The sequence below is a fragment of the Rhinolophus ferrumequinum genome, chromosome 9, assembly GCF_004115265.2.
Source record: "Rhinolophus ferrumequinum isolate MPI-CBG mRhiFer1 chromosome 9, mRhiFer1_v1.p, whole genome shotgun sequence".
Taxonomy (NCBI): Eukaryota; Metazoa; Chordata; class Mammalia; order Chiroptera; family Rhinolophidae; genus Rhinolophus; species Rhinolophus ferrumequinum.
Genome location: NC_046292.1, coordinates 2,246,195 through 2,317,726, shown reverse-complemented (window position 1 = coordinate 2,317,726; position 71,532 = coordinate 2,246,195). Strand labels below are relative to the sequence as shown.

Here is a 71,532-nt window from a genome sequence, read left to right as displayed (position 1 = left end):
TATAGTAAAATAAGACGGGGTCTTATATTAATTTTAGCTCCAAAGGATGCATTACAGCTGATGGTCTGGTGAGTCTTATTTTCGGGAAAACACGGTAGGTGAAGCAGAATGCATCATGTGCCACAATGCCAGGCCCCAAACTCCACGAGGACAGCAGCTCCTGCCTTTGAGACCTCAGCAGGTGTATCTCTTCATCAAGCTATTGATTCATATCTTTTAATATCCTTTGTAACAAATCTGTGATCTAATGATTAAATAGGTTTCCTGAGTCCTATGAGACAATCTAACAAATTAATTGAAGCCAAGGAAAGGGTTGTGGGAACTTCTGATTTACAGCCAGTCGGTCAGAAGCACAGGTGACAACCCCTCAGATAGCACCTGAGGGATCTGATGCTATCTCCTGGTAAACAGTAGAACCGTTTAGAGCTCAGAATTGAGTTCAACTGTAGGACACCCAGCCGGTGTCAGAGAATTGCTTGGGGTGGGGGAGAAACCCACACATTGGAATTGGTGCCAGCAGCATAGCACCCCTCAAGGGAAGAGCTGGTGGAGGGAATGGCAGAGAAATGAGGGGCGCCCCAAGAGGAAGGGTTTCTCACCCATCCACCCACAGGGCCTGCACTTGTTAGCTGGATGGACAAGTGGATACAACAGCATGGCTAAGTCACCCTCCCAGGAAACAAGCAAAGACTAATGCTCAGGAGCCCTCTCGGGAGGGTTTGCAAAGCTGGGGGCAAAATCTTTAGGGGGCAGAGGTCAGATGGCACAGACCTTCATTAACCTGGTCCTGCCAATCCTCGTATTCAGTTCCATAACTACAACCATGCCTTCGACTCAAAGTCCAGGTCAAGGGCGCCTCCCTCTCCCCTGTGAGGCAAAGACACCTCCTTCTCACCAATAACTATGTGCCCCTACGTTCCTCAGGGACTTGCAATAAGAAGCCATGTAACTATTCTAGCCAGTGGACTGTGGGCAGAAATCACTTCTAGGATGAAGCATTTCAAAGCTGGATGCAACCTTCCAGACCTCTCTTTCCCCGATATTGGCAGCTGTGGCATCCTCGTATTGAGATGAACAAGGAATAGAAAAGGCCTGAAACCCTGAGTCACTCTGTGGAGGAGAGCAGTTCTGGGGAAATTAATGTGATTGAGAAACAAACTTTAGCTGTGTTATGTTAAACCCCTAGGAGTGGGGGTTGTTTTCCACTGCAGCATAGCAAGTTGACACAGACTGAAACATGTGGGTTATGTCACTCCAGGACAGTGAGTTTTCCAGTCCTTCTGGCCTACGACAGAATCTGGGTCTCATCGTGTCCCAGACAGAACAGCAGTGAGCAGAGAGAAAGCCCTAATGAACATGGGATGGGCCAGAGAGAAGGGGCATTTGTCCCAGGCCCAGAGGGCAAAGGTACCATCTGCCCTGCTCATTGGTGACGGGGATGGGCAGACACCTCCATATGGAAGGGGATCTTCAGGATCCTGAACCTAGTTAATTTTCACATTCATAGACTTTGCTTAGCTGCTTCACTGAGGTCACCCACCCCAGAATCCAGGCTTTGCCATCAAATTCAGAATCTAGAGCCTGCAGCTAATGGGTCAGAGACCTGCCCCCACAAGTCATGTCCACCTGCGATGCCTTCCCAGGGGCAGGCAGGCCCCTGCTCCCACATACACGTCTAGGACCTGAAGCAGACGCCAGGGCCCAGGAGCCTGGCTTGGGATGAATCAGCTGGGGAGGCCTCTGCAGGCTGGGGACCAGGTTTGAGTTATGGGAGCACACCTTTTTCCTTGACCCTAAAGCCTCAGGTGGTCCCCACAGGGTCCGTGCCCCTTGCAGTGACCTCCAGGCTGACAAGGCTGCTTCTCTCTGCTGCATTACTCAGGACAGAGGCCAGTGGCTGGAACTCAGCAGCCCTCAGGGTGGTGGCCTGGCTGGACCCACTGTAGATGAAACATAGATGACCCCTGGCCAGTCCGAGGTACCCAGAGGCACGGTGGTGTTAGAGGGGGCCCTGCAGGAAGGGTCCCCCAGCCGACTGTGGTCTCCTGCGATGGCAGTGGTAATGCCATTCCTAACTTTGTCCACTCCTCCAAACCCTCCCCACTCATTTTTTCATTTCACCCTCCCCATAACCCTGGGGGTAGAAACTGAGGCCCAGGGAAGTTCCACATCTCAGCAGTGTGCTGCATCAGGTGTCGTTCAACCAGGGGACCCCAGCCATGTCCCAAGGGGATTCTTCAGGAAGGATGGAGCTGCTGGCAGACAGAATCTCAGCCCACGTTTAGGGGGAGGGTGCTTGTGGCCCCCTGGCTGACCTGGGTCACATAGGAAACACAACAGCAATCTGGCATCTGTGGATGGTATAAACAGAAAAACCACAGGAGTCCACCCAAGCCTTCCCAGGAATGTTCCGGAGAAGGGCCCCGGCCACAGAAGGGCCCCGGCCACAAGAAGGCCCACTGTCCCCAGCTGAGCCCCAGGAAATGGCATGGTCCCTGCTGAGAAGCAGCTGGTCTGATTCAGAAGAATACAGGCTGTTGCCACAGCCAGCTGACCCACTGTCATGGAAACCGGAACCTGGAGAGACAGTGTCTCTTCAGGGCTGGCTGCTCTGTGCCAGGGCTGAGATGACTCAGACACTCTAGGGGTCAGCGTGGGCCTCCTTGGCCAGTGTCCACTGTCCTGCTTGATCTGGGACAGAGGACATCAGGCCTGCACCTCCGCCCACTCTGTCCTCTCTTGTCTGGCTGCAGACAGACCCAGCCACTCACTGAGCCCCACCTACATTAGTGTCCCAGAGCTGCTGGAACAGAGCACCACTGGCCACATTCCTTAAGACAACAGGAAGTTCTTCCTCACAGAGAGAGGCCAGGAGTCCAACCTCAAGGTGCCTCTAGGGTTGTTTCCTTCCACCCTGGATCTGACAGGCAATCCAGGGACACCTTGGCGTTCCAGGTTCCTTGGCTTCCAAATCTCCCTCTTCTTCAGCGGTCATTGGATTTCGGCCACCCTAACCCAATATGACCTCATCTTCACCTGATTCCATCTGCAAAGACCCTGTTTCCAAATAAGGTCCCATTCCCAGGTACCAGGATTAAGACTTGGATGTGTCTTTCTGATGGACCCAGCTCAACCCACAGCACTGTTTGTGGATAACACCAACCTTGGGGGACCCGGCCCTGCGGTGTGTCTGGGGAGCAGGGGGTGCGCACATCCCAGCTCCGCCCTGGGTGAGATCAGGGGAAGGGATGCTCAGCCCTGGATTAAGGTTCAATGTCACCAGCCATTAGGAAAATGCAAATTAAAACCACAATGAGATACCACTACCTGCCTATTAGAATGGCTGAAACAAAGTTACTGACAATACCAAGTGGTGCCGAGGAGAGGGAGCCACTGGCGTACATTCCGTCTCTTGGGAAACACAGGTGGACGTGACTTACCACAGGACCCAGCCATCTCTCTCCTGGGCATTTACCCTGGAGAAGTAAAGACTTAGGTTCACACAAAGACCTGTACACACATATTTCCAGTAGCCCTACTCAAAATCATCAGAAAGCTAGAAACAAGCCAACTCTCCTTCATCGGGTGAATAGTGACACTGGGCCATCCATACCACGGAATGCTATTCAGCAGGAAAAGGGATGAGCTCCCGATACACCAAACAGCTTGGATGGATCACAAAGGCGTTTTGCTCAAAGGAAAAAGCCAAGGCCACTGTACCATTTGATTCCATGTACATGATCTCCAAAATAGAAACCAGCTGGAGAGCAGGTCCCAACTACCAGGGGTGGGGAAGGGAGGGGGACGTGAGGGGCAGCACGTGGGATGACACAGCCCATCTGTGCCCCAACCAGGGTGGTGGGGACACAAGTCCATACCTCTGAAACATTCCTGGAACTAGTGTCATATGACACTGCTTTACCAGAAAGTAGTGTCAAATGACAAGGCTGAAACAATTGAGTAACAAGTTTGATGTCCTTTATTCAAGGGAGACAACCCAGACACGGGGTGCCATGCCCCAGGGGCAGTGGGGCCCTTATCCCCAGGATTTGGGGGAGAGAGGTCTAGTAGAGGGTTAGAAGAAGCAACAGGAAAACAGGGCATGATGGGCTGCAAAGTTGGGGACTTCTCATAAAGCAGCAGGTCCTGTCTTCTCGGAGCAGGTGAGCTGGCTAATGCTGAGTTGGAGGACGGTGACAGACGTAGGTTAGGTTCCTTGGGGGCTGTTTCCCGTAAGTGCAGGCTGACTTAGGTTTAGATTTGTGACATGGGCCAGGCTTCTATTTTGTAGGTCCTGATATACAAATTAAGAAAATTTTATTATATGTTAATTTTTAGATAATTTATTATAAAAGGAGGGATGAATTAAACAAAAAAAAATATTTTCTCCCCTCCAGGGAAAAGCCCCACCTCAGTGTTTAGGACCCGTTTTCCTCCCTCCTCATCAGCTTGTCTCTTGGGCGTCAGTAAGGGACCACTCCACAGGACACGCAGTGCCCCGACTGTCACCTGGACTCCTCGGGGGTAAATCTCCTTCAGCGGGGTCCCAGGCTGGCCCTGAAGGGCCAGAGGGCCCACCTAGTTGGAATCTGCAAGGTTGACTGTCCTGGGCTGTTGTAGCAGAGAAACAAGAGAGTGAGAACCAGCTCTGTCCCTGACGTGGGAGGTGACATGGCTTTCCGCCTCTGCCGGGCTGATGAGGAGAGATTTCAGGCCAGGCCGCGGGCAAGGGCTGTACCAGCACAGGCTGCTGGGGCCAGACAGGGCCAGACAGTAAAAACTGGCCCACCTAGCAGCCTTCCTCCACCCAAGCCTCAGGCTGGGGTCCAGTGGGGGGCCCTGTGGCCCAGGACATGGTTCCAGCTCCATTAGTTTTTTTTTCTTTTTTCTTTTTTATTAGTTTCAAGTGTACAAAACAATGTAATAGTTAGACATGTATCATTTATGCCCCTCACACAGTGACAACCCCCTCCCCCATCTACTACCCCTCTGACATCACACACAGGTGTTACATTTCCACTGCCTCTATTCCTAATGCTGTACTCTGCTTCTTGTAAATATATATATATATATACATATATATATATATATATATATATATATATATATATATATATACATATACACACATACATATACATATAAAATAGTAATTTACATTCATTATTGTTCAGCTTCATGGAAACAACCGAAATGTCCATCAGTAGACGACTGGATTAAGAAACTGTGGTACATTCATACAATGAAGTATTACGCAGCCATAAAGAAGAAGGAAATCTTACTATTTGCAACAACATGGGTGAACCTAGAGAACATTATGCTAAGTAAAATAAGTCAGACAGAGAAAGACAAATACCATGTGATCTCACTTATATGTGGAATCTAAAGAAAAGAATAAATGAATGAACTAATCAGAAACAGTCTCAGAGACATAGAGGAAAAACTGAGGATTGCTAGATGGGAGGGGGGTGGGGATAAGCGGGAAGGTGAGGGGATCAGAAAGCACAGTCGGTAACCACAAGATGGCCACGGGGATACGAATGTCAATTTGGGGAATATAATCAATAATGTTGTGAAGATTTTGTAGGATATCGATGGACACTTGTCTCGTTAGGGAGACCACCTCAGGGATGATGCAGATGCCTGATCACTGCACTGTACTCCAGCTCCATTGTTACCCTAAGCAGCTCTCTTCCTCAGGCTCAGCTCACCACACCCTTGGGCACCCCTGGAGGTGTGGATATGAGGGCGGGGTTCTCAGACCGCGCACAGGCCCTTTGGAGGAGCCCCGGGGGCCTAAAGGCAGGAGGGAGGCAGAACACTGGCAGGAATCCTGGCTGTGCTTTGCCCGCCTGCCCTCACCACAGGCACCCCACCCCCACCCTCCCCCTCCACTCTCCGCAGGGGCTGGACGGCATCCTAGGGAAGTTAGTTCGCCTGCAGCTGTTCCTTCCCACTAGCTTCTGAGGTATTCCCAAGGCCAAGCTCAAGTCTGATTAAACTCCTGTCTTTTCCTTTCGTCTTGCCCAAACTCATCTTGCTGAGGCAACATAATAAAGGGCAGTGAGCAGCTTTGTGCCCTTGCAGGAAAATGATTTCCCAACAAGGGCTGAGGGCGATTTCAGTTCACCAGGTCCCTGAACCTATTTGCTGGACTTGGGGTTTTTTTGTTTTTGAAACTCAGCTAAAATAGTCCCATCTCTCCCCAGAGCTGAGATTTGTGGACTATATGTGTGTTATAATAATAAACACGACTGTGAAAGTCTGCTGTCTCCATGGGGACTAAAAGGTGTGTGCCATTCTCCCCAGAGCACAGCAGACATGACTAAATGCCCCAGCAGCAATGGAGACCCTGTGGGGGGATCGGGGGGACAGCCGGGGACAGAGGTGCCCAGGAAAAGCTGGCTCCACCAGGAATAATAACCGGAGATTTTTCATTCATTTCGGATGGATGTGCCCCCTGCACCCCCGAGCTGGGAGCACAGTGTAGGAGAGAAGCAAGCTGTGATCCAGGTGGGAGAGGGGGGCTCTGGACCACCGCCCGGCCTCGGACCAGGCGCCCTTGCTTCCAGAACCCGCTCGCTCAAGCCCACCACCCCCATGAGCTCTCCAATTGCTGCTGTTTTAAGCCACCGGGTTTGTGGTCATTCCCACAGCAGCCCCGGAAGCCAAGGCAAGGGTGAGCCCTGGGCCCCTGGGCCGGTCGAGGCCCAGCCCAAGGCCTGACAGCCGACTCCGCTCCTGTGGCCTCTCCTCTGAGGATGGGAGCACGCGCCCCGAGGAGCCCTCCTACAGCAAAGCCACGATGCAGAAATTGAGGTTAATTCAGGAAAATCAGCCTCAATTGAGGTTAAACAAGGAAACCTTCTTTTAGAGAGTTTACTTTTTTTTGTTTGTTTTTTCTTTTTTTGATTTCTTGCGGAGAAGTAAGAAAACAGGTTTCCCGTCCCAGGAATAAAATGTACATTCCCGTGACGGGCAGAGGCTTCATCTGCCCGGCCCTCCACCAGTCTCTCATTCCAAACTATTAACATTTTTAATCAAGGGTTCCGGTTATTAAACTGCCTGAGGTTGGCAAAGGTTGCTGTTATCTCCACTAAAATCCATCACGATCCAAATAAAATGAAATTAATTCGAAATGCCAAAAGAAACTCTGGTCACTAGACCATTGACATTTCAGCTGCGTGTGGCATGTGCCAGGAGGGGCTTCCGCCCTCCTCTATGCCTCCCCCGGTCACAGAGCCTGCAGGGCACAGTGATAGGTGTGCACTGAGCCCACCTGGGACCCTGGAGGCCAGGAGCCGGGAGTGAGCACGGCTGTCAGAGACCCAGGCCTGGGGGGCCGGGCCGCTGCAGGCTGAGGTCCCTCCCCTCCTGCTGGAGGAAGTTTCCAACACGTGCTCCACGTGCGATTCAGATACACGAGTGTACCCTCTCCAGAGTGACTTTCCTCTCCTCGTTTCCTGATGAGTCCTGTGGGGGCCTTTTCCTGTCCTCCCATTTCCTCCCAGTCTCTCAGCACCCAAAGGGCCCAATTCTCCTTGGCCTCCTTTCTTCCAGCAGTCTCCCCAGGGCCCCACCTCAGCACCCCAGGCTCCCGTTGCCATAATGAGGGCCCCAGCCAGCCTTAAAGGAAGCTGCTCAGGCACATGGAGCCATGTGAGAGCAGACCTGACCCAAATTCCAGAAACACAAACTTTGACTTTGGATGGAGCCAGCGAGATCTTTCCAGACCAAAGTAGAAAGTCATCTACGTTCTATCCCAACACATGCAGAATCAGGACCAAAATGGTCTGTCACACAACGACAGTCGGTCTCAGATGGGTGGCATCTGTCTTCTCAGCAGAACAAAGCCTGTGTGCATTTTCTGAGCGGTCCAGTCAGGAGGTGCGGGAGCCCCAGGCATCCCCCTGCCCACACAGCCTACCTCCGGCAACCTCTGCCTACGCTAGAGCCTTCCACGGGCTCTGAGCTGCCCTGAGGCTGAGCAGGACACTTGTCCTGGCATTTTTCCTTCCTGCCTCTGGGACAGGGCAAAATTCTGCTGTCTCACCATCACTAGCCCCTGCGCTGGTTCCCACACGCCCAAGCTGCATGGAGATGCCTCCTGAGGGAACCAACACGGGCTCCCAGGAGGACCCCAACATGTGCAGAGCAGCCACCACCAGCCTTCTGAACCTGGAGCGTGGCCACAGCTGGGAATGCGGGTGATGTGCCGTCCTGGGGGTCTTGCTCACAGGCCCCAGATGGGCACCCGTGCCCTGTCTCCTGACTCCCTGGCTCCTCCCTGAGGTCAGCTGAACGTCCTGCCTGCAGCACAGAAACCCGAGACCAGAGTCCCTGATCTCAGGGTGCTCAGCAGGAGGGTAACTCTCTGTGACAAGGACATCAGCAGTGACCAACGAGACTGAACCCACAGGTCACACTCCCCAGGGCCAGTGGCGACAGGGGCCACGGCTGCTGTCTCAGCCCCAGTCATTAGGCATTTGCCCGCCCCTCCCCCCCTGCATCATCCATGAGCTCCTCACGGCCTGATGAAGGAGACCGCAGTTATCAGCTAAACAGGTAACACACACGAAGCACAGACCTGCAAGTCTTAACAAAGGAACGACACAGGGAGCCGCGATAAGGAATGACAGTGGGGGCAGGGACCCTTTCAGTAGGTGCTCAGGGGGCCTTGGTGAGAAGGTGACAGGGAGCTGAACTGATGGGGGAGGAGCAGGCCACACGCAGGGTCTGGGATCACAGGACAACAGCTGGCGTGCAGAAGGGCGGAGAGCAGGGAGGAGGCAGGGAAGGAGGCAGCCACCGCAGGACCTGCAGGCGGGGGCTGACCCAGCGCAGAGGGAAGCCCCGAAGCAGACACATCTGCCAGTGGTCACTGAGGCACGTGGGGGAGGAAGGAGCTCCCGCGGGGAGAGGCAGGGCTGGGTGCAGGTGGTCTGCGGAGAGGAGCTCAGACCCACCCTGTCCTCCAGAGGGATGGATGAATGTCTCTGTTGCCGACGCCGTGGCCCATGTTAGGCCGGGCAGGCAGGCAACGTCCCCTCCAATGGGACTGTGTTCTGGACCCAGACGTAGATGAGGGTTGGCTAGAGAGGGTCTGATGCGGGAAGAGCACAGGTGCCTCCTGCAGCCTTGCCCTGAGCTGCTCGGGAGATGGAAGGGCCACTCACAAGACAGGACCTCAGGGAGGAAACAGATTAAAGGGACCGAAGTTAGTGGGTCCTGTTGAGTTTGGGGTGCTCACGAGACCTCCCAGTGGAGAGGCCAGGCCAGCACCCCCGGACTGGAGACTGCCTGCCTCTCCAAGGAGTGGCCGTCTATTGATAAGAACAGCTGTCCACGTAGGAGCATAGAGATGCCTGCGCAACCATGGGGATGGAGCGGTCAGGTGTAGAAAGCTGGACTTCCACACTAAACACTAAATACATCAAAACAAAAGCAAATAATGGAGGGTATACTTAGACTCACCGGTGGACAGTTACGCAGGAGGTAGTCGGTTAGGCTGAGGGACCAAGGGGAGGAGTCTGGGGGGAGAAGGGAGAGGGCGGGAGGGGCCGGGTGAGCTGGACGGTCCGACAGGTACCAGGCGGTTGGGGAGCCAGTGCTGGCTGGGTCGAGGTGGGTGTCGGGGAGGGGAGGAGGGGCTGCCAGGGGGTCTTGCGGGGCCAGGCCAGTTTGCAGGAGAGGCGTGTACAGTTGGTCTGGTCGGGAGGAAGGGACCACACTCAAGGGGAGAGGAGCAGAACACTAGGAACTGGTGGCTGTGCCCCATGTCTATTACACAAGGCATGGCACCGTCTGGCCCGTTCCACGCCTGGCCTGACACCCCATCTAGGGATGTTCCATGCTTTCCCAGCCTCTGGCTTTCTTCTCAGCTCAAAGAGGCATCGTGGACCAACTGGAATGGACGCCACCGGCCATCCCTGCAACGTGCGGGTGTCACACTCTGGCTCCCGCTGACTCGCAGCAAACACCCAGGACACGGAGCTTCCCCTGAGCCAGAGGTGGCCCGTTTCAGCAGAAGAGCACGGAAATCGCATCTCCCCACACGCCTAGCACCAGGCCCAGCTTTCAGGTCGCCCTACAGACACTCAGGCCCCGGCAAATGCACAAGACCTGGTCCAGAAATTCATCCTCACAGAGATCGCTTTTTGATACTTCACGTGCACGAATGAGCCCGTGACTCCCCAGGAACTGAAACCATGGCAGGAAGCAGGTGACAGATATCACCGCGGGCGCGGTGAGGAACTGCCATCCTTTGAAAGGAAAAGAATAACGGGTGGCACCTCCACATTTAGCTTGTGGCAGAGCCGGACATCGGGTGCACCTTGACTGTGCAACAACAGTCCTGACCGACGGAGCGCAAGTCCCATTTTAATAATGGATAATGCATCGTCTTGCGTGTTGTTGTGCTTGATCAAAGACACTAAACTTAGTAAAAGAATTTGTCAAGGTTATCTCATCTCTGTACAGAAGCAGAGCAAGATCGCCGAATCCTGACCACCCCACCCCCACCCCTCCACGGAGAGAAGTGTGCCCCTGCTCACGTGTGTGTGTGTGTGTGTGTGTGTGTGCGCGTGCATATAGGTGTGCACAAAGGAAGGCACGCTTTTTAACCAGCAGTTGTTTGATGCACAAGTCTCAGAGGGATTCATCTTCCAGCTTGGAGATGAGACGTGGCCAGTCTCCGTCCCCTCCGAGCGGCGTCATAGCGCCACGATCAAGAACGTGGCTGCTGCCACCATTTTGCTGGGTCCATATCTTTGCTCACATCCCGGACAAACAAATAAACAGACTCCCAGAGGCAGAGAGTGGAGTTCATGCTTTCACTGGTAGCGTATTTTCCTCCCCTATCTACGCAAGCTTCCACCTCTTTGGATCATGTGGGCACGTGTTCCCTCTAATTCCCACACCCCACTTGTATTACCTTCCCTCCCCAGAGACAACAGTTTTACTTGGATCACTGCTTAGTTTCTCCTGTATGTTGGTGTTCTTGCAAAATCTGTATATTGGGTTATAGATCTCATTCTGTCCCCAGCTGCCTTTTCCTCTAATCACAGATTTTTAAGTCCCATCCGTGTTGCCACGTGCATACCTAGTCTGCGGCTTCCATTTCCCATACAGCCCTACACAGGGTGCACCTGCCGAATTTCTCCTGTGCCTTCACCCACCAATGGGTGAGCGCCACACTCTCCCACCATACACACACCCCAGCGAACAGCCATACCTGTCGTCTCGTGTGGGTCCCATGAGAATGTCTCCGGGCTGGATGTGTAGCAGCGAAACTGCTGGGCCCTGAGGTGTGTGCCTGTGGAGGTTGCAGCTGCAGTCGCACCCCTGCCTGCAAGAATGGCTGCAAAGTCAAAACCCCATGAACCATCGCGGCCGTTCCTGCAGCCAGTATCCCGCCAAAATGTGGCTCAGCGGGCTTTGTGCGTTTTTTCCCAGTCCTATGGATGTAAAGGGCTGTCTTGTCCTAATGTGCTTTTGTATGATTGCTAATGACTTAGGGCTTTTCTTTTCATGCATATGAGCTTTTGGGGTTTCCTCTCTATCAATTGTCCATAGCCTTTGCCCATTTTTCCGTGGGGGTCACCGTCCTCATCTCTTTGATTGGCAGGAGTCCCTTGTAAATCCTGGGTCTTAATCCCTTGTCCATTTTTTAACATTGCAAATACCTTTTCTCATTTGCTCAGTTGTTTACTAACTTTGTCCATATTGTTTTCCCTGAACAGAAAAATCTCTAACCCTGATATAATGAAATATATCGATTTGTTGCCTTATGGATTGTGGTTTTGAATTTTTACTCGAGGCATCCCTACTCCTAATCGACAAAGGTTTTTTCCTACCTTTTCTTTAGTTTTTGCTTTTCCTGTTGGGACTTTAATTCACTCAGAGTCCAGCTTTGTACGTGGCATTAGGTAGGAATTCAGTGTTTTTTGGTTCGTTTGTTTTCATATCTTCTCATAAATAGATGCTGACCTAATCAGTGCCTTTTCTAAACCGATTGAGATATAAATATGAGACCCTTCTAAATAAATATGAGACACTTCTCGTTTAGTCTATCACGACAGTGAATCATAGTGAGAGATTTTTCAAATGTTCTTGGATAAATCCTAGTTTATCATGTGCCATTTTTCTTAATGTGCTACTTGATTAATTTAACTAATAGTTTACTTAACATCTCTGCAACTTTGTTCACATGTAAAATGGGCCTGTAATTTTTTTTATTCTTATTTGATTATGAAATCGAGGTTACATCAGTCTCACAAAATAAGCCAGGCAAATTTCACTCATTTTCTACTTTCCCAAATATCTTGTATAAAACAGAAATTAACTGTTCCTAGAAAATATTGTAAGAATCTCCCAAATATTCATCTGGACTTGGGTTTTAGGGGGAAGTTTTGTTTGGTTTAGCTTGGTTGGTTGGTTGGGGTTTTTTAGGGTTTTTTTTTTTGTTTGTTTGTTTTTTGGGTTTTTTTGGTAAAGACTACAATTTAACTTCTTTTATATTCATCTTTTTATTTAAGTTGTCTGCTTTATACACTTGTTTTGGTATTTTATATTTTTCATCAGAATTTATCCATTCCGTCTAAACTTGGAAAAATATCCCTGTTCATGAAACTAATTTCTTACCTTATCTATTTCCAACTTCTCAATCTTTTTCTTGATTGGTCTTTCCAAAAGTCTTGATTGTTAACTTTTTAACCAGATTTTGGTTTTGGTCACACTCTCTATGGATTTGATTCATTCTGTTTGTTCCTGCTTTTATCTCTTTATTATTTCTTTCCTTACTTTTCCAGGGGAGGGTGGGGTAGGGCCCCCGTCTTGCTCTTTTTCCAGCAACTCATGTCAGCGCCTGGCTTATCCATTCTCAACATCCGTTGTACTGACACGTGCATTAAGAGTGTCAGCTTCTCTTTAAGAATTTCTTTGGCTTCCTCTCGTCAATTTTGACATGTAGAATTCTACTATTGCTTATTCTTTATCTTTCTTAATTGCCTTGACCATTTCCAACGGTTCTTCAGCTAGGTTAATTAGTCCCCCTAAAATTGGGGTTTCTAAAAAAACTATCCTTTTGTTAATTTGAATGACATTTATTTGTAGTTAGAGAATGTAATTTATTCTATATTTATTCTTTGAAACTGACTGAAACTTCCTTTATGGTCCAATATACAACCCATTTTTGTAAGTGTGTTTTGTGTGCATGGGGAAAGGGGTACATCCTCTGTTTGTTGGGTGTGGACTTTGATGAGACAAGTAGAGTTAACAGGAGCGGGCTTGTGAGCTGGCAGGATCGAGTTAAACAGTAAGCACTTGGCTAGCACTGGACCTGCAGGCTGACAAGTCCCTTATCTTCATCCTAGATGGGAACAGGACGGTTCCCAATGGCAATAGCAACCCCCTGCAAGCTGACATCCATTATAGACGGGAACAGGACAGTTCCCAGGAGAAGACCATTATAACGGCAGCCCCCCTGCAAGCTGACACGCACCCTACATCCTTCATGGAAAAATATAAAACCCCAGCATTCCTTCTCATTGGCGCGACTTTCTATCAGACTCTGCCCTGGCAAACTTCTGGCAAACTTCACCCCTCTGTCTAAGCAGCTCTCTCTCTCTCTCAGACTGTCCTGAACTTCTTCTGCCAGTTCCAAACAGAACTCTCTCTCTCTGTTTGAATTTCAATAAATCTTTTCTTACTCTTGTAGAGTCTCGTAAATGCTTTCACATTCTGCGAATGACCAGGGGTTAATTCTACGCCAATACAGACTTGTCTGCACCCCCAGCTCTGGCTATTCACCATCCTGGTGACGATGTCAGTATCCCTGCTTTCTTTAATCTGCTTGATCTACCATGAAAATTTCTTCCTGAATGTCTGTTAGTGTTGCTTGATGTTTTTCTGAAGCTATGCCTTAGATTTATATATATATATATGTGTATATAGATACACATATATATATACATATACATATATGTATATGATGAATAGCTCTTCTTTAATTATCTGTGATTTCATAATGTTCTTCTTTATGCTTTGTGATTTTTTTTTATTCTCAAATTCTGTTTTGTGTCTTTTTTCTTAACTTCAAAATGGCAATGCTAAAACCCCCTACATCATAGAATTCACATAAGGATTAAAATATTAATCTGTGTAATGTATTTAAAATTGGGTCTAGAGTCCTGAAGCCCTGTTAAATGTTAACATTTTTCCAATTACAGGTGATATACAATATTATGTTAGTTTCAGGTGTACAACGTAGTGCTTAGACATTTATATAACTTACAAAGTGATCCCCCGATGAGGCGAGTACCCATCTGTCACCACACATAGATATTATAATATTATTGCCTCTATTCCCTACGCTGTACTTTACATCCCGGTTTTTAATATGCCACGTCTGCCAGCCTCTGAGAGGCACTGCCTGGATCTGCTCCCTTCCTGCCCGTCACCAAGGTGCCTGCCCTGCTGGGTGGAAGGGGCATGCAGAGCGCCGGGAGGGGAGAGGAAGTGCTGGACTCTGTGACAGCATTCCCCACCAGGTGGGAGTTAGAGGGCCAGTGCCCCCTGTGACGCTGCATGGGCACAGGCCAACGCAGAGAGAAGAGTCCAGACAGAGGGGAGATTCTATCTAAATAGATACCCAGTGAGTGACAGAATGCACCAGAGAATCTGGTCAGTGTGACAAACTTCTACAGCCAAGAGCTCTGGGAGAGGAGAGATGCAGAGGCGGCCCAGCTCCCCCATGGAAAGAAGTTTCTGGAAAGATTGCCCTGCCTTGTTGATTAGACAGCAGAGGAGGGAGAGGAGACAGAGTACCCGCCCAGGGCTCACCCCAGCTGGCACGCAGGGGACAACGAAGTGGCCCACCCAGAGCAGTGGTCCCAGAGACGCCCGCCTGAGACGGCCCTTGGAACGCAGCATAAATCCCTCCCCCTGGCAGGGGGTTGGGGGTGCTCTGCTGCTGGCAGTGCACCTCAGTTACCCCCGGGAGAGCTGGCCTCTTAAATGCTGTTATCAATCTGAATTAAACTGAGGGTTTTAATAACACGGCCCCTTCCAGGACGGTCCCCCCCAGCTCTACCATCTCCAGCGCCAAGTTGCTTCCAAAAGAAAACAATTAAGCCAAAGGGGATAATAAGTAATCACGTTTTAAATGTGCTTTGTTCCTGGCAGTTTCCATGGAAGGGCACCAGCATCTGAGAAACCCTCCCAGGAAGGAATCAGGGTTACTAGGTGCCGACTTCAGCAGGCCAGAGCACCCCAAACCCTGCCAGCCAACCGGAAGCCTGCAGGACATGCAGCTCCAGGGTCCCTGCTGGCCCCGCTGAGCAGGGAGAGGCCTGGGGCTCTGCAATCTAACGCCCCACCAGTCATTCTGATGCTCCCCAGTTTACCCCACCCTGCCGGCCCTTCAGCAGCTTCCTCCAGGGCATCCTGGCGCAGTAACCACAGAAAACGAGCCACACTCTCATCCTTTGTTAAAAGCATTGCCCTAAATGAATTCCCAAGGTGCTTTTCACGAGAGAGGCTGTGCTATTGTGATTTATCATATGAAATATATATTTGGTCCTCCTCCCGGTTCCTGGCCCAGAGCTCCTGAAACCCTGGGAATTTCCTAAGCGATAAGAGTAATAAAGGTGTCTTTTGTTATGTTAACAAGGTGACCTTTGGAAAGCATCTAAGGATGGGAACTGGATGCCAGAGGAGCCATTGCTGTGATTAGAGAGCTGGAATTGCTGTCCCACCCTGGGCCTCTGGGAGGGGAAGGGACTGCAGGCTGAACTTGTTCTCCAAGGGCCAACGCTCTAAGCAATCCTATCTGGTAATGGAGCCTCCTTAAAAGCCCGAGAGGACAGGGTTTGGATTGCTCCCAGGTTGGTGGACACAGGGAGGTGCTGAGAGAGCAGCTCCACGCCCCGACCCCATACCATGTCCTATGCATCTCTTCCATCTGGCCATTCCTGAGTTACGTCCTTTTACAAGAAACCGGTGACCTAGTAAGTAAACGTTTCTCTGAGTTCTGTGAGCCGCTCTAGCAAATTAATCAAACCCAAGGAGGAGGTCATTGGAACCTATAGCTGGTTGGTCAGAAGCTAACAGGCAGCACCCTGGGCTTTTGACTGGTGTCTGAAGGTGGGGATAGCAGTCCTGTGGGACTGAGTCCTTAACCTCTGGGGTCTGACGCTGTCCCCAGTACATAGTGTCAGAACGGAGTTGAATTATAGGAGACCACCTGGTATCTGAGAATTGCTGGATGGTGTGGGAAACACACACACACAGGAATTGGAGTCAGAATTATAGAGGCTTCCATGGCCCAAGAAGCCTGAGAACTAATGCGGGTGGCTCCCCAGTTCCCAGGCAGCAGGGACCCTATTGATTCATCTCTAAAAATACGCAGAGGAAAGCTTCCCACCCTAAGGAACCAAAATCCCACCTGTCTTTTTCTGAAGATTAAAAATAGTAGGACAGTCAATACATCTACCTTTTTCATGTGACCTTTGGCAAATACAAATTACTACGTGCTTGTTTACCTAAAAGTTTGATGAGAAACTGGAATGATTACTTGGATCCCAGCGAGGCTCCGGCTTCCTGTCCTGCTACCGGCTCACTTGATATAAAATATGGAAATTGGCGGTAGGCTCAGAGTGGTTCCTCACCTTCCCAACGCCACACAGCTGGGATTTGAACACAGCCCGTTTAATTCTAAAATCCAAGATCCTGCCCCTGTGCCCCCAGTGATGACAAGTACCAACTGAAATGGAGGATCAGTACCCAGGTGAACAAATGCCACAGACGCAAGAACCACAGACGAGAGGGACACAGAACTGGTTCCTATAGCTGACTGGGATGTGGCTCCAGGCTCCCTGCAGACCTCCCTGCATGAAGGGAGGGGTACAAACAGGTGGGGGTCTTTTATCCAAAAGGAGGGAGCACGCATGTTCCTGAAGGGAGGAGCTATGTAATAGGTGCTGGGAATCCCGGGGGGACAAAGTGAACACGATCTTGATAACATTTTCATGGAAAAAAAGACAATGGCTACACTTCATACTGCTGTTTCTCATACAGAGCGAAGCGAAAGTCAGGGGGGCATGACAGGAAATAGTGACTCAGGGAAGACCAGGCTTTGCCAAGATCGTGTCACGTGCTCTAAAGATGCAGGCTTCACGGATGGATTGCATACCTTGCAATGATCATCTATTTTTAAAAAGTGATTATTGGGCTTGTGTTAGAAGACGGCCAGCAAACACACTCTGGTGGCTGAGAAAGGATAGGTGTTGTTGGTTAGGTCAACCAGCTTCAGACAGGCGCTTCACCCACACTCCTGCCAGGTCAAAGGTCTTCACCCAGCACCCCGCCCGCCCCAGAGTGAGCTGCAGGAAACCAACTGTTTGTTCACAGGGGTCGCTTCGGCTTCATTTCAGAAGATAAAACACTGTGTGATCACATCCCCCCAATTCCATATCCTAGAGCATGGCCAAGAGGACGCGGGGGTGGCTGTGGAAATGCCATTCGCCCACCGTGCGACTGCCGCCCCGACCCTCTGACTTCAGCGACAGGGAGTCCCCACACACCCTCCAGACGTAATAGCTATGAAATGAGCTCCGACAATTGAATAAATCAATCTTCTTTATAGAGTTGTTGTTCATTTAAATGTAATTAGATTCTCGATCACTTTGCTTCCATTTTTTAAAACCCAATAGGAGCGTAGGGGGACTTTCCCCTTGTTTTATTCCTTCATTTCTGTGGGAAAAGTAAAATGTGCTGATGATTTTCTTCTGGTTCAATAAAGAAAAAAACAACAAACAGTTAACGCCTTCAAGAATACAAAGACGTAGATTTCAGCATTATTGCCAGGGTCACACATTACTCATTCAGACGCCTTATTGTGAAGACAAAGGTTACTTTTCAAGGCACAGGGACACTGGAGTCCAGGGGTCTGCGTGGACAGTGACGTCAGCAGGCACAGCGTCCTTTGCTGCAGCGGCAAGAGAATGAGGTGCGTTTGCTTTCTGTCATCTTTCTGGGACACCCTCCACCAGATGTCAGAGGGACTATGATTTCCAAGCCAAGCCTGGGAAACCCAACACAAATGGGCAGAAAGAGAGCCAAGAAGAAAGGAGCACCCAGGAAATTTCCCATCTACACTCTGACGTCGCTCTTTCTGACAACTGTTGAGTAAGAGTTTCCTGTGGGAACCTCACCAGGTTTGAGCGGTGAAACCACACCGTTGACATATGGGAAGGGTGACCTGTCCAGGTGACTCTGGCTTAGGCGCACTACAGGTTAGAAAACCCACTCGTATCCAGGCTGGCTGAGATGGAGAATTACCCTCCCGTCTTACAGCCGAGCCAGGAAACAGAGGGCTTGCCGAAAGCCACACAACTGGTAAGGAGACTCGGTGACAGGAGAGTGGGCTCTTCTGCCACCAGTATGCTGTGTGACACTGTCAGAGACGCTGTCCCCATCTGTAAAATGATGTCCAAGTCCTGCCAGCTCTAGGGTTCTCGATGTCCTTCAAGCAGGGAATGGGGCAGCCACGCCGACCACAGGCCACAGTGGACCAAGGCAGGTGTGTTTCTCACGGCAGCCACACGAGGAACTGCCAATCTGAAAGCAGCAGGTGTCCGTGGGGCTTCGGCTTTTGGACAAGAGAGAACAGGGACTGTATCCATCACCCCAAAACTCTGCTGCTGGGCTCATTGGCTGAGACTCAGAGCAAGGTTTTTCACCCAAGAGTCCTCTGGACGTGGGAGTGTAGCCCCTATGTCAGCTCAGACGGAGACCGAGACTCGACACAGGGCAGGGTTTCAGCTGACACGGGACACAGCGAGTGCGCTCCTGCAGCTGCCCAGAGCCGTCCTCTGCCCCGTTTCGGTCACGTGATGCCCTTGTGGGGTGCTCGGGGCTGGTGTTTCTGTTTCTCATTACACGGGAAGCGTAACTCGGCGCACGGGTGTTCAGCAACTTGCCTGAGGGCACCCACGTGTCCTGACTCCCTGTAGATCACTCTTTGGTCACAGACAGCCTCCCCTCCCTACCTGGCCGGCCCCCACCCACCCCCAAGCTGGCGGCACAAACCCACGGGCCATCCGAAGGGCCTCACTGCCCCAGGCAGCAGGACCAAAGGCGAGGACGAACAAAAGACGTCCTTTGCCTGTTAAACATAAGACCACAAGATCCGCACACATGCCGGTCCCTCCCAGGCAGCCACTGCAGAAATATTTACGCACAAAGGTCCGCATTAAGCAAAGCATCCTGTGAAAAGCTGTACAGACGCTGGAAATGGCACGTTCCCCATGCTCCAGTGAGCCAGGCGCTAAGCTGGCCCTGCCAGAACCCGTACTTTATCGCTGGGCTTCGTGATCACGGGTTCAACATCTAGGGCCCAGGTGGGAGGACAGTCCAGTGATTAACACGTCTCAGTTCCCGCGATGCTCCACGCAGGAACACTTTGTTATTTGGGGAGACAGACACCAAATGGAACCTGGGGGACACACCCTGAGACAACAACCACTGCCTACCTGGAGATGCCGCCCCGCTTCCTGTGTTTCCTTTCTTGCCTCTCAGATATTTAAGCTTCTCTGTTCACTTAAGTCCATCTCAGCAGGATCGTGAATGCTGAAATGATGGCCGGCCCCCATGGCCACACGCACACAAGCAGGAGGAGTGTCCGTGCCCCACCTCTGCCACAGACCTGCCTCCCTGGACCCCAGCAGGGAGCTGCTTGTGCCCACAGCATGGCTGGGGTGGAGCTGGCAGCGTTCAGCGCCTCCTGGCATCAGGAGGAACCGAAAGGCTCGGGAGACCCTGCCAGGCCTCTGGGTTGGTTCTAATTCGGCTCAGATCCCCGTGCACCTTGGCGACCCTGTGTCCCCCCGACGGCACTGATGGAGAAACCACAAGAATGGTCCTTCCCATGCCTCCTCGTAGCGGAAGGTCACAGAGCAGCACCCACTGGGTCTCCCCAAAACCCTGCTGGGTGGGAGCTGCTAGCATCCTCTTGGTGGTCAAAACCAAACCAAACCCTGAGTTTTCAGAGGCGCTGACCCCGGCCCTGGTCTGCCTGGCCCCCCACCAAGCCCTAAGCCGTGATGCTCCTCTCGGTCTAACGTCAGAACAGAACCGTGTGGTCTATGGGTGTGAGTCCCTGCCACTCGGCCGCCTGTTCTTGTGGGAAAGCAGATGCTGACAGAAGAAAGGGGTCAGAGCCAGGGGCCCAACACACATGTCCCTGGAGATGCCATGATAACCCACGGAGCAGCCTCTGGAGGACCTGGCCCCCCTGCAGAGGAGACACCAGGGGCTTTGTCCAGTGTGGGCCACACCCTGCAGACCTGGGAGCAAGAACAGGTTCTCCAGCCCTGAGTCCAGCCTCAGTCTACCCCACGAGGGTGATGGGCCCAAAGAACGGAAACCTACAGGCAACTCTCTGAGCCCTGGGGATGGCACAGTGGGCCCATCCCGCCCCAGGGAGCATGGCAGGGTTGGGGGGCTGCCCAGAACAGGCCAGAGGGCTATGGATAGAATAAGGGACCAGGGATGACTTGTGGGTCCGTCTGCTTTCCCATTTGTCTAAAAACCATAAGTATCGTCAGGACAGAACCGAAACGCCCACCTGCTCTGCAGCCTCCTGCCGACCAGTGGGCAGCTGGCCCCTCCTCTGCCACGTGTCCTGCTGTGCAGTCCTTCACATGGGACCTCAGATTCACAGGTACTTGCTCGATTCATGCCAGCCAGGGCCTGGCCTTGGAGGTTTGGCCACTGCCATGCTCCAGTGACCTGGGACCCTGCACCCAAGAGACGCTCACCCACCTCCCCCAGGAACAGGCGTGGCCCCCTCGCTGCCTCCGGTCTTTGCTCAGACCTATCCCTGGGGGCTCCCTGGCCACTGGATTCTCCCCAGCCCCCTCCGTCCTACACCCTAGGACTTCCCCAGTTAGCGTCTGTCCTTCACACCCGGACCTCGTAAGGCTGCCATCAGAACGAAATGTGTTAAAACTCTTAGCATGCTTCTAATGGTGCCGGGCACATAGCAACATTTAAGCCTTATATTCTACTGAGAGCGTTTCGTTGAGTTTAAGACACCGCCAGTGGCAAAGTGCCCCTGTACTTTACCACCAAGAAAGAAAACACGCCGCCAATAAAACTAACATGATGCTTTCCTACCACTTAATAAGAGTTTTACTTTGTACTTATGGAAGGAGACCTTCTAGACTTAATTAGACGGGGTCTCTATGGGCTGCCACTGTTGTGCGCACACAAAAAGAAAGCTAGAAGCAAAATAAACCAGGTAATGTGTTCTTAAAATACACACGCCGAGGTCCACATCTTCCGTTTTCTGCTCCGAGCCGTGGAGGCTCGCGCTTGCCCAGGGGAGCCCACAGGACGGAAAAGTGCTGTCAGCGCCGGGCCGGAGCCGGCCTGGGTGGCAGACTTGGCCGGCCTGCAGCTCCCGCTCAGGGAACTTTGCCAAACCACTCCGTGGCCTGATTCTCCACCCCCTTGGCTACCTGCAGGCAAGCATGTTGTCATCAGAATCAGACTCACCTCCCAGGCCCACACCCGTCTGCAGACATTGAGGCTGTTTGGTTCAGGGGTGAGCAGCTGGGAGGACAGCGCCCTACGGCGATGGACAGTGGCCTTTGGAGAGAGGACGCGTCCTGATTTCAGAGATGCTCAAGCATTAACTGGCGTGCACCTTAGAATCAACGAAAGATGCTTTCTGTTTATTCTCTTCCTCTTCCCCCAGCAGAAGCTCTGTGAAGTCAGGGGCCTCTCGCCTGCTACACTCACCCTGTGTTCAGAGTGTCTGGAGCCCCTACCAAATCCTGCTGGCTGACTCAGGCCACCTTGCTCTATGGAGCTGTTCCTCAGTGATGCGGCCGGCCAGCCAGGTGGCTGGAGTACAGCACAGACTCCAGCCCCGACCCAGCCCCTACTCAGCTGCTGCTCTATGGCCTTGGGCAGACCCGTAACCTCCAGGGCCTCAGCTATGAAATGGCTGTGAAGACAGCAGAGGCCCCTTCCTGGGCTGTGATACGAACATGAGGTCCTTGGCTCAGCCCGGTCATGCTCGGGGCTTCACACTCACTGCGTCTATAACAGGAGGCCTCTCCAGCCAGGAGAAGTGGCCCACAGAGAGCCGTGGGTTCTGTGCCCGGCAGGCCTGGGGATTCAGAATCTGTGGCGGCCAGGCTGGCCTGAATGGAGGAGCCATTTGGTGTCCATGGAGGCTTCCTGGGGTCGAGGGGACTACGGCCACCCCAGTGTCCTTTCCAGTGTCTGCTCATGGACCCTGTTCCTCTGCTCTGCATTTTAAGAAACTTGCTTCTTGTTGACAAGTCTGGAGGGGTGGTCACACCCCAGTGGTCACCTGTCCCCCGGATCACCATGAGGCTCAGCCCAGACCGCAGGAGGTCCCCTGAGGCATCTCCCTTCTTACGGCAGTTCTTCCTGGTTTTAACAGAGTTGAGATACTCAAATGGGCAACTTTTCCTCATCCTCAAGGGACAGACAAGAATCCACGAGGCCTCTGCTTCCCTGACCACGGCAGCTGAGCAAGGCCAAGAGCCGGGCAGACACACACACTCACCACATGTCCATGCGTCCATATGTCCAGGCACAATATTCATTGAGCACGTACTGCCTGGGTCACAGCCACTTGCCCTGGCAGTGCATGCTGGGGATCGTGGGAGACCCAAGAGGGTGGCAGACATGCTCATTCTGGAAGATCAGTATGGGTAGCCAGGCAAAGAATGACGCAGGCAAGAGTGGTGTGTGCTCAGGAGGGGAGAGGAAGGAGGGCCGGCAAGCATGGTGTGGTGTGGATGGTCTGAGGCCCTGCCAACAGGGGTTCCACCCAGCATCAAAACAAAACAAAACACAAAACAGTGTCCATGACTTACTGCCCCAGATGGAGCCAGGGCACAGGGGCCCAGCTAAGCTTAGCAAGTGGCAATGCAGCATTCTGGGGGGTCTTGTGCACTCGTTAATTTAACCCTCCCACACCCTTTGTAGTAATGTTAGTGTTAATGATGGGTCTACTCAGGAACAGAGCAGTTACGAGGCTTCACCAAGCAGCTCAGCTGGGAGACAAACCCGGGTGACACCACTCATTGCATGAGGGCCCACCCTACTCCAGTATGGATGCATCTTAAGTGGATGACGTCTGCAAGGACCCCATTCCAGAAAGATCACACTCTGAATTTCCCAGTGGACATAAATGTTGGGGAACACACTTCAACCCACTGCAAGGGGTCAGCAAGATGAAGCATTGATTTTTAGCGTGGGGCTGGAGGTCCTAACGTTTTATGCCCAAGGCTCACAGGCCCTTGGAGCCTCATCTCTGTCGTCTGTAAAATTAAAACCAATCACACTCGGGAATACCAAGATGGCATAGCAGGTAAACACTGTGCTCACCTCGTCTCACGACCACATCAAAATTACAACTAAACTACAGAATAACCATCATTGAGAATCACCTCAAATCTTGCTGAACCAAAGCTCTACAACTAAACACATTCAGAAGAAGCCACCTTGAGACTGGTAGGAGGGGCAGAGATGTGGAACGGGCTGGTCCCACACCCACGTGTGACCGTTAAAAATCAGGAGGGATATTTTGGCTGTAGAGTTCCCCCCACCCCCCAAAGGAATGAGAGGTGCCAGCCTCACCCCAGCCCAAGGTTCCAGTGTCGAGGAGAGAAGTCCCCATAATTTCTGGCTTTGAAAACCAGTGGAGATTGTGACTGAGTGTGACAGAGGGCAGCTGCACCCCCAGGTCTCCTCTTAAAGGGACCATGCGTGGACTTTCCCACTAACGGAATCATTTACTCTGAGCTCCAGCACTGGGACAGCAGCTGGAAAGGTGGCAGGGACATAGGGTGGGTTGGAACGGGGTCTGGAAGGACAGCTTTCCCCTGGACGGAGGAGCTGGCAGAGGCAATTGTTTCTTTGCTGAGCCCTCTCCCTTCCCGGCATGCACACAGGCAGCTGCTATAACTGAGTCTCTGCCTTCGTTCGCCATGCCCTGGCGATTCGAGACCCTGCCCCATCCAATTTAGGGGCACACTCAAGCCACTTCCAGTGGCCTTTTCTTATAAACTGCCTGCCTTAGCTCATGCTGCAGACTTTCCAAGGTCTCTCAAAGGTTCGTGGAAGCCAGACAAGCAGCACCTGGCTGGAGCATGTCCTGTACCTCTGGCTGAGCAGCCCTAAGTCAGCACTAGTGGCAGTTGGCCTTGGTTCACAGCTTGGCCTCTCAAGGCACATCCAAGCATGGCACAGGAGGCAGCCATCTGCGGATTTCTTTCTGGTTCCCAGTGGGTGGCCCTGGGTGGGGCACAGGCTGTGGCTGAACTTAACCTACAGCAGATCCCCTCCAAGGTGGTCCTGGGGCTGGCGCCCCCAGTGGCCAGCTTCAAAACAAGCTGGAACATCACCCAGATGCCTCCAAGTATGGCACACCCAAGGGGTGGATTGGGCAGGCACCAGAGTCCTGCTGAGGCAGGTCCTGCCCTGTAGGATCAGCCCCTGCACAACAACCCTTTCACTTTAGTCAGGCCAGTCCTCACAACCAGTGAGCCCGAGGGTCAGTCCCTCCCAGTGATGTGCAATTATCACCCAGGGCTCAACTACAAAAGGAGGGCGCACACTGTTGCCTAACAGCTGCCGAACCATTTGTTCCCTACGCGTCTCCCAGGATTTCACAAGGGAGTGCCTCAGCAAACTGAGACTTGATGAAAAGATATCGATAAAGCTCCCTTGAGGGGATGTCTTGGCAGACGAAGACCCGATGGAATAATATTGGCCCCTCCCCTTTCATCCCCTGGGGTTATGTGTGTGTGAAGGCACAGTACGTGCTACAGCACAATGGGGACTTTCGGGAAAACAGTGAGCTTAACAAGCTTTACGTCCTCATTAGTTAACGAATAAACGCCATGCGTTGGCCCAATTCGGGGCTCAATCCTTGAGACTTGAGTCCCTTGGCCCCACTTGCACTCTACTCTTGACTACTGTCTTTTCTTAACCCTGCACCGCCCTTCTTGTTTCCCACAGCTCTTGTCGTGCAGGATGCGACAACACACAACACACACAAGAGACACACCTGGAGCACGTGGCTCAGGTGACCAGAAAGACTGTGCGTGCTACATAGTACACCTACTACAGAAGGCCACTCAACTAAGACCGGAAGACACAGCAGCCGTCCCTAATACATAGAAACACACGCAGGGAGGCAGCCAAAATGGGAGACAAAGAAACATGTCCCAAATAAAAGAACAGGACAAAGCTCCAGAAAGAGAACTAAATAAAATGGAGACAAGCAATCCACCAGACACAGAGTTCCAAACACTGGTTATAAGGATGCTCAGTGATCTCAGGGAGAACTTCAACAAAGAGATAGGAAACATAAAAACAGAGATAGAAAACATAAAAAAAAAAAGTCAGAAATAAAGAATACAATAATGGAAGTGAAGAATATATTACAGGGAATCAATAGTAGATTAGATGAAGCAGAGGATTAAACTAGCAATGCAGAAAATAAGGTAGTAAAAACCACCCAAGCAGAACAGAAAATAAAGAAAAAAGAATCCAAAAAACTGAGGAGAGTTTAAAGGGTCTCTGGGACAACATCAAGCTTACCCATATTTGCATCATAGGCCTACCAGAAGTAGAAGAGAGAGAGCAAGAAATTGAAAAGTTAGTTGAAGAAATCATGAAAAAAACTTCCCTAATCTGGCAAAGGAAATAGATATACAAGCCCAGGAAACGCAGAGAGTCCCAAACAAGATGAACCCAAACAGGCCCACACCAAGACACATCATCATTAAAATGCCAAAGGTTAAAGACAAAGAGAATCTGAAAAGCAGCAAGAGAAAAGCAGGTAGTTACCCACAAGGGAGCCCCCATAAGACTGTCAGCTGATTTCTCAACAGAAACTTTGCAGGTCAGAAGGGAGTGGCAGGAAATATTCAAAGTGATGAAAAGCAAGGACCTACAACCAAGATTTCTCTAGCCAGAAAAGCTATCATTTAGAATGAAAGGACAGACAAAAATCTTCCCAGACAAGAAAAAGCTAAAGGAGTTCATCACCACCAAACCAGTATCACAAGGAGTCTTAGAGGGACTTCTTTAAGATGGGAGGGGGTGGGGGCAGGGTTAAAAAGGTGAAGGTATTGAGAAATACAAATTGGTAGTTACAAAACAGTCATGGGGGTGTAAAGTATATATAGGGACTATAATCAGTAATGTGGTAAAAACTATGTGTAGTGACAGGCGGTACTACCGTGTTTCCCTGAAAATAAGACCTAGCCAGACAATCAGTTCTAATGCGTCTTTTGGAGCAAAAATTAGTATAAGACCCAGTCTTATTTTACTATAAGACCGGGTTAATATAATATAATATAATATAATATAATATAATATAATATAATATAATACCAGGCCTTATATTAATTTTTGCTCCAAAACATGCATTAGAGGTGATTGTCCGGCTAAGTCTTATTTTCGGGGAAACATGGTAGTTAGGGGGATCATGTCCTAAATTATGTAAATGTCTAATCACTATGTTATACAGTTGAAACTAATATAAAATGTTATTGAATGTCAACTCTAACTGAAAAATTTTAAAAGGGGGAAAAGATCAATAACATTGTGACAGCGTGGTACAGGGTCAGGTGGTTGCTGGACTTATCCTGGTGACCACTTCTTTAGCACAGGGAACATAATCAGTAATGTGGCAACAACCCGGCACAGTGCCAGGTGGAATAACTGTTGAATAACTATGATGTACACCTGAAATGAACATAACATTGTACGTCAGCTATATTTTAATAAAAAATACTTTTAAGAAAAAGTAATCACACTCATTTTATGGAGTGGCGAGGACCCTGGGGGGCGGGGGCGAAGTTGTGTGTAGAAGTGCCTGGCGTGGAGTAGAGATGAATGAATGAATGCATGGGCAAGTGGGTGAGTCAATGAAGGGCCCCACCAGCACCAACGGTGAGCCCCACCAGCAGGGTCCCAGCCTGCAAAGCCCCGGTTCCCCGCCAGGATCTGACTGGCATTGCAGCTCCGGTGCTGGAGAGATTCCACGTATTACGCAGACATATTTGCATGTTTGTAAATGTCTTCCGTGAGAGGGGTTTGATTCTCCGAGTGCCGACGAGATGTTTGCACAAACTTCACTATGGTGTTGACCGTCACTATTAAGTTGCAGGTGGCATAACGTGGGCTGAAGAAGGAGATCTCGTTTCCCGGCTAATAAGGTTTATTTTTACTCTAGCTGAATAATACACGATCAGTGTCAAAATAAATTACAGTCCTCCCATTATAAACCACTTTGCTGCCCGAGACGGGGCCGTTTGCCTCCCGCTTCTCCAAGTTGCCTGCGCTGCTAGCGCTCCGGGAGGGCCCCCCCACCCCTGCCACCATCCTGTCATTCATTCTTTCTGTGGTAGGACAGAATATAAATTGGGCGCCTCGGGGACCTGCAAACTTGTGAGCACGTTGCACCAGGAATTGGTTTTGCAGCTATAAATTATGTAACAGCTCCAATCCCAAACCAGGCTGGTATGTGCACGTATGGTGTAAATAAAAACATTAAATGATTTTTCTAAGTGTTTGATTTTTCTTCTGTGGTTTATTCCCCTATTAAATTTCTGTAAAGGCCCATTTATTCAGCTTTGGAGGGAAGTATGGTAAGCAGCTACCCACTCAGCAGCGATGGAGAGGGGCGCTGCTGCTGGGCCGGCCCCCGCCTGCCGGCCGACACGAGTCTCTCTGCTGAGTCTCTCAGCCTCGGTTTCCCTCCCTGCATGGTGGAAAGCAGAAGTGCCATTTTCTGAAGGGCTCCTTTCCAAGCAGGAAACACGGAAATGGGAGCAGGCAGAAATAGAGCAAAGCCGGTGCTGCAGAGCTTGACATTTCTAAAAAGTCAATACAGTCATAACATCAATGCATCCCGGACCACGGACGGCACCAGGAGTCACGTAACGTTAGTCAGAATCTAGCAACAGATTTGGTACACACCAACCCAAAAGAAAAAGCAGTCTGTTTTAAAGGGCAAAGGAATTTTTCTTTTAAGACCCTGATGGAGAGCCTTGCTCAGACACTCCTCTGTCCGGTTCTCAGGGCCACCATGGGCCCTGTCACATCTCGAGTCCCACTGGCTGCACACCTGCCAAATGTCAGCCAGACGGTCTCCTCCAGCCTAAACACCTGCCCACTCTTCCGACCTGTGCTGACAAGCTCTAAGGACAGAGGGTCCTGTGTCCCCGTCTGAACTCTGAAGCTTACTAGCTCATGATTTAATAATTGGCCTGGCCTGGGGGAGCAGCCACAGAAATGCCCATTGCCAGGCCCCGCCGAGGGACCCCTGCCCCACGGCCCCCGGGGGCCCAGCCCAGCCCTGTAGCCCCGCGTGGAGTCCTGGAGCCGTGACCGCACACAACGTGCTGGCAGGCCCTGTATGAATGGGCACCTGCCTTCCCGTCCTGGAAACTCCTGCCGGGGCTCAGGGTCCCACAGCCAGGAGGCCCTTGGTGGCCCGGCGTGGGTGTCCCATTATCCCACAGGGAGATGTACGTCTGTATTCTCAGGGTTCTTGGTATTCACATGGCATTTTCAAATGCTGAGAACGCCACAGTATCACTCCCACCCCCCGAAATTCCCTGGAGACTCCCACAGAAAGACCCCCAGCCCCCAACCCCCAGCCACTGCGTGCGGACAAACTGGCTTCAGGTCTGCAAAGCAAACACTGGGCTGGGATTGCAAACACCAAGGCTGCTTCTTGTTAACCGAAATGTCATCTATGTTTTCTTAGTACAGCCGGCGTTTGAGGCCAGGTTGAGAGCGTGAGAGCTGGTCTGCCTGGTGTCATTTGTCGGGCGGCAGTTGGTTATGAAAGTCTCTGAGACGCCGAGTGGCATGGCCGGTCGGCCGTGACCTGGCCACAGACCCCACATCAGCCTTCGTCATTGTCTGTGACGGACGCCGGGGGCCAGAGATGTGCCTCGGGTGTGACCGCCTTTCTTCCATCATCTATGTCGTACTTTATTATTGTTATTAAATTATCGTTAACCACTATTAATAAAAAGCGCCCCCAAACCAGAACGGACAGGAGGAACCCTGGTCCCAGGGCAAAGAGGAAGAACCCCTTCCCTACCTGACCGCTCCCCCTGAAACCCCACAAAAGGGAATGAACGCATACGGTGGGGATGTCTTCGCCAGCCTTCCCTAATGCAAGGCCGATCCAGCCGGCAAGTCAAACACTCTGCTGAGATTACAAGAAACTTATGTCTTTGGAACCAACTTAACGGCACAGAGACAGAGAACGTTCCACCCAGTGTCAGCTGAGCTGTCCCGGGGGAGGTTTGGAGGTAGAAGAAAATCTGGGCCTCTGTGGTGGAAGCTGGACTTGCAGCAAGGAACCCGCCTCGCACAGAGCTAGCTCACTGACCAAGGAACTGCCGCCCCGAGCGAGGGCTCCAGACCGCGCCCTCCAGCCCAGTGCGGTCACGCTCAGGTCCAGGCCCGTGGTGGCTGCCACCCTGAGACACGGGTGACACCTGGGTTTCCATAGTTACTGTTTCCTTTGGTGTTCTGTCCTTTCCTTCTGCCTCCAGCAACAGAAAGAACCTTCTCTGCTACACACTTGAGAACGGGATCGGGCTGCATTTTCCCCGTTTCTGTGCATCACCCCTCTGGGGCCCCACACTCTCCCAGGACAGACCTTTAGAAAGGTGGCCGGGACCTGCTCTCCCATCTCGTTCCAACCCCGAGGGTCATCCCAGCCCCGGGCCTGCAGTGTGGGCTTCTGACAGGCAGCCCGCGTGAGTGGCCACACTCACAACAAGCCCCCCACTGAGGATGGCCGAGCAAGGGACAAGCTGAGCGACGTGACTCAGGACCCTTCTTGATCTGGCCACCAGGAAACTCGATCGCATGCCTGACAGTCTGCAGCCAGCACGTGGGGCTCTCCATCCACCTGGTCTCAACCATCCACACTGTGGGCATTTCCCCTTGTTCTCACTCCCGATGGCTTGAATCGTGGTGAGAGCGCCTGGGTTCCTCCAGTGCCTGGTGGAACGAAGCCGGACCAGAATAATCTGAAAAGAATGGAACTCATGGGCTCCATTCTCCCAGGGGATCAGGGGTGGTCACCTCCGCTCACTGACAATAACACAGGTCGGACCCGGGACTTAGGGCATTCCTGCATCCTCTCACTGGGTTTTCATACCACTGTGAGGCCAGCAGGGCAAGGGTCCCCACCGGGAGACTTACTCACCAGAAGTCACCAAGCCGGTGAGCCCAGGCCTTGGTATACAAAGCCCAGCCCCCGCCTGCCAGCCAGTGTCCCCTCAGATACAACAAAAGCTTCCCTGGGCTGCAACTCAGAATGGAGACGGGTCCCCTGAGCTCAGGACCAAGAGCCCCTCGCCCTGTGATATCACGACTCTCCTGTCGTGTCACCAGACGACACCAGCCTCCCCCAGAGGAGAAAGGGAAATAGTTTACTAAAAATCCACCCTGCATTTTCCCAGTTTCTACGCAGCATCCCTCTGGGGGCTGTGCTCCCCGTTTTGTGGATGAGGAAACTAAAGCTCCCAGGAACTGCACCAGGACCCCACGTGCTCACTGCCCCCCAGGCCCAAGCCTGCCTCCCAGCAGCGCTGACCACACAGACCAGGGTGGGCTTTGCACCGAAAGACTCCCGAGGCGGGACTTGGAGGCCGCCAGCGTGGCGCTAACGGCTGGACGGCTGGCGTGCCCCCACCAAGTGTACCTTCAAAAAGATGCTCTTCCCGGCTCGTTCATAAATGACACCCATAGACTCACCAGGAATCGGAGCCGTGACCCCCTCCTCACTCACATCCTTTCATGGTTGGGGACACAGGGCTTGGGGCTGCTTTAACTCAGGCGACACATAAAGCAGCTCCCTGACTGTTTGGCTGGGAGGGCCACCGTTTTAAATACAGAGTCGTGAAAAGTAAGGGAAAGTTTCTGAGCCTGCCAGAGGGGCCTCAAGGCCAGAGGCCAGTGCCTGGACACCACACAGAGTGTCATCTAGAAAAGGGAGCCCTGGGGTCATATCCAGGTTCTATGACGGAGGCAGAGACCAGGAGCTGGGAGCCCTCTGGCCACCCAAGGAGGCCGGCTTCTTCCCGTCAGCCCCCTACGTGTTCCTCCCCCTCTGTGCACCTTTGCTCAGCCAGGCACCTGTCCCCAGCTTGCCACCCATGCCTCCAGCCTGGTTCCAGTCCAGCCTCACAGGAAGCCTTCCTCCGGAGCCCGTGCCCCAGCCACAGCTCGTGGAGGGGTCTCCCCACCGAGAGCTGGAGGCAGAGCTCATAACAGCTGTCTATCAGGTGCGTCAATGGACAGAGACGCGAAAGCCAGAGTCCAGTGGTCCGAGGGAAATCGCGCTTCAGGTTGCACTAGAGAGGCCAACCTGGGGGACCCCACACTAGGCACTGTCTCGCCGTGCAGGCGAGCCCCTCCATTGCCAGCCCACCAGAGGCCCCCACACTTACATAATGCCGTCCTTTGAGTACGGGGAGGCGTGTGTATACGGGCGGCTATCGCTCCGGGAGAACATCATGTTACAAAAAGGATGTTGGAAATGTGACGAAGGCCCTCAATCAACAGCATTCCTCAAAATGGGATTTCCTGGATGGGCCTGACCTAACGAGGTGAGCTGTTAAAAGGGGATCTAGATGTCTAAGATGAAACGAGTCGGAAAGACATACCCCTGCTGGCCCAGAACGAAGCAAATGCCCCCGTTAGGAGCTCCTATGGAGCCAAGTGGCCGGAACGGCGGCCTCTCGGAGCGGAGAGCAGCCCCTAGCCAGCAGCCAGCAAGGAGAGGAGAGGAGCTCAGCCCTACAGCACGGGCCTGGATTCTGCTAACAGCAGATGAGTGAGAAGAAGACCCCGAGTTCCCGAAGGGAGACCCCGTGGCAGCCTGGGGGACCCTCAGCAGAGCCCCAGCCCAGACCCCTGACCCACAATGAGGTAACAGGTGGGTGTTGATTGAAGCCACTAAGTCGGGTGATTTGTTATGCAGCACAAATAACAAACCTGGGGTGTCTGAGCTCTCTGCGCCCCATTCTATGAGCCAAAGAGAGTGAATTTTTTCTGGATAAAATGTGATACTGCAAAGGCATCTTTTTAAAATGTAATCAATGCCTTTAGTTCAGGATGTGTACCTCCTCCTGGTCTGAAAAGACCTGCTTTATACAATGTGTTTGTACGTCTTAACCTCACACAGGAAATAAATTTTAGAGTCGGGAGGAAAAACACACCTGGGGTACATGAACACACCGTCCGTTTAAGCCCACGCTTTGCTCCTACTGACCGCGGCAGGAAAGCCAGCAAGACTCTGGGCCCCCGGGCCACCCCGCTTTTCCTCCTCAGCGTTTGCTCTGCCCTGAGCCGCTGGAAGGGCGCCACACTGGGCACCACACTGGGAGGATTCGCACCGATATTCAATGCAAAGACATCAGAAGAGCCGCGTCACCTCCCGCCCGACTCGGACGTGGGTGGAATCTATGGGATTCCTTTTGGCACAAGTGGCTTTAACACTCCAAGCCGAAGTCATCTTAGGTCCTGAAGTTAAAATGACACGGTGACAGATGTCTCCTCATGAAGTATCTGCAACGCGCGCTGGCTTCAGAGGCCTCGACTCCTCTCTTCTCGGGGCCTGTTTGTTTGTTTGGGTCTTTAGGGCAAACAAGGAGGACCTGGCCTCCGAAGGGCCCTTCTGTCACATGGGGTGTTTGCAAACGCCTGCGGGCATTCTACGAGGAAGGGAGGTATATAGAGCATATAAAATGTATTGTATATGTTGGATTGAGGTTTGCAAAACAAGTTGTTTCCTAGTAGGGACAGGACTATGGCCACACATGTGTGAGACTGGTAAGAGTGAAGTGAAAGTAAACATGTTTATGTTTATGTGTGAAACTGAGCATAACAAAATTCAGACGTACGGCCGGCCGGGTGGCTCAGGCGGTTGGAGCTCCGTGCTCCCAACTCTGAAGGCTGCTGGTTCGATTCCCACATGGGCCAGTGGGCTCTCAACCACTAGGTTGCCAGTTCAATTCCTCGAGTCCCGCAAAGGATGGTGGGCAGCGCCCCCTGCAACTAAGATTGAACACGGCACCTTGAGCTGAGCTGCCGCTGAGCTCCCGGATGGCTCAGTTGGTTGGAGCGCGTCCTCTCAACCACAAGGTTGCTGGTTCAACTCCTCGACTCCCGCAAGGGATGGTGGGCTGCGCCCCCTGCAACTAGCAACGGCAACTGGACCTGGAGCTGAGCTGCACCCTCCACAACTAAGACTGAAAGGACAACAACTTGAAGCTGAACGGCACCCTCCACAACTCAGATTGAAAGGACAACTTGACTTGGAAAAAAGTCCTGGAAGTACACACTGTTCCCCAATAAAGTCCTGTTAAAAAAAAAAAAAAATTCAGACGTAAACATGTTCACCAAAACAACTTCTGGTTACCACCTAAGAGGTAAACAACTCCTGGCAAACAACTTCTGGTTACCACCTAAGAGGTAAACAAGTCCACGGAAAAGAGGATAATAAAAGCAGAACTCCAGAGCAGTGCTGTGAGTGGTCTGACCTAGCACTCCGGTTAAGACCCTCTGTGGGGTGTAAGCCATGATACTCCGGGACTCTCCAAAGGTCTTTCCTGCGAGACCAACTTGCCTCAGACCCGTCGTGGGCCCAGTAGCCTCTCCCAGACCAGGAAACTTCTCCATCCCGATTGACTCTGGGACTTGGTTCCTTATTAAATTGGATTCTATTCTGTATAACTTTCTGCTCTGACCAGAGCACTGGCCTCTGGAGGGACATTGGCTCCCAAATAAAGCTGTGTTCCTCACTCAGTCTGAACCTGTGCATCAGGACTTTGTTCCCCACTCATGTCACGAGTACCACGCAGGGACGTAGGGCCCTGCCGAGGGGTTAATGTCCCCTTGACTTTCAGGAAGAGACTGAAGTGTGGCGACTGCTCTTACAGGCACTCACAGCAGGAAGTCACTCTCAAAGTTTGGTTTTGTTGTTTGTGGGTTTTGTTCTTGATAAAAAGGTTTGCGGAGCAGCTCCCTGCTGTCCTTAGGCAGCCCTTGGCCACTCAGCCACTTCAGGCCTGGCGGACGGGGAGTGGGAAGCAGGTGGCCTGTGTGTGCACGAGGTGACACACCACTCAACAAGTGTCGTACTGAGCACCCATTTCAGCAGAGGTGGGAAGAAATGACAAAGTCGACGCTCACCATTGAGGACCTTCGCTCTCTCCTTGCGGCAGTCCATGAAGAGTCGAGAGCTGGCCCTCCTGGGTTACACCAGGGTCCCCTGACCGCTGTGGCACACCCGCTCAGCTGCAATGCAACCCCACCTCGCAGTCAGGACTTCCGGGTTCATCCCGTCGGTCAGGTAACCCCCTCCCCAAACACACACAGACTCAGTTCCCCATAGGCTCAGATTGGGGGGCCAACATACAGTCTGTCTCAAGTGTGCTTGACCCAGAGTCCGGGGGCTGCAGGAAACCAGCATGGAGATGACCGCAGAACACAAGCCAGGTATCGCTTCCTGCTGACACCCCCTTCCCCCACCCCCGAAACCCACTTCCAAGACAAAAGGCAGGACCCACTTTCCAATCAAGGAAGCTTGGGACTTAGCATTGGGTTTCACTGAAAAGTTAATCCCGGAGCTGAGCACACAGGTTCCCTCCTCTGGAACCATGCTCCTGGCCAGAAGATTGTACTAGAACCGGGTCCCGCGGGGGAGGGTGAACCGCATGCACCGGCTCCCTTGAGCTCCCCGAGACTCCAGAGAAGGTGCTCTTTCAGCTGCACTCTCAGAGCAGGAGGCCGGGCCTCCAGCTACGTGGCCTGTCAGAGCTCCACGGGTCTCAGTGACAAAGAGCCCAGTGGCAGATGTCAAAGGCCCGTCCCTTCACCACTTTCTCTACCCGAGAGAAACTAGCTGTATTTTTTAATTTTATCCTTATTCCTAAAATAGCATGTGTTTATTTTAGGTCATTTTAAAAACAGAGAAGAGATCTAAGAAACAAACCTGACACTCACCCAGCCTTGCACGGTCTAGCACAAACGACCCCAATAATAACCATGACGATGTGGTGGGGTCTATCCTCTCAGTCTGCTCTGCTTTGTTTTCTTTGGTTTTGTTTTTATAAAATAGGACTCCACACGGCATCTGCTCTTTTGTTCCTGGTCTTTTTGCTCAAGACCGAGTTGAGAGCCCTCTGTAGAGCTCAGTGCTGCTTCTCCTCCGGTCTCCTTCCCCCCCTTGTTAGGGGGTCCGGGGATCCCTGTCTTCCCCGAGTGGTCTGTCCTACAGACGCCTGGCTGCCTTGCAGTAAGCGACAAGCTCTGAGCATCCCCTGATGTCCACGGACAGGACGCTGGGAGCCTACGGTTCTGGAGACTCAAGTCATAGGACTCGCCATGCCCTTGTGGGGTCAGCTCCCCTTCCCTGGACCCCAAGAAGTGGGACTGATGGCCACTCAGAGTAGAGGTGGAGACGGAATCTCACCCGATAAGCGCGTTACCTTCCCCCAACGGTGCTCTGACCCCCGGAGATTGCTAAGAGAACACTCATAATATAGGAATAAAAAATAATAACAAAAAGATGGAGAAACCAAACAAAGGGTGAGGAGTGCTCATGGGGACACTTTCTTTCCAAAGTCGGCTCTGACGTCTGTCCTGCCTTTAGTGCTGGGACATCATTTTAGTGCTGGGATGCTTGCTGGCCGCACCCCAGCGTTAGGCAATGGAGGAGTGTGTTGGAGCCGCATTCACGAAACACCACGGAGCGGCTGAACAGACTGACGAGCGCCACAGCACCCTCACCCCGTGCGCAAGGCCGGGACCCCTAAGCAGTGTCCCTGTGCCCAAACCGGCTCCCAGGCTGCGGCAAACGTGCAAATGCACATTGTTTGTCTGCACTTTACCTCTGAGGCCTCCTGCTGGGGTCCCATCAGGAAACAGGATGTCCCATTCCTTCTTAGTTTCTTGGGGGACCCCTCCGCTCTGGGATGGCCAGGGTCCCAGGCAACGCTACCTGCAGGAAAGGCTGCCATGGTCCACCCCACCATCCGAGGGTTCCCATGCCATCAGGAGCATGCAAGACTCGTCTGGTTGCAAATGTGAGAAGCCCCCCCACCCCAGCTGGTCTAGGGGGGAAATGAGTGATTTATAGGGCGAAGCTCAGAACACAAAGCCTCGTGAGGGCACGGAGCCAGCTTTTATCCACATGACTGGCGCATTTTTCTCTCCTCTGACAGTCTGCACACCCTGTGCCCAGAGCCAGAGGTGGCTGCCCCACCTGCAAGCAATGATTCTACTTCAAAGGACCAGAGGAGACTGGCCTGGGTGTCCATGTCCCAACTCAAGAGGCTCAGAGAGAGACGGCAATGGCTCCAGGCTCGGTGGGTTGTGCACCGCTGCCCCAGTCAGGAGCTGTGTCGTGCAGGGACGCAGCTCCCACTCCCCACACAAGAACGCAGGATACAGTGAGGCCAAAAAGGAACAACGATGGAGCCATGGATAGGAGAGTCACACCACTATATTCTCGCTGGTGGCTGGTCGAGACACAAAAGCAAACATCCGCCAGTACCCCAACAAGGGGTCTTCCTGCACCCCAGTCTCTCTGGTGGTCGGGCAAGACACAGGAAGCAGGATCAACACAATCCACAATCCGCTTGCTCACCGCACTTGCCAGCAGTTATATTAGTGGTTAATGGCTAACCAGTCACAGCTGACGGCCATCTACTACCCAAGCCAGCACCTTTCCACGTGAGGTCGGGAGCCTGGAAACTGCTCTCTGGGACTCCATCCCTACAAGCCTCCCTCAGGGGGAGGAGTGGGGGGACTTTAGAGAAGGGGGCGGGGTGGACAGGTCTGGGAATCGCGGGTCCTGCTGAGGATTGCAGAGGCACTAAAGCCATGAGTGTCACTGTCACACACCCTGAGCTTTCCCCGGCACCTCCAGCAGTTGTAGGCAGGACAGGTGCTGGTGCTGTTCTAAGCTGTGGGCCTCTCAGCCCTCCAGGACCTCAGCCCCTGGCCCCTGTTACTCTCCCTCCACCCCACTCCTGCCCCCATCGTGGGGGTTCCTTTCCTCCCGACGCACATCCTCTCGTCCATCGCCCCCACGGCCTCGTGTTGTCCCCCCCAACCCCCCGACTCTGCTGACCTAACGTCGCACCTGCAGCTCCTCCCTAATCACAACTCCACACGTCCGCACCGCGGACCCCCGACCTGCTGTCTTCAACCACGTGACCTAGAGATCCTTGACGCACTGCTGCTGCCACACCGTCACCCCCCTGACCGCCCCCAGCCCCTTTCTGGTCTTACCTTTGCTTCATCATCACGACCACTTCCCACGTTTCCTGTTACTCCCGTGTGCTGGCAGGATGCTGGTCCTGGTGGAAGCACCCCGCCCCCTCCTGGCACGTGCAGCGTTTGGCTCAGTGAGGACAGACTGAAAGAGACCGGCAGCCTGGTCTCACCTGGAGTTCACGGCCAGAATTACCCTCAGGTGAGCCCTCCATCCTCCTGAGAGCATGCGGTCTCCTGAGTGGCCGCTGACTGCAATTCGCGTTCACCGTGAAACTTGGAGCCATCTAAAGGGGAGCTCCAGAAGCTTCCACCACCTTCCTGCCTCGATGCCCACTCGCTCTGCCTCCTGTCTCGTCACCGCCGGTGATCCATCCACGGTTCTCTCCAACCAGCCCCTCCTCCATCTGTGCACGCCCCCCAACCCAAGGTCATCCCTCCAACAGGCTTCTCCTCTTTTCTGCATCATCACTGATTTCCCCTCTGCTGTGTTATTCCCACCAACATACGAAATTCACTTGCAGTTTTATTTCCCGCCTTAAAAAACCAACAAGCACACGCCCTGTTTCTCTGCTCCGCGTGGCAGGGAGGCTCTCCCAAGAGCTGTCTGCACTCGGGCTCTCCGCTTCCTTCCTCGGCCACCACTGCTTTGGTCAAGGTCTTCACTTAGCGTTGCTAAACTCAGCGGTCAGTTCCCGGGTCTGGTGCTCTGTGACTTGTAGGCAGCACCTGACCCTGTCGGTGGCCCCCACCTGACCGACATGCTCCCCCTGCCCACCTTCTGGGACACCACACCTTTCTGCTCGTTCCTTCACTGCCTACTTTGCTCGGGGAGTTGCGTGTGGCTGCACAGGTTGCACCCTGCACAACGGCAGGGGCACAGCCCATACCACCATGACGAGAACGGGTCCCTGCCATTGGCCCTGCCTCGGCTGGTTCCCTCCTGCCCACCTCCCAACACTGCGAGCCCCAGGTTTTCAGCCTCGGGTCTCTGCTCCGCTCTGCCCACCCTCACTGCTGGGTGAGCCCTTCTAATTTCGTTCCTACACTCAGACCCCCACGTAAAAATATTCTCCACCCTGGATCTTGCCCCCAAATGTCGGATTCACTTTTCCTGCTAATCACCCAGTAACTCCACTGGGATGTCTAACAAGCATGTTGTACTTCACTTGTCCAAAACCAAAGCCCCCAAAGCTGTTCCTTTGACTGTCTCCCAGTTCAGTGAGTGGCAACTCCATCTTCCCGGCTCTTCCAGCCCAAAGCACTGAAATCAGATCACGTCACCAGTCTGCTCCAAACCCTCGCGAGGCGTCCTGGCTCATTCAGAGTAAGCGCCCATCTGATTGAACTGCCCTCTGCATCTGCCGGTCTTCCTCCCTCGTGCAGCTCCAGCCGCTGGCCTGCCTGCCACTCCGTGAGCTGGGCCAGCACATGGCTGCCTCAGGGCCTTTGCACTTGCTGTGCCCTCTGCCGACAGTGTGCTTCCCCCAGAGGTCGGGAGGCTCCTCCCTGCCCTCCTCCTCAGGGAGACCTTGCAGACCTCCTCTCTGTCTGACTTCTGACCGTCGCTTCACCAGAGCACTGCCCCTCAAACATGAACCTGTGCTTCACTTTTCCAAAAACCATTGTTCCTCCCATTGGAATGTCAGCCGCACCAGGGCAGGGATTTGTCTGTTTTGCTGCTCCTGGACAGCAGTGCCCGGCACATACAATAAGCCTCTTGGTTTATCAAGAAATCTTCTTAAATGAGCGATTAAATGAACATACAAACGAGTAGTCCTGCTTAAAGCATGGCCGGTGTCCCTCCTCCCGTCCTTTTAGGCAGCAGGATCTTCAGTCACCACAGGGCACTGGCTTCACCCCTCTGGAGAGTCTCCCCTCGTAATGCAGGGAACAGCCAGGCCAGCCGGGCCATGAGCGGCACGGGGCGCTCAGCCCGTCTCGCCTTCCCGGAGTGTGGGTCCCGGAGGGTCTGTCAGCACCCAGTCAAGGGCACCAAGTCTTAAAGGGGAGCCTAGAGTTACTGCTGCCCTGGGAGTGTGTGTGTGAGTGTGTGTGTGTGTGTGTACATGTGTGTACGTGATTGTACACACGTGTGCCTGTGTGTGCACGTGTGTGTGGTTGTGCACATGTATGCTCACATGTGGGCGTGTGGGCATGCACATGTGTGTGTGGGTGTGCATAGGTGGGTGTGTGCCCAGGCGCACCCTTGTACGTGTGTAGCGAGCTGAGAGGCACCTGCTCCTCCCTCGTCCCCAGGTCTGTGCTGTGCTCCAGCCGTCTCACAGTCCTCAGGGGGCAAGGAGGATCTTGCATGTCCCCGTCCTGAAACAGACCAGAAAGTACGCGTACCTTGCCCTCGGGAGCAATGAGAACAAGGGGCAGTGCCCACTGCCTGCTCTGGCCACACTGGGTGTGCTGCCCACTGCCCGCTCAGCACACAGTTCTTACCCAGTGAGTAGTTGCCTTACTTGAGACTTTCTCTTTCTGAAGACAGATGTTTGCTGACCTCACAACTCGCATGCCCTCCCTACCCAAGTCCCCGTCTGCTCACGGCGTGCCAGGGCCAGAGCCCCTCGCCCCCCCTGGACAGAAACAACAACTGGGCTGACAGCTTCTGGGCAGCTAAGCTTGTTCACTCTGCCTTTTTGCCCTTGTTTTAGGGTCAGAGAATAAAAGGCTTCCCCGTTTTGTGAGCAACCTGTAGCTAACCTGGGGCCAAATGAGCAAGTATTTCCTGCCGTCTCTGAGTGATCAGGCCTCCACAGCTGCTGACTCCCCAGGATATCGGAAGCTGTGGATTGCTTCGTGTTCACTCCTCCAGTCTTGCCTAGATGCTGTAGGAAACAAGGTCCCAGAAATGTGTCATAAACCCAGTTGCCCAAGGAACACTGTTGGGTGAGCCTATGAACTGGCGTGGAAGACACGTTCTTTGTAAAGGCGATTGTTCTGGACCTCTAGTAGCACTGAGAACTTACCCTGGTTACGTACTTGGCATTACAGCCACGTGGTCATGAGCATGGACTCTGGATCCCAAACCCCAGCTCTGCCACTTACCCCCTGTACCATCTCAGGCAAGTCACTTTGCCTCTCTGTGCCTCCCTCAGCTTTCCAATCTGTAAAATGGGGCAATAGCGGTCACCTACCTTATAGGTTACTGTGAGGAGTAAGTGGGTCAGTGCATACAAGGCATTTAAAACTGCTTGGCACAGAGAAGCATTTCAGAAACTCAGGAAGAGATGAATCAGGAGTGGGATCAGGCACCAGTGACCAAGTTTCCCAGTTGGTTTACATCAATTCAGTATTCTCAGTTCTCATGAGACAGTCACTAGGACTTTCAACCCAAATCTCTACAGGGTACTGACCAGCAGGGAAGGGGGGACACTGCCAAGAGCTGGCTCCTTTTTGATCTTTATTTAAAGGGGGATTAGGAAATCTTGCAAGACCGAAAAGCCTAGAGTGAGGTTACTATAAGGATAGAATTGTTACAGGAGACAGATCAAAGAGGTAGCTCCTGGTGCTTCCAGCATCTGAAGCCATCCTTTTACTCACTCTTCAGAGAGCCCAGAGGCCAGCGGACGATGGTTGGTTCTTCATTCCCAAAGCCACGCGCTCTCCAGGCAACAGAGCCTCAGAGCTCGACTTTCTGCCCACAATCAGGGAAAGAGAAAGGAGCGAACTTCCGCTGAGCATACGGTTATGTGCCCCATGCGGGGCCAGAACATTGCCTGTGTCACCTCCATCATCCCCATGACAACCTTTCGAGGTGAAGAGTATGATGCCCTTGATTCAAATGAAAAGCTGGTGCTCAGAGAGACCTAATAAATGACTCAAGGTCACGCCATTGACAAATGCGCAGCCGAGATTCAAGTGCACAGACCCTCTTCCTGCTACCCACTGGGGACGTAGCCTTGGATCCTGAGTTCCCAGAAAAGTCAAAGACAACTTATTTACATCCTCAAACCTGTATCCCCTCAGTTTTCCTCACTGGTGTCCTGGGGGCTCTAGAGCAGAGAAGGCACGACCTACCGTCCTGCATTCGGTGTGGTGCTCAGGAGGTGGCAGCCCAGGGGCCATCTGCTCCCTAGCTTTCCCCCTGCATGCATGGTCTTCAGCTTCTTCCACATCCGGGATGCTCAGCCCCCTCCGAGATGAGGATACTGTAGCTGGCAAGGTGAAAGCCACATGCAGCTCCCAGCAAGGGCTCCTGGGCCCCTCACTCAGGAAAGGTGAACGTCATGTCTGTTTTATGGCTGGGAAGACCTATAACTCAAGGGTGCCACAGGCAGAAAAGAAAGCTAGGACAGACTTCAGAAGTGGAAGAAAAAGTAATATCATTCGTAGGTGAGCTGTTCAAGCTGTCCCACAGGGGAGCACTCTGTTTTTGATGAAACAGCTGACATTTGTCTCCAGGAGCCCAAACTGAGAAAAATGGGCCAGGCACTACTTATCCCAGCCAGAGATTACAGTGTCCTGACCTGACACCCCGTGAGGCTCTAGCAGCTACTCGACCGAAATACAAAAACAGGAATCAACGTGATGTTTTCTCCACACACAGATGCAACAGCTGGTTGTCTATTTTTTTCCTGAACAAACAAGAGTTGACAAACAAGTTACAGAGAGGCACCCAGCTGGCATATTGCCCTCTGTTCTCCTAGTACAGATGCTGTGCGCCCCCACTGATGTAAATCCACAGGGATTTAGGACATAGGGCTGAAGTGCCAGGACCACAGGGAAAGGAAACTGGGTTTCCATGGTGTACAGCAGGCAGGGTTTCAGGCTGAGGAGGTGTTCAGGCATTCTGGAAGCATTCGGAACGGAAACCCATCTGTTGGGTGTAGTAGATGCTAACGGTGTCCCACACCTCAGTGCCTCAGCCCACTTGAATTCAGCACCATGGAGGTGGACAGTTCCCCCATTCACGCACTGGGCACCACTCCGCTTTTGCATCTGCGCTTTCCGTGAAATGATGGAGGCCATTGTGCCCTTGCATAGTCACAGAGGTGTGGGAAAGCTTCCAATCCCAGAAGCAACCCTGAAAAAATAGGGTATGGCAGTTGGTGGATAAATGGCCCCGCCTCTCCTCCTTCAGAGGTGCAACCATGAGAGGCACGCTTACAGCGTCCCCAGCAGGACCAAAGCTCAGTTAAACAAAGCAGGAATCATCTCTTTAGCAACTTCTGTCATTTCACGTTCCTGCTGCCCTGCTCCACTCCCACTGCCCCTGCTCCTAGTCCTTGGGGTCCCATCACCATTGACTACCTGCACCCAAGTCCTTGCCTCAGGCTCTGCTACTGGGGAATCTAAACCAAACTTAGAAAGCTGATCCTCGGCGTGGAATCCTGGAGCTGATTGCTCCCTTGCAAGACGGCAATGAAGACCCCATTCCTGGGTGATCCATAGCGTGGCGGTGATCCCCCGTGTGCAGCAACAGCACCACGTCAAAACTCTCCCCTGCCATGCATCAGGAGAGGTGCAGGCAGAAGGAAATCATCGGCTGATGGGGTAACCAGCCCTGGAAGTGTATGGGAACAATGGCAGTTATAAGAATGGGAGAGTTGCTGGCTTTTGTTAGCTGCCTTACACTTGATGAAGGAGAAAGACAAGTTCAGGTCAAACAATTATCAGCTCAGGTCATGCTGTCAAAGACAGAACGCCTCCATGGCAACATTTAAAGCAGCCCTCGTCTCCTCCAGCCAGAAGGAAGATGGTGCTGAAGATCAGACCTGTAATTCAATGTAAGAGTGGAAAAACTATGAAAGAGACAGGCGGCCTTGCCTTGACAGGGCTCCAAGGCGATGAAGAGTGGGGTGAGCCAAGGGGTGAAGACCTTTGGGGGGGTGCACCTAAGAATGTTGACCCTTATCCTCTGAACCCTCCAGGCTGGGAAAAGGATCTCCCTCCCCTTGTCTGGAGGAGAGAAACCTACTCTCAATTGGTGACTATGAAAAGGCAAGTGTTTATGTTATTACGCCCCAGGACATAATGCTTTCTCCTCTCGGCATCTGCTCCTCTCCTCATTCCCTCCAGACCAATCACTAGCGTTAGTTGTCAGTACACCCCACGCTGGCTGTGAGAAATCCAGAATGACGGGTGGGGGAAAGAGGTGATGAAATTTCGGACCAGCTAGCTGCGAATTTTCGGACCAGCTAGCTCAAGCCCGAGATCCCTCGGGCTTGAGCCTTCTGTTGGAGAGTCCAAAGAGCCACCACCTTGAACATTCAGTGATCGAGTGGACGTAATGTGAAGCACGCGCAGATCTGAAGCGTCAGGAGGCAGACTGCAGCACACACCGCCTTGGGCCGCCTGGTTTCAGCAGTGGTCCTGTGGGCAGTTCCATGCATACTGATGGGATGTCCTCTGGAGCCTGTGACATCTTGACTCCCTGTTTTTCTGCCCCAGGGCTTGCTCCAAAGTTATAGAATGTCACCCACACACGGGGACAACCCTCAAATGATGGAGATTAGGAGTTGGCAAATTAATATACCTGCCTTGCCTTCTTTACAGAAACACTCTAAAGTGCATTCTACAAACAAAATTCTCCGAGTCTCCAGAAGAACTACCATCCAGAGGGGTAACCGGCTCAACAATGAATCCTTTATGAATTTTTTCCTCATTTCCCCATTCCGCTCCCATTGGCCCACTCTCCTGATTCCAGAGAATCAGCTCTCAATTCATCCTCTGCACTGAAGCCCTTGACTCAGGCTCTATAAGTGGGAAACCCAAACAGAGGCACCAAGTGACATTTCTACCGTTTCCCCAAAAATAAGACCTTGCCAGACCATCAGCTCTAATGCATCTTTTGGAGCAAAAATTAACATAAGACCTGGGCTGGTCTTATTTTAATATAATATAAGACCGGGTCTTTAATATAAAATAATGTAATATAATATAATACTGGGTCTTCTATTAATTGTTGCTCCAAAAGACGCTTTAGAGCTGATGGTCCGGCTAGGCCTTATTTTTGAGAGACACGGTATCTTGTCCGTTGGCCAGAGGCCGGGTTTTGCCCAGGGTAGAGGAGAGGTTGGAGCCCTGCAGTAGCTTACCCTCTCCTTGGTCAGGCCAGACATGGATATGTGAATGGCTCAGTATATGCCCAGTTTTCAGTACCTGATTTTGTGATTTAAAACGTGGGACGATGTTCAATCATGGTAATTATTGACGTGCAATAAAGTTCTTGGCTTACTTTGGCTGCCCTCAGCTTTCAAGGTCCCCCCTGGAGTGGCTTCTCCTGACCTCCGTGGCCCAGCGTCTCCCTCCTGGCCCCATCCTGGCACTCCATGTGACTCCTGGGGAGCGGCTCACTTCTTGTCACCCCCACACGCTCTCTCACCTTCTGGCCGAAGCCCCAGGTCTTGGCTACCTGGAAAACCCTACCTCTCCCCACCTCGTACATCCTGAGCCTACTCTCACCTAATTATCCTGCAGGTGCCCCGACACCCCCTCTGCCAGGATGTGCTGGGCACCACCAGTCGTAGTGGATAAGGGCCACCCAAACGACCTCATCTTCACTTGGTTTACATCTTCAAAGACCCTAGTCCCAAATAAGTTCACAGCTACTTGGAGTTAGGACTTGGACCTGTCTTTTTGGAGGACACATTTCAACCCATAAGAATGTTACTAAGCCAAAAGCTAGTCCGTTCGAAGACACTACTGAATAATGAGAAAGAAAGACAGGCAAGCAGATTGAGGTCTAAATGCTATCCTCACTGCCATTGTGGCCAGAGTGAGAGAAAATTCCTAGCACGTTGTCAAGTGTTCAGTAAATATGTGGGCCCTCCCCCCGGGCAGGAGAGGGAGGCCCCGAAAATGGGGTGGTGTGTCTTCTGTCCCAGCCTCTGGGGTATCACCCATAGCCGCTAGAACATGCATTTGGGGGCCATGTCATCATGTCATCCCTGTCGTCAGGACACATGTCGGAGAGTGACACGTATCCTTCGCAGGCCAATGCTGTTAAGAGTGGGTTTCTTTCCCACACTTCCTCCTGCCAAAAGGTGCAGACAGTGGTGAGGGCCTGGGGCAGGATGCTTAACCGAGGGGCCAGGAATTTGGGAAATAAATCACAAGTTTGTTTTCGCTAGTCTCTAGCTGATACCTCCCTCAGCTGTGAGCACAGGCGTCAGCAGTACCCGTGGCTCCATCACAAACTGAAGTCACAGGTGCCTTCCCACCACCACAGAGCGATGACGGGGAACATGAACTACTTCAGGCGTCACCACTTCAAGGTCCTGGAACAACTAGACTCGCCGCCGTTCTTTGCGCCTTCATACAGGATGCAGATATTGCCATGCTGCAAATTAACTACATTTCAACACTATTCATTTCCTTTGATAGGTTACCTATTTTACGTGATTCATTTTAAAAACCTTATTCTGACAAGGGCTTCACAGACTTCACCAGGCTTCTCAATGTGTCCATGGCCCCAAAAAAGGGTGAAGGACCCCTAACCTAGGGAGTAGGAAGCCGGAAGCAAAAGGAGCTGGGGTCCTGAATCTCCACATGGAGGAGACCCGCCACTGCCCAGCTCCACCCGCCCTGGGGAAGTAAAAGGACACCTGTGCTATGGAAGGTCACTGATGATGTCAGGACATCTGTGTTACAGCGGCCAGCTCCTAACCTACCTGATGCATCCCCAGACACAATGCCACACACAGTTGCCATCCATGGGCTGAGAAGCCACCATGTGTCTCCTCATGGGGGAAGCCCTGCTGTTCTGTGTACCAGCTCCACTCTGCCCAGGGTCCCAGGACCCAGACCCAGGGGCTGCCCCGGAGGCCACACCAGTTCTAATCTCCCTAAGTTTTCTGAGCTGGTCCCAAGTAGCTCGGCCAGCTCATCCCCTGAGCCTGGGATGGGACCAGCAGCCTTCAGTGACCACAGTGGTTCACTGTCCCCTTGGGTCTTCTCATCTCCCCCTGGTGAAGGGACTCTTATCCCTGAGAAGAGCACCAGGCTATGCCACCCCCAAGTATGTCACTTTGGTATAAGGATTGTTTTGAGTTGAAAGCAAAGAAACAGCAGCAAACATAGCAGGAGCTCTCTGCCCTCCCCCTTTTTCCCTAAAAGCAGGGCACAATCTCCCTCTTGTAAAGGAAATTTCTATTTGTAAAGATGTCCTCCTCTCTCATACCAGGAAGAGAGACTCCCCCCAGAGAAACTCTTATCGCCTGAGAGGGCTTGAGCCTGCAAAACAAATCTTACAAATAACCTTATTTACCATATAGTCCTTCTCGCCTTCTTAAACTTGACCCCCTTTGAAGCCCAAACCCCCTTTTCCTGTGTCTAGTCACTTCTCCGCTCTTTATCACCCTTCATTAAAACAGTTTGTGAGTCTCCAGGTCTAACCATCTCTTTGGGAAGTTCCCAAGTGCGTGCATAATAAGCCTTTCCTCGTGTTAATCTGTCTTCTACCAGTTTAATTTGCAGGCTCCAGCCACTGCACCTAAGAGGGTGGAGGAAAAGGTTTATTCTTCCCCTGTACCTGCTTTGCAAATGGGAAAGCAAGGCTTGGAAAAGGCAAGTGACATGCCCACAGCTGGACAGCGAGTGTGTGAAGAGGCTGATTTAGCCAGACCTGTCAACTGTGAACTGTATTCATTCGTCAACTGCAAGCATTGGTTGAACATGATAAATAACAAGAGTTTGGCAAGTCAGCAAAAGCACGCTATTGAGAATCAACTGACCATATGGAATTTACAGTAAAGAGTGTTGCATGTTTTATTATTACTTGTCAATTGCGTGCAATGTATTCTTCATGCCAGTATGTATTCTTCATGACCTGTGTATGTGCAGGCATACGTTTTGTCAGCCGGTTGGTAAACATCACCAGCCAGCACACCACTGACCTGGGCACTGCCAACCTTGACCTCTGAACACCTCAGCCTTTCCTGTGCCCTCACTCCAAGTGGCCATAGCTCAGTGCTGGTCCTAGAAAATGCCACTGTCGCTGGCCTGGACCACCCAGGACCCAGCACTGCCAGGCAAGAGGCTCTGGGAAGCTGGCTGAAGACCCCGGGCCATACAGGAGAGAGGATTTGTTTAGAGGACCAGCTCCCGAGAAGAAACAGCATTTCTGTGTAGTGTCAGCCCCCAGCCTGCAGACCCACCGGTTTCAGCCAGGTGTAGGCTGAACTGGCCTGCCGCTAAGGACCCTCTTTTGAAGTTTCTGTGCTGACAAAGAATCTCCTTGATGACACTTTTGTTAGCCCCTCCAAGCCCTCTGGGCCTAGACCTTGGCGTCCACCCTCGTAGGGCCCAGTTGTAGCAAGAATCCTGCCAAGTCGTGTTAGCCAGAATCCTAAGTACTCCAGACGTTTCCTCTTAGTAATTTCCAGCCCCTGTCCCCACCCTGCTCCTGGTCTATAAATCGCCACCTTGCCATTTGTGCTCAGAGTGGAGACCAGGTCTGTACTGGGGCCTCTTCCATCCTATTTGAAATCATCCTGAATAAAGTCTAATGTGATGGCTTTAGCCATGGCCTGGCTCTGGTTCTGTGTGTGACAACCTCTACTCCCACCCTCCACCCAGGCCCAGGGTAAGAACCAGGGAAGGGCGTCCACCCGAGACCGAATGGAAGGATGTCTGGCCAAGGAAAACTGGCTTTTTTTAGTATGTGATAAAATATACATAACATAAGATTTACCACCACAATTATTTTTAAGTGTATAGCTCAGGGGCACTAAGCTCATTCACGTCACTCTGCAGCCGTCACCACCATCTGTCTCTAGAGCTTTCCATCTTCCCAAACTGAAACTCTGTCCCGTGAAACACTCACTCCCCAGCCCCTGGCACTCACCCTCCTACTGTCTGTCTCTGTGAATGTGACTCTCCTCTAGGGACTTCATATGAGTGAAGTCACACTACTGGTCCTCCTATGGCTGGCTTATTTCACTGCGCACGACGTCCTCAAGGAGTATTCAAGTTGTCACACGTGTCCGAATCCCCTTCCTTTCTAAAGCTGAAGAATAGTCCACTGTGTGCCTAGACCACATTTTGCTTATCCATCCGTCCATCCGTAGACGCCTGGGTTGTTGTCACCTCTTGGCTGTTGTGAAGAACGCTGCTGTGAACACGGGGGGTGCAGATATCTGTCCAAGTCCCTGCTTCCAATTCTTTGGGGTTTACTCCAGAAGTGGGATTGCTGGACACAGGGTAGTTCCATTTTTAACTTTTTGAGGAAACTCCGTGCTGTTTCCCACAGCAGCTGCCCGTTTTATACTCCCGGGAGCAGTATATGAGCGTTCCCATTTCTCCACTTCCTCACCACCACTGTTGTTTTCTGTCACTGGATGGATGGGCAGCCATCCCTCGGGCGTGTCAGGCATGTCTCACTGTGGTTTGATTTGCTTTTCCCTGATGGCCAGTGAAGGGGAGCATCTTGTCATGTGCTTTTGGCCGTAGGTGTGTCGTCTCTGGAGAAATGTCTATTCAAGTCCTTTTTCCTTTTTCTAAGGGGCGTGTTTGGTTTTGGTTGTTGAGTTGTGGGTGTTCTTTATATATTCTGGACAATTAGCCCTCATCAGAGAAGTGACCGGCAAATATTGTCTTCCACTCTGTGCGTTTTTTTCACTCTATTGATACGTAGTGCTCTTTAATGCACTAAAGTTTTTGGGTTTTCTTATTTGATGAAGTCCATGGAATTTGGTTCTGAATTTCAAAGCAGTTATTTCAATAAGCAGTCAGATCCACCCAAGGCCAGCCCCGTGTTAGGTCCTGTAGACACAAAGACAGACCCAGAGAGCTGCCTGCAGTCTGGGGTGGACAGACTCACAAACAGACACTAAAAAACAGTCACACCTCGGTGACAGCACCTTACACAAAGCTCCCTGGAAGGCATACACACGCGCAAACACACGTCCACATCCACACACAGACACGCACACACGTGCCCACAAACAGAGGAAGTGTGATGAGCGCTGCCTGCAAGGTTAGCGTGGCCTCACAGCAGAGGAAACGCTTGGTCCTTCCAAAGCTCCTGTGCATAACCCGTCCTGGGCAGGCTGGCTCTCCCAGCCCCCCCGGGAGATGAAAGCCAGATTGAAGGCCCAGGAGGCCTTACGAGGCAGGAAGTAACAGTGACCTGGCAGGGGAGACTCCGTGATCACCAAGGTGGCTCTCCCAGGACCAGGCTCGTCCACTGCACTCGGACCACGCCAACCCCTGTGGCTTCCCCACCTGTGGGAAACTCCACCGTGCAATTTCTGCTAGTGGGGGACGCCATTCTTGAAAGAAAAAAACAAGGCAGGAAATGAGATGCATGAGCTGGGGACCTGTTTCTACCCCAGGGATGAAAACCCAGAACCTCACCCGTAAGGCCCCCCAACCTGCTGGCGACACGATCACACTCAGACTCTCCCATCTGTGCAAGGGGATAATAATCCATTTGTATTCGCCAGACTATTGTTCAGAAGATTAATTAAAAGGCGAGGGTATTTTTAACCATCTGTATTAATTTAGGAGGAGAATTGAGAAATATAATTGTATCATCTGTAACTGAGGGATTCGCGCAGACCCCTCTCGGAATCAGAATATTAATCCGTCTCTCAACAAGACTCAGCAACACGAGTGAATTACTGCTGTCGTTCCTCCTAAATTAGCCTGATTAAATGAGAATTTGAAATGCTTGGCTTGGGGGGCAGAAACGACTGAAGTCACACACGAGCGAGGAGAAGACGGCTTTTCCCCTTCGTTTGGGAACCACAGCGGCATGCCCACGCGGGAAGTCCAGCCCGTCCTGGGCGTCCTGGGCGATGGGTCCTGCTGGGTGCTGGCACTCAAGCCCGAGGGGGTGGAATGCAAGTTCTGGGTGTAAATAATGCGGCAGGAAGCCAGGTCAGCCACTGGGTAGGAGGGAGGTGTTCAGAGAGGCAGCCCCAGGCCAGCAGCCCCACCCCTCCTCCTAAGCGGCATCTAAGAGCTCGGAGTTGGTGACCCAAAGCCCCTGTCCCCAGGGGGCCACAGGAATGCCAGCCTTTGGTGAGGCCAGACTAGTCTCTTGTTGAAGGACACGAAGTAAAAACAAGCAGGCAGGGTGGAAAGAGAGCAGTGGTGTCTGGGAAGAGGAGGGGTCCCCTGTGCAGACCTGTGCAGAGATCCCCCCTGTGCAGAGAGATTTCACATATGCCAGGGCCTGGGTCAGCGAGGCCCTGGGTCAGCGAGGGAGAAAGAGGGGACACTTAGCAAGGCACAGCATCTGCCCAGCTCCTCCATCTCCCAGAGACTTCTGGAGCGTCGCTCCTGGCCGTCAGGACTCCGGCCCTGCCAGGTCAGCCGAGCAAGCACTGAGGGGCAGGAAGCAATGTGATCTGAAAGCACACACATGTGCTCACACATGCGTGTGCACACACACACGAACGCTCATGCAGACACAAGCATCACACGTGTACACACAGGCTTTGAAGACAGGGTTCAAAGGTGCTGACGTGTCCTGGCAAGGTGCCTTTGGGCAGGTTTTGAAACTTTTGCAGAGACTCTGATTCCTCAATGCAGGTAACCTTCTGCCCCACAGGGCTGGCTGACGAAATACCGATTCTTGTGGCTGATTCGTTTGGAGAAAACACGGCTGGCAGGCAGCACCCTGACCCAACAACGCCGACCTCTGTCCCTGTCCCCATTGCAGGAACAGGCACACCATGCCCTCCCACCCCACCACTCTCCTAGTCCCCCTGAGATGGGGTGAGTATTGAGGTGCTTCCGTAAGAAACCAGGGAGGTAGGAGCTCAGATACAACGAAGCAAGTGGACGGCGTCAGTGCATGAGGGCAATTCTCCCCACCCAGAGCGCGCGGGCCGGCATCCCGGCATCGGCACCTTCCTGATGCTGCGAAGATGAACTCTCCTCCAGGAGATTTCCCCAGGTAAGGGTTATGAACGGAGGAAATGAAAAGAGAGGCTGCATTGGAGGTGCTCTGGGAGACTCGTGGCTGGAGGCAGGGGGGACTAACCGATGGCCGTCCTCTCGATGCACATCTGAGAACAAGGTCACCCCAGCAGCTGCACCGTCCTGGGCCTCCCCCTGAGCTGGGAGCTCCCACGGCTCCTCTCCCGGAGCAGCTGGTCCTCGGTCACAAACCATCTCCTCCACCCTCGACCCCTGCGGCTTGGTCACGTCTCACACTTGTGGCTCTTGGAGTGAACACACATTTCTGATCACACAGGACCAGCATGCATTCCCTGAGCACCTATTGAATACAAGGCCTGTCCTTGGGGAAAGCCTGGTTCATGACGAGGTCGGGGACAGTTGAACAAAAGGGACATTGCAAGGCAGAGCCCGCGTACCTCCATCATTAGAGATAAAGCAAAGACACTCAGGCTTGGGGGCAAGGAGTCCAGAATCAAACAAGCTGGAAGCCACCAGGACAGACCGCAATTTTGTTACACGTATTGGGAGCAAACGAAATGAGTCGTCGCACCAGGGCCCTTGCAGAACCGGGATAGTGTGTGACCGAGGCTGCCGTCCCCAGACACTGGGCCTCAGAACTCTCCCCAGAGCATGGCCGCAGTTAGAGTACAGGGGACCCCACTGAGACACAGTACCACCAAGTCCCAGATGGGCAAACTGATGCCAAGAGAGGACAGAAGCTGGAGTCCCGACCCCAGACCCCGTTCCCAGTCCCCTTGCAGTTGTGAAAGCTGCGCGTCACTGCAGAAGGGAATTCCCCAGTTCACCACCCTGGGTCCATCTTCATTCCCAGGAAGCTCTTCCTCCGCCAGGACACTCAGGAACAGCCCTTGGTGGTGGCAGAGCAACGCCGAGAGCACGTCGCCTCCCTCCACGCACACTGCCTCTCCCACTGCGCCTGCTCCGCCAACAGTACTCCACATGCACACACTGGTCCACCAGTGAAGCTCTCATCTTGTGGCTCTTTCTTCGCCTGGGCCGTGGAGTCCTCTACTGGGTCCTAGATGGGGAGAGAGTGAAACAGTGTGAAGGTGAGAGGAGGAAAGGCAGACCCTGGGAAGTCACCCAAACGTGGGGCCATTGGCTGAGCAAGAACAACCTGCTTCTTTGCAGCAGACCCACCACCCCAAGTCTGTTGTTGTTCCCCCAAAGGAGCACGGGCATAAATATTCTTTGCCAAACGCCCCAAGTCTCACATGAGGAGGGAGAAACCGGACCGGGGTCACCACAGGACGGCGTTTTCAAGCTGGAAGGGGTTCTCCAGATGATATAATTTCTCCAGATGATATAATGTGTATCCTGCCTCTGTCTTTTCCACAAGTGACTCAACCTAATTTATACATGTCCCCCAGATATAATCTGGGGCGCCACGTGGTCCAAGCTCTATGAGAAATGACATTGAAAGGGGTACGAAGCAGCATGAAAGGCAGCTCTGAGCCTAGCCGGGACCTCCTGAGCAGAATGATCACGGCTCTGGTTTAAATCCACAGCCGTACTTACTTCTCAGAGGCTGCCTTCCTCCCCGCCCTAATCCTCTGTCTTTCCCAGAGCCCATCACATGGAAAATTCAGAAACTCTGCCGGACACCCTGTCCATTCAGCCTCTGCTCTCTCTCCCTTCTTCTCCTTTGCTGTCGTATCTTTACTACGGATAGCGACTCGGCCTTTCAGATGTATTGTCCATCTTCTTCTCTCTGTGCCAAGCTGTCTTCTGATTCAGCCACACACCAACCCAGGAGCTGGCATGACACAGAGTGAACCCCGACAGCCTGTCTGGGAGGCACCGATCTGAGCAGGCTCGCCTTCAGTGGACAGGATGAGGAGAAGGCCGGGACCCTGACACGCTGACAGATCTTGTCCTGTCACGTGAAATATACACAGCTCACCGAGATGGCGTAAACGGTGAGTGCATGAGGAAGACTAGCTTAGAACAAAGGTCACGGTATCGGATGGAACTAGAAATGAAGTAGCACTCCGCATATATGCAGTAAGCGCCTAGGCACTTGCTAGGGAGAATCCTCAAAATTAGTTCCAAGTGTGTGGACGAGAGACGCCATAAAGAAAAGTGACTGCTCCGAAAAGGCACAAATCACTGCTTTTATTATGTGCGTTCACTGGGCCCTCACTGAGGACCAGATGCAACTAAGGGCTGGTCTCACAGAATCATGTCCGATCCCCCACTTCTCTTTACTTCACAGGAAAAGAGTGTCTAAGTTCCCCCAGCTGGCAAACATGGAGGGGGATTCGAACCTAGATCCACGTACCACCGAAGCTCACGGCTTCTCTCTCCAGGTGGCTTTGCCCTGACCTCACGCGGGCCCCACGACCAAGTCTAAAGCCGTGGCCCCCTCTGTTCCCAGGCAGTGTGGCCATCATTCCTCCTTTATGAAAGAGATGTCATTTGCGGGGGAAGGGCAGCAGGCGTGCAGGAGGGATTGGGAGCGCCCGGGGCTGAGATCACCAGCGTGATGATATACAATGGAGAGGGACGCGTGATTTTTGGAGCTAAATCATACCCTGTACATTGCCTATCGATTTTTGCTTTTCCTCGGCTGGGAGGACTCGGAAAGGCTGCCTTCGCTGTGATATTTCTGGAGGCTCTCATCCCAAGTGAGAAAAGGAATAGCTTGTGTTTGCTGAAATTAAAGTGCTCACCAGGAAACGCAGGCGGGAGGAGGGTCGGGAGGGGGAGAGGAGACAGAGGGGGGCTGAGGCCTTGGGACCAAGGACAGAGAGCTGGGGCAGCAGAGCAGAGCGCAGGGGAGCACCGGGGAGTGGTGGGAACCTCCGCACAGTGAGTTTACAAGAAGCAGAAGGCCCCTTTGCCTTGGATCCCAGGTCACGGACACAGGGACCCTAACACCTTTAAGAAATCCCACAGGGACAGGGTCCCCTGGAAACTGAGCTGGTGAAATACCAGCCTGGACCGCAAAGTGGAACAAAGCAGTCAGGGGGGCTTCAACAGCCGGCCTGGACACTGGGCTGTGCCCCTGGTTCTAGATCACTGCTCTCAGGGTTCAGGTCCCCAGATCCCAGCTCCGTGGGAAGAGCCCAGTGCTGCCCTCACAGCTGGCCCCACAGCACGCCCAGGCTCCTCCCCGGAACTGGGATGAACCCCGACCCCACTGCACGCATCATTCTTGCCCTTGATGTTGCTTCTGCCCGAGGCCCAACCCTGGGTTAGAGGTTTCCTGGCAGCCTCTGGAGACTGATCTCCATGTGGCCTGAAGGGACCCCCTTACCCGTCGGCTGCAGCCCCATGTGCCAGATCGGGCCCCCAGTTCCTCTTGTTCTGAGTTCGAGTCCCTGAGGGTTAACTGGATGGGCACTGGGGGCTGTGAGAGGCCGAGCTCAGGCCTTGGTGCCCCCATGTGGCCTCACCGCCCCCTGCTCCATACACACCACACACCTCACCCTCCCTCGGGATTGGCGCCAAGCTGGCTCCTCCAATCTGCCTGTCTGTGTGTCTCTCTGCTGTCATCGCTCTTGACCCCGTGATGCTGGAACAGAAACGGTGGGTGACATCTGTAAATTAGGTGGAATCGCTTGTGGACAAGACAGAGAGAGGCAGGATGTAAACAGAGCTATGACATGAGAAGGGGGGTGCCACTTGGGCGGAGACCGCAGTGAGGGCGGAAGTGAGCCTGGGCGAGACGGGGGGCAGAGTGACTCTGATGGAATCGTGTGCCCCAGATTCCTGTGTTGAAGTCATAACCCCCAACGGGATGGTATTAGGAGATGGGGCCTTTGGAAAGGAATTAGGGTGAGCTGACGTCACGCAAGTGGGGCCTTACAATGAAGAAGACACTAGAGCTCCCTCTCTGTCACGTGAGGACACAGTGAGAAGACAGCCCTCTACAGGCCAGGGAGAGGGTCCTCACCAGAACCCAGCCCTGCTGGCACCCTGACCTCCACCCCCCAGGACTGTGAGAAACAAATGGCTGCATTTCATCCCCCTGCTGCGCTGCGTATTATGGCACCTGAGTTGACGGCACAGGGACTCTGTCTGGCTTTGGTGTCAGAAAGACGCTGAACGTATAGAATGAATGCGTCAGGAAGCGTTTGCTCCTTTTTTTTTTTTTTTTTTTTTTTTGGAAGAGTTTGTGAAGATTTGCTGTTGATTCTTCTTTAAATGTCTGGCCAATTCCAGGCACATAATGAAGAGGCTGGTGTGACTAGCAGGCAGAGACCGGCAGAGGGCAGAGGGCAGCCCACCACGCGCAGGCCCCACTGGCCACAGTGGGGAGTGTGGGCCTTTTGCAGGGAGAGGTGACGAGATCTGCCTCGTGTGGTACAGCAGCCCTCGGGCCGCCCGCGTACAGTGAAAAGGCCCTGGCAGGACAGGAATGACGGCCAGGAGGCCAGGAGGGTGTTGGTGGGCTGGGCTGTCACCACACCACACACGTGAGCCTGTCACCGTGGGCTCTGGAACTTGGGTTCCCTGGACAGACTCCAGGGTCAGTGCCCTGAAGCAGCCCAAGGTCACCTGGGAGCACAGCCCCGTGTCGGGCACCTCCTCCCTCCCAGCCTCAGCCCACCTGGTCTCACCGCCCCCCCAGTTGCCCCCACCCCCGCCCCCCAGTGACCCAGCCCCACAAGGACTCCGGAAAGAGGGTGTCCATGCCATGTGGAGAACAAGCCACGCTCCCTGCAAACCAGGACAGCCCCTTGAAGTGTCAGAGTGGCTGCGTGAAGAGTGAAGAGGAAAAAAAGGACAATTTACAATTGCAAATTGGAACTCCTCTCTCCAGGCCGCGCGGTGATCTAGCTCATGAGACAGATGGCAAGAAAGCGTTCCAGGAACGTGTTATAACACATCATTGAGCAGCCGAGAGCAGACGGTTCCAGAAAGGACCAGCTGCCTGTCATCCCACCTAGAGGGGCTCCTGGAGGGACGCCGTGGACAAGGGGCTGGGACAGATGGCAGGAGCTCTTTTCTTCTGATGGTCTCTCTGCCCTCGACTGTCACCACTGTGCAGGGCTCAGAGTCGTGACCTCAGGGCACAAAGACCCAGAATCATAGAAACACAAGCCACACCCTGGCAGCTGTTTACGGGACCAGGGGGACCAGATGCTTCTGCTCTGTTTCAAATTCAGGCCTGGAGGACAGTCAGTCCCGGAGGTGTGCAACACGCTCCAGATTCTCTCAGCAAAGAGTGGGGGCTCGGGGTGGGTGCCCCGAGGGACGGGGACACAGAGAGAGAAACACACACAGCAGCCCCAGGGCCTCTCAGCTTTATGCAAATGAGGACAGGTGTGCACAAACCTGGTGCGTCTGCCGTCACAGACACCTCACTGATTTAGCCAATGCCGCAAGCAAGGCCTTCCTCACTCTCAAATGTTGCTCTTTCCAAGGGTAAAAAAAAGGTGTCCCGTTACGAATGGGTTTCTTAGTAACCGTGTTGTCATTCCTTCCTCCCAGAGCTCGTTTATTTACATGGTCACTTGACAGCCTGTCAGCCACAAAGACCAAGGACAATAGCAAAGCGATTCCAGTACAGACCCCCAGAGGGGGGCACAGTTCAGCCACCCAGCCCTGAGGAGTCAGGTGGGGGACAGGATGGTCACGCCTGACAATAGCCGGACCCAGTCTCTGGTTCTGAGTTGGGGGTCTGGGGGAGGCAGGATGAGTGAAGGACGATGAGACAGCCAGATGGCACCCAAAGCCCAGGTCAGACCCAAAGCCTGGGTGAAGCAGATCTCAGGGAAACGGGGCTGCGGAGGGAAAGGAGTTTCTTACCTTAGTAGAAGCACAGTGGGGACAGTAGCAGATCCGGGCAGCGGACAGCTCAAGATCTGATCAGACGCAAGGGACTCCGGAATATTCCACGGCTAAGTCTTCAATGCAAATTGGAAATTTTCAATGAGACACTGACAAAAAGTTGTCTATGAGCAGTAAAACTTAAAATGCACACACATTTATAGATTCAGCCGTGGCGGGGGCAGGACGAGGTGACTGGGAGTAAAAAAAGGAGAGAGGGACGCTAGGCCCTGGGCTGGGACTTGCTTTGTTCCAAGCCGCTACCGCGTGAGAGACTGTCCCAGGCTGACATTGGCGAGAACAGAAGCAGCAAAGATCCAGAAGGTTCTCAGGACCTGATGCTCCTCTGTAGGAGGTCGAATGTTTTCAGCATTAACCTAATAATCTCCGCAGTGTTTTCTTAAGGCACCGCCTGCTTCTCCCTGAGAGAAAAGGAGAGTTTGTCAATGTTAACCATGGAAATGGAAAAATTCCTGGTAGGTCACTTGAGGTCACCAGATCACACTTGGACTAGAATGGGCGAGGGGGCTTCACCTGCCCCGTGGGGAAGGCCTGGGAAGGAAAGCAAGCGCCCGGCTGACTGGTGACAGCTCCGAGCAGTGTGTGCCCTCCATCCACTCCCACAGAAACTGCCCTCAGCCAGGGCTCTCCAGGAGGACAGAGCCACCTCTTCCCCAAGGCTGATACCACCCGTGGCCTCGCCCTTTGGGGCCCCAGCCTATGGCCATGCCAGGGCTCCGGGACATGGCCTGTCACAGTCACCAAACACGCAGGGCCGGTGTGAGGAACAGCACTATGTTTGGGACATCATCCTGAGCAAGTGAGCCTCGTTTGTTCATTTGTCAATTGCAGAATTAATTCCACAAATATTTACAGAGAGCTTACGGAGCTTTCTGAAGGGAAAAAAGTGAAGGCGTCGCAGGGTTCCTGGTTAAGCCTCTGTCTTACCGACTCTCAGGCTTCACGGGAGGTCTCAGGGCCATTTTGCTAAGCCTGCTCCTAGTTCCTGCAACCTGAAGACACCAGCACACTGGACACTGGAGCTGTTGGTTCAAATCCCTCTCTGCTATTTTTGAACCTTGAAAAGTCACTTTTTTGCTGGGGTAGTTTCCTGGATCTACCATAACAAAATACATGGACCAGGCAGCTTAAACAACAGAAATGTACTGTCTCAGAGGTCTGGAGGCTGGAAGACCAAGACGGTGGTGTCGGCAGGTTGGTTCTTTCTGAGGGCTGAGGGAGAGTCTGCTCTATGCTGCTCCCTCGGCTTGTAGACAGCCGTCTTCGTGTTCACAGGCGTCCTCCCTGAATGAATGCCTCGTGTCCATGTGTCCCCACCATCTTGGATTGGGACCCACCCTACTGATCTCATTTGGTTATCTCTGTTAAGATGTATCTCCAAATAAGGCCACCCTCCCAGGAACTGAGGTTGGCGCCTCACAGCACCTCACAGCTGGATTCAGGTGGCACACAGGTCAACCCCTAGCAATGTCTGTACTTGATCCCTACACCTGCCCACCCCCTCCCACAGCGGACCTGAGGGCATCTGAAGCCGGGGGCTGAGAAGGCTCCCCAAGTGAGTGTTAAAGGGCTCTGCTAACGGGAATAACCAGTCTTCCTCTCCAAGGACAGGAAGCGAGTGACAGGGACAGGAGTTTCTAGTGCCCTCAGAAAGCCCAGCTGTCAGGCTGGCAGGAGAGGACATTAGCAAATGGTCTGCAAACAGAGAAAGCCCCTTAAGAAAAGCCAAGTTTCCTTCAAGAGCCACAAGTACAAGGTCAGAATCATGGCACCAGACTGACCCATCTCTCCCAGTAATCAAGCCTCCTGCCTGGCCGGTGGTGTTCCATGCTGACCAAAACAAGCTTTTCAGAGGTAACCACAAAAAAATAAAAAGGCAGCCCCCTGGTGGGAGGGTTTTTGGCATTTCATCTGAAATCCATAATGAATAATTTATATAAAGGCTTTATTGGAGCCCAGCGCCCCACAATAAGTGTTCCATGAGAACATATGCAAATATTTCAACATCAATTTCTCTCTGGTGGATTCGGCTGACAGCCCAAACCAGATTTGAGTTGCTACATTGCTTATTTACAAAAAAATCACAATTTCACTTTTATTTGCATTTTTCCAGACCTTCTCGGGGTGATGAATTTGAGAGTCACGGGCAGCAAATGCAGCTGCTCCTATTGGATCCAGGAGGGAAAGAAGGCCCTGGATTTGGGAGCAGGAAGTGAGGAAAGGCGGTCTCGGCTGTCTGCACCTTTCACCTGCAAACGGCAATGAGAAGAGCGACTAGGAGAGAAAGAGTCCCCTGGTTCCTGAGGCCCAGAAGCAGTAGGTAGCCATCCTGAGCGGCCGCATGAAATGCGCTGTCCCTGAGTGAGGTGGGTTGCGGGCATGAGGGAGCTTGAGAAGTCCCCAGTCATGCAACTTAGGAAGAGGGGGCCAGAGTATAGGAACAGGGACAAGAAGACTGGTTCAAAGAGGCTCCACATCACATGACATCAAGACAAGGCAATTTAAAACAGCAGGGAGATGTCACTATACATCCATTAGAGCAGCCACAGTGCAAAGCACTGACAACACCAAACACTGCTGAGCTCGTGCAGCAGCAGGAATCTCAGTTATTGCTGCTGGGGACACGCATGGTGTGGCCGTGTTGGAAGACAGTGGGCAGTTGCTTAGAAAACTAAACATCCTCTCACCCTGTGATCCAGCAAGCCTGCTACTTGGTATTTACCTAAAAGGGTCGAAAACTCATGTCCATACAAAAACGTGCCTTAGGATGTTTACAGCAGCTCTATTCTTCAAAAACATGGAAGTCACCAAGATGTCCTTCAGCAGATGACGGATAAACTGTGGTCCATCCAGACAATCTAATATTATTCAGAGCTAAAAAGAAATGAGCTACCAAGCTATGGAAGACAGGGAGGAAACTTAAAAGTGATTACAAAGTGAGAGAAGCCAGTCTGAAAAGACTACATATTGTATGATTCCAAGTACATGACATTCGGGAAAAGGCAACTCTATGGGGACAACGGAAAGATCAGTGGTTGCCAAGGGTGGAGGAAGGAGGGGTGAACAGGCAGAGCACAGAGAAGTAAAACCACTCTGTATGAGATTGCAGTGATGGATATGTGTCACCAAACATCTGTCCAAGCCCATAGAATGACACCAAGAGCGAACCTTAAGGGAAACTGTGGATTTGGGTGGTAACCGTCTGTCAATGGAAGCTCTTCCTTGGTTAAAAAAATGTCCCATTCCGGTGAGGGATGCTGATAACGGGGGAAACTACGCATGTGTGGGGGGGGAGTTTGTGGGAGCTCTTGGCACCTTTCTCTCAACTACACTGTGAACCTAAACCTGCTCTAAAGAATAAAGCCTTTTTAAAAAGAAGAATAAAGAAAAAAAGTTATTTCAATTATATCCCATCTATTCAGAAAGTGAGAGACACGGAAAATATTGAAAAGACCTAAATCAAACTATAGACATGCAAACCATAGTATCGGAGATGAAAAGTACACTGAATGTAATTAGTAGCAGATTAGGCATTGCAGAAGGAAAGACCAATAAACTTAAAGAGACAGCAATAGAAAGATCCAAAACAAAACACAAGGAGGAAATGTTTGTTTTTTTAATTAAGAGAATTAGTGTGCTGAGGACAACTTCAAGCAATCTAATATATGTGAATTTGGAATCACAAAGGAGAAGGGAGCAGGTTTCTTCAAACCTGTTCGAAGAAATCATGGATGAAAATATTCCAAATTTGATTTAAAAAAAACTGCAAACCCACAAATTCAAGAAGCTCAATAAACTTCAAGCACAAGAAACACGAATGCACATCGTGATTGAATTGCTTAACCTCGATGATAAAGAGAAATTTTCAAAATTATCCAGAGGGAAAGGACATGATACATAAAGAGAAAAAAAGATCAAAATGACAGCAGATTTCTTCCTGCAAACATCATAAGCAAGAAGACAATAGATCAACATCTTTAAATTACTGAAGGGAAAAAAAAACACGAGAATTCTTTACAGTGAAATAAAATATCTTTAAAAAAATAAGGGCAAGGATTCCGATTTCAGATAAGCTACAGTAAGGACGCCACACCCGGTCTCTCCCACTAACCACAAATATAACACCTGGACTTATGCAGACACCAACTATTTGAGAACTTTGGAAAGTGAATACCAGCAGGCAGACTGAGAAAGAAACCAGATCTTTTAAAAGCACTACCTAGTCCGCAGTGAATTTCCTCCGGTGCCCTCTTTTCCTCCGGTGTCACCTGGCCTGAACACACTGCAGCTCACACCCCAAAAGTGGGCACTGGAGAAGCCTTCTAATCCTGACTCATGCTCTGAGAAGAGGTGGAAATCCCACGGCTTTTGTCTTCTCTCTCTTTTCTCACACCCAGGCCCCCAGTAATCCCGCAGCAGTGTTGGCAAGACCACAACAGAAACTGACAAACACCAGAACCCTGGGGGAAGGGACATCCTCTCCAATCAGTGGGTCTGTGCTCCCCAGAGGGTAGGGAAAACCCATGTTCCTCTTCCTCCGTCTTTTTCCATCATTAACCAGATAAAGTCATTATCACAGAAGCGCGTGTCAGAGCACAGTCACCAGGGTCCCCGGTTTCTGGCCAAAGGACCAAAAAGGGCCAGATCATGAGGAAGGTTACAGAGAGGGCACAGCTTTGCAAAGCAACCCCGTAGGCTATGTGCGAACTCCTGCTCTCACCTCCCGGCTGCTCATGGCATGAATCTGATTCTAGAAACACACCAAACACTTCGAGACTGGAACCACTGCTCAGCTCGAAGGCTGGCCCGTCATCAGCCTTCATCCACTCCCACAACCCTTCTTTCCTCATTTCCAGGCAACAGCGGGGAGGGCCACAGGTTGCTCAAGGGACATACAGTTCTGTCTGCCACCAATTCCATGGCATTTCCTCAAACCCAGTCACCGACCCTTGGGGCCCCCATCTTTCTCTTTCAGCAGCAACGTTGCTGACAGAATCCCATGCTCACCACCAGTCCTGCTAAGTCAGCAGCTCTGATGGGCTGAGATGTTCCCCTGCTTGCGACCTAATAAATCAGCCTGCCGTCACTTTACAGACTTGTTCTGACAGACGCCCAAGACCCCTGGCTGAAGAGACAGGACGCTACGCCTCACAGCCGAGATGGCTGCCAGAGCGGCATCTTAACACAAGCTCCCGGGCCCCCTCCCACAGGCAATGCAGCCAGAGCCAGCTGTTGCCTGCGTTGCAATGGGGTGCAACACCGAGGGGAACCCCAAAGTTGGGAGACTTGGAACTTACACGGGGCTGGCACATCTGCCCAGGTCTCCCTCTCAGGAGGCCTCATCCTCACACTGGAACGGAAACAAACCCCCTGCCAGCGTGGGAGGGGGGTTGCCGTCCGGACGCCTCAGGAGAAGCGTGCTTGCTGTCCCATCAGCTCACCCGTGCCCGTCGCCCCACGGCCCGGCTTGTGCAGACTGTGATATGTTCGGGGAGAATGTCTCCCGACAAGTGCCCGACCGATGGGGCGGAATGCGTTTCTAGCTTGTGGATGAAGTGGAAGGGACAGAGGCAGGTCACTTGTTCCTCCAGAAGCCGAGCATGGGCAGCCATCCATGTGACAAACTGTGGATAGATGGAAACGGCGAGAGGGACCTCACACAGAACGGCACGCCTGGAAACCGGCAGGGCCCTCAGACCAGTTTCTGCTCGTCTTTGTTGCAGGGAAGGAGTTACGGCCTGTGTAGGTGGAGGCCCCAATGTGCCTCACCATCGGGGCAGGGATAAGTGGTTTTGATGCCATAGTGCCCGCAGTGCCATCCGGCTCTGGGCGACGCGGCAGCTGCGTCAGGGGCCATGGAGCCTGCGGACCCTCTGGACCACTTGACTAACAAGTCACCGCTGCCTCCCGAGGCAAGACATGCTCTCGACATTCTCCACTCCTTCCTGCAAGAGCACAGCCCCCAGAGTTGGACAGCTAGAGGTCAAACCAGCTCTGTCACTTGCCAGCTGTGTGACCTTAGGTATGTTCTCAACCTCTGGCAGTGCCTGGTTGTCTGCGTGCCAGATGAGCGAATGACGCACTTTCTGCAGCGTTGAGTATGTAGACCATGCTCAGTGGCCGTTAGAAACCACTGAGCCAGACTTGGCTTCTCGACCCCAAAGGTGCTGCTCAAATACCAGCATCGCTCCCCGTTCCCCAACCACTGCCACCAATAACAACGGCCCCTTCACCCTCCTTGCCTCCCAGAAGGAACAAACCTTGGCTATTTTCGCCTCCTGGGACAGCTGTAACAAAGCAGCAGGGACAGGGCAGTTTCAACAATAGACGCTCGTCCTCTCCCAGCTCTGGAGGCTGACATCTGAGGCCCAGGTGTGGGCAGGGGGTTCCTTCTGAGGGCTGACGGAATCTGCTCCATGCTGTCCCCTCAGCTTGTGGACGGCCGTCTTCGTGTCCACAGGCGTCCTCCATGAGTGAATGTCTCCGTGGCCAAACTCCCCAGAAGGACACCAGTCCTGTTGGATGAGGGCCACCCTGACGTTCTCACTTAACCTTCATCACCTCGTTAAAGACCCCACCAGGGTCACATTCTGAGGTCCTGGGGGCGGGCCTTCCGCATACGAATTAGGAGGGAATAATCCACCTTGTAACCCGCCCTCTGTGTAACGCCTCTTCCTACCAATGCAGAGGGGGGTCTTTGTGTCACAAAGTGACACGAATAGAGGAGCATGAGGCCCACGGCAGGCGGCTGGCCAGGCCGTAACTGGGCTGCTCGTGTCACATGACCCATCAAGCTGCCTTGCGTGTCCATTTCATGCTCCATCATGGGGGGAAGATGCGTCCTTTGTGCAGTTTCTGAAGACAGAGACTGTTCTTTACGCTGCAGCTTTGGGGGTAGAAAGTCAAGCAGAAAAGGGGCATGGAGAGCCAGCCAGCCCGTGTCTGGGCGCCTCTGCGACCAGCAGCAGATACAGGCCCATTACAAACGGACTTCAGGTGGGCTTCCCGCCCAGCAGTGCCAGCACCGCACGGCTCGCCAGCCTACACACATCTGCCAGGACGAGCAGGCAGAAGCTGTGTTCCCAGATTGGCCGGGTCCTAATTTCCTCGCCAAGAGAAACAAAACCACCGGGAAACCACTCCTGGCTCTTCTCTCTGCTTACTGCTTCTCCCCAGGTCCAGTGACCACCTGCTGTGCTGGCAGCTGCACAGGGGTGGCTCTCAGACCCGCAGCTGGGCCCAAGGGTGACCCTGAGATCCCCGCGGGGCGTCTGCTGTTGGCATGTGGGTGCGGCCCCAAGTGGGGTTCCCCCTGAGGGTCCCAGCCAAGACCACCCGGAGGCTTTCAAAGTGCTGTGGCGGGAACTTACTTAACAAACTGCGCCCTGCAATATTTATCCTCCTCTCGTGCGAGCTTCAGTAATTTAAGTTTCCTGGAAGTCAACATCATGTTTTCATTTTTATTTATTTATGGTTTTTATTTGTTTGTTTATTTTTACTGGGGAATTTTGGGGAACAGCGTGTTTCTCCAGGGCCCATCAGCTCCAAGTCAAGTCATTGTCCTTCAATCTAGTTGTGGAGGGCGCAGCTCAGCTCCAAGTCCAGTCGCCGTTTTCAACCTTTAGTTGCAGGAGGCGCAGCCCACCATCCCACGCAGGAATCGAACCAGCGACCCTGTGTTCAGAGCTCACGCTCTAACCAGCTGAGGCATCCGGTCGCCCAACAACATGTTTTCACTTTTGATGAGCCTTCTGTACAGCGGCCCCTTCTGTCACCGTCAGGTGTTGAGGGCAGGGCCTTCCACGGCCCGATGCCATTTTAATCTGCCTCCACAGACAAAGCTGATAATCCCACATTCGCGAAGCCTCGTCCGAGGCTGGGGCCGCTTGGCCTTTTCGTCCAAGCCGGTCCCACGTTGGCTGAGGTGGCTCAGAGCCCTGTGTGTCCTCCCTGCTTCCTACTCTCTGAACACCAAGGACACCACCACTGCTTCAGCGGAGCCCACAGGGGCCGAGGTCAGCTGAACGATAGCCCCCAGACATGTCCCAGCCTTCGTCCCCGGTCCTGTGACTGCGTCAACGTCCATGGCAGAAGGGACTTTGTGGGTGTGATTAAGCGCAGGACCGTGAGATGGGGCATATCCTGCATTATCCAGGATGGGCGCGATGCCGTCACAAGGTCCTTATAAGAGGGGTGCAGAGGGGTCTCAGGCAGAGACGGTGCCACACTACCAGCTTTGAAGATGGAGGCAGGGGCCACAGGCCACAGAACGTGGGTGGCCTCTGGGAGCTGGAAGGGCAAAGAAACAGGTTGTCCCTAGCACTTCCAGAAGGAACCCATATAAGAGTTCTGGTCTCACTGAAGAGAATAAATGTGTGTTGCTTTCAGCCAGGATGTTTGTGGTAATTTGTTACAACAGCAAAGGAAAACGAATACAATGACCAACTCTTTTCCAACTTTCCCCAAAGGTTGGTCAATATCTCCCCCTCCCCCGGAGTTCTCCAAGCCACCTGTTTTCTCACCAGCCTCCCACAGCTTCCTGGTGCTGTGGCCTGGGGCAAGTGCCTGAGTTCTCCTCTGTCAAATCAGCACACTGGTGTGTCCTGGGACAGCAGGGGAATGGCCTTGAGCGGTTGTGGGTTCACAGCCCAGCCCCCTCCTGGAGGAGGCAGGGATGCAGGCAGAGCCTGTCTCCTGGGGGCAGGAAGGGCTTCCTGGAGGGGGCAGAGCTGAGGTAAGCCCCTTCTAAGGACACAGCACCTGCTTACAAACAGGTCCAGACTGTCCCAGCTAAGAAAGGATGCTCACCTAGCTGGAGGCAGATGTGCCCACAGCTCTGTAATTCAGGAATCCATGCAAGCTGCAGAGGACGTCCAGGGCGGAGGCTGCAGGGAGAGGCACATCCAAGACTGTTTAGGAGGCAAATAGACACGACTGAGAGGCTGATCCCAGATGGGCCAGAAGGGAAAGGGAGTCACAGATGACTGCTGATTCTGGCCCGGTGCCTGGGGGACAGAGGCCCGAGGGCCTGCCGAGCAAGATGACTGCCCTTGGCCAAGCTCAGGCCTGGGCTCGGGAACACAGGCCGTGAGCTTGGTTGGGGCTGTGGGCTTGGAGGTCCAGCCGAAGCTCTGTGCGGAGGTGCAGGCAGCTGTCACACGGGCTTGCTCGAGAGACTGCATACAGAATAAGACAGACGGAGGCTGCCGGCTGGCCGGGAGCCCTCTCTGAAGCGGACCTTGTCTCTCCCACTAGTGGGAAATTTTATCCTCCCTGTTGCTGTCCCCCGTGCTTTTCCCAGTTGCTGACAGCTGGGGGACGTTACCTGTCATTCTCCTCGCCCACATTTGCGAGCACTGCCGGGCATGGAGGCACTGCTGAGGGGATCAGCCCGGAGAACTGGTGGGGGCTGCTGCCCTGGTGGGGTGGGTGCAGGCGAGTTAAAGGCCTGACCCTGTGGTGAGGAAAGAGGAGGAGGGCACCCGACCGGCATTCCTGGCCTGGGCTCCCGGCAGCTGCCCTGAGGTCAGCCTCCAGGCAGAGCCCTCCACGCAGGGAGAACTTCGCAAAGGCCTGTGTGGAAGCCCACTCGTGGCTCCGCGGCAGCTGTGAGTCTGCAGTGACTTCAGACTTCTCCTGAATCCTTCCAACTCTGCAAGTGCCTTACATAACCCATCGTCCATCACCTGGGAAATATGGTGTGATAAGCAGGGCTGGCCCCGAATGACCCAACTGCTCTGGACCACAGGCCAGCCCCTTCTCCCAGCCAACACGCTGCTCCCGAACCCCACTTCCCACAGACCTGGCCCAGGCCGCGGGCTGTCACCCCCAGGCCCAGGGACCTCGCTACTGGGCCACTGGCTTTTCCAGACACTGCCTGGTGCCAAACAATTGACAAGGCCAGTTGTCTCACGGATCCTATAGAAAGGTAGGTGTACAGGAAAGCACTGTCCCTCTCCTGGGACACAGCCCAGGCCTGGCATAGCCCTCGTCTGACTGGTTCTAGGCCTGGGTCTGTCTCTCATCCCTCTAGTCAAGCCTGCCCAGTAACACATCCTGTGTGACGTGGAGGGATTTGGCCCAAACTCTGACATGTCACTGGGGAGAATGAGGACCCAGGTGGGCCCACCTGGCATGACTCTGAGGGTCTGCCCATCTCCAGGTGTGTGATTCTGAGAAGACGCAGGAGGAATCGGTAACTGAGGGAGTGGGTGCCAGTGCCCGAGAGCCAGGCCTGAGTCCAGGCAGCTTGAGGTCCGTGGGGCCCTGGGCTAGTTGCTGTTCCCCAAGTGCCCCACTTTCCTTAACTATAAACTGGGAAAACAATAGCTCCCCAAGTACCAGACACCATTCTCGAGGCTTCATGAGGAAACTGAGGCAAGGAGAAGTTGAGTGGCTTGTCGTGGTCCCCAGCTGGTCAGTGGCAGGAATGGGGCTGGAATCGATACGTCTGGCTGCCAGCTTCTGTTCTGCACCATCTCTCAGAACGTAGCAGCCTCACGGCTCTGGGGCCAGACCTCAAATCCAGGCGTGGGCGGCCCCGTTCCTGCCAGAGGCCCTGCGTGCGCCTCCGCTCCGGGCCCCTCCCAGGTCCCAGTGGCATCACCCCGATCGCTGCCTCCCTGTCCCGTGACCGCCACCCTGTGTGTCTTCACAAGGCGTTCTCCTCTCACTGCGTGTCTGTGCCCAAATCTCCCTCTTCTCAGGAGGACACTGGTCACTGGGTTCAGGCCCACCCAGTCAAGTATGGCTGCATCTTAATCTAATTCCGTCTGAAAGATACGGAGCAGAAGCCCTGGGGCGAGGGAGGCAGAGGTTGGCCTGATGCAGCCGCAAGCCACGAAACGCAAGGACTGCCAGGGACCCCGGGAGCTGAGAGAGGCCTGAGCAGAGTCGCGAGCACAGCCTCTGGCAGGGTCTTTCAGATGGAGTCAGGTTACGCTGAGGTCAAATCCAGGCACCAAGGTTCGAACTTGGACATTGTTGGGGGACACCATTCAACTCAGCACAGCGGCTCACATCAGACGAGTGAAATCAGACATTATGTGCCCCCCGATGAAAGCACCCTGCACCTCCTTAGCCTTGCCACAGGGACCAAACTGAACTCTGACGGGGTCTCTCGTCCAAGCTGCCACTGGCCAAAATCCCCAGGATGGAGGAACAGGAGAAACAGCGCTGTGAGGATGCAGCCCTCAGAACCCAGGGTGCAGGTGCCTCCACAGCCCAGGGAGCCAGGTCCTTGTGCAGATGAAGAGTGAGGGAGGCACAGAAAGGACAGACGTGGAAGCGGTCCATCAAAGGAGACCTGGCAGCTCTGTCAGGTTTGCAACACTGGGGGAGGGGATTGCAACACAGTGGAGGGGAGCTCCATTCCTCGACGCGCGTGGTGGTATCGGGTGTTTCCCTCATAATCATCCGTTAAGCCAAACATATTTTTGTGTGTGGTTGTCTCTGTATGTGCTTTGTTGCACAATGAAAAGGTTTTCAAAGGCAACTGTTGTAATTATGATTAAAATTATCCTCTTCATCATCATTATTCTCCTTACCTCATTCCACAAATATTTCTGAAGAGTTCCCTCGGTTTGGCACTGCTGTGTATACACGATGGAAACGCCAGACCTGCTCCCTGCAGGGAAGACTTAACACCTGGGACAGGTAGGTGGCAGACAGGGAAAACTGGGCAGGCAACCATCACACAGTCACCACATTGCTGCAGCCTGAGCTGCGCAAGGGTGCAGAGAGGACCCCAAGTCTGCGGGTGGCACGTGAAGCTTTCAGGAAAGACAGACCCTGAACCAACACTCTCCATCTCCGCTGAAGACAGAACGGGTTGGACTCCGGTGGGAGGGACGTAGACTAACCGCCAGGAATAACACAAAGCAGCCCTGATGTGACGGCTAGCGTTTACTGATCAATCAGCACCGCCCTCCACCAAGAGCCTCACATGGTGTCTCATTTATTCTCACAACGATCTCCGTTTTACACGGGAAAGAGCAGGAACAGCTACTAGCTGGTGCTCTGAAGCCGTTTAAATTGATGCGTGATTTATATACCAAAAACACGCAGTTCTGACGTGCTCGTTTCAAAGAGTGCCGGCCGTTGCATACCCCGTGGAATCGTCATCCCAAGGAAGGGATGAGGCGGGATAGCTCATCACCCTAGAAAGTTCCCTCGGGGCCCATTCCAGCCCATCGCCTCTCCTCCAGAGGCCTGGATGTTCCTGATGTGAAAATCCTGGCCGAGGCAGAACGAAGCAGCCTTTCTGCCATAGTTTGGCTGCACTGTCCCTAAACGAGAGGCCCGGGCTGGTCGTCATCCTTGGAGCGTCGGTGCCCATAGCCAGCCCCAGACCTGCAGAAACGATGAACACCTGGGGAGGGGGCAGGTGGGCGTCGTATGAGGTACCTCGGACTTGCAGAGTTCACCCAGCCCGACTATGTTCACAGGGTGCCGGCCCCGAAACCAAGACAGCCCCAGCAGCTGGCTGGGAGATTGCCCCGAGCAATTCTTGGAAAGGGAAGGGACGAGGGAGCCATCCCGAAATGGCCAAAACGCCGCTGGGACTGGACAATCGAGTCTTCACCTCTTCATCCTGGACAGCAGCTTATTTCAGTGTGTGGAGGGCGGCTTGTGTGTGGATCTTTCTCCCCCGGAATGTAAGCAGACACGACAGTCCCCAGCGTCACTTATCCCCTGCTGCCTGGTGTCCCGGCTGGCCACCTTGCCAACACTTGCCTTGATCACAAGGTAAAGTGGCCAAAGAGAACATGGGGGTCTCCACATAAGCCCCGCCCCCAGCCTTGCCCCCATCCATGCCCAGGGACACAGGGTCATTTCCTTGAACAGGGCACAGCGTCACCATCTGCCGCCACAGTTCCAGAGGAAGAGAAGTGTCACAATGCAGATGACCTTTCTGTCCTATTTGGAGAGGGAGAAGATTGTCCCTGAAAAAGCAGCTGTCCTCCGTGGGCTGGGATTATGTGGCGGGAGGCGCTGGCCTCCACTACCGGCCCTCCTGGCACAGACAGGCTTCCTCTGAACCGAGTAGGAGACCCAGGTGAGCAGCACAGCCACAGATAACCTGGAGAGGGCGAGCCTTTGTGGCTCGTGAACCGCCTGATGGGGTCCAGGAGCCGGAGGGCGGCAATCAGGGCATCTCACTGGGAGGATCGGGAGCCCGAGGGCCCCCACCCCGTCTTCTGTGCCGGCCGCTCTGCCTCCTCTTTGGCAAATCCCGTGTCGGTGATCCTGGAAGTTAGGTCCCTGATCTTATTAACAGCCCTGGGGACGGGCTGTCACTGTGGCGGTCTGCTCGTGCTCCAACATCACTCCAGCATCCTGGGCTGTTGGCAACGGGTGTTTTAATTCAAGAGTTTCCTAGGAAATCTGCTACATGCACATCACTGGAGGGCCCTCGGAGGCTGTCTGTCATCCCCCAAAAGCAGGAAACATGTGCTCACCCTGCAAAAGGAGGTTAAGTACCAAGTCCCCAGTCCCGGGGATGCAAAGACCGCAATGTCATTGGAGGTTTTCCTCGGCACCCTTCACGTGGCCGCTCTGCACAAGAAAGCTTTGTCTGGAGGAAAACCACCTGAACCTGTCTCCACCAGACAAGAGGCCCCCTACCCCTGCTAGGGGTCCCCTCCAGAATACTGGCCCCCCCCATTCTTCTTTGGGGCTTTAAAATGCTACTTTTAAAGCAGCCTATTGTCCAGGTTTGAGGGGACTCAAATAATGTCCCCCCTCTTCCTACTCAAGCTCTGGAGAACCAAACTCTGGCTGTTGGTGTGAGTGGTTGGGGCAGACCCAGGGGAGCCCTCCTGGGGGGAAGGCCTGAGTCCAGAGCACACACACTCACCTGGCTGGCTGCCTCACCTGGTCAGGCAGAGAGGGAGAAGGAGGAGGGGGGAGCCAGTCCCGTCAGCTCAGGATGTTCCCGTTTCCTCTGCACCCAGCGGACACAGGTGGACCTCCGGGAGCTCCCGCCGCTGGCAGGAAGGCGAGCTGGCACAGGACGAGAAGCTGGGGCTCACGGGAGCAGATGTCTCTCCTGAAAGGTGGGAAATCCCTCCAACGGGCCTCATGGTGGTGCAGACAGAATGCCAGGAGCCACTGAGACCGGTGAGAGGCCGAGAGAAATAGGTGCTGAACAGCTTGGTGAGAGTGACACCTCCTCGTGCGGATGCCGCATCCCCGCCGAGAGCTTTTGTGTGATCCAGTCTGGGTCTGGTCAAGAAAACAGACGCACGCCACACGTTGTAGGAAAAGGGTGTTTCTTACAGGAATTTCGGCTTTTATGAACGTGGGGTGGCTGGGGAGTCGAGGCCTGGAAGAGAGATGCAGGAGAAAGGCCGCTAGTGCGTTCAGCCTGAAGCATGGGAGCAGGCGGGAAACTGAGTCCCAGGAGCCGAGGCCACCTGTGTCTGGCCCCCCAAGTAGTTCCACGCTGGGCTCTGTGGAGGGCTGGCCCAGCCA

General features: G+C 53.0%; 1 pseudogene; it reads left to right on the top strand.

Annotated features, from left to right (window-relative positions):
* Window positions 1-49,448: 49,448 nt before the first annotated feature.
* Window positions 49,449-49,602, top strand: LOC117027871 (uncharacterized; annotated as a pseudogene).
* Window positions 49,603-71,532: the final 21,930 nt, after the last annotated feature.